This window comes from Colossoma macropomum, unplaced genomic scaffold, assembly GCF_904425465.1.
Source record: "Colossoma macropomum unplaced genomic scaffold, Colossoma_macropomum, whole genome shotgun sequence".
Lineage (NCBI taxonomy): Eukaryota > Metazoa > Chordata > Actinopteri > Characiformes > Serrasalmidae > Colossoma > Colossoma macropomum.
Genome location: NW_023494791.1, coordinates 14986520 through 15057564, shown reverse-complemented (window position 1 = coordinate 15057564; position 71045 = coordinate 14986520). Strand labels below are relative to the sequence as shown.

At 40.0% G+C, this 71045-nt stretch overlaps 4 protein-coding genes across 13 annotated transcripts in view; 2 read left to right on the top strand and 2 right to left on the bottom strand.

Moving 5' to 3' along the window:
- The window catches only part of klc1a (kinesin light chain 1a), a 34102-nt gene extending 8766 nt beyond the window's left edge, over positions 1-25336 (top strand). Inside the window, exons 4-18 of one of the 7 annotated variants that reach the window (XM_036574052.1) lie at positions 1-86; positions 181-259; positions 1272-1497; positions 2168-2255; positions 2898-2999; positions 7806-7979; positions 8481-8580; positions 10160-10212; positions 10739-10806; positions 11130-11238; positions 12269-12430; positions 19652-19783; positions 21850-21851; positions 22451-22517; positions 23769-25336. The exon at positions 1-86 is cut by the window's left edge and continues 79 nt beyond it. In XM_036574052.1, coding sequence (XP_036429945.1) covers positions 1-86; positions 181-259; positions 1272-1497; positions 2168-2255; positions 2898-2999; positions 7806-7979; positions 8481-8580; positions 10160-10212; positions 10739-10806; positions 11130-11238; positions 12269-12430; positions 19652-19783; positions 21850-21851; positions 22451-22517; positions 23769-23834 — 1514 coding nt within the window. In that variant the 3' untranslated portion in view covers positions 23835-25336. Of the gene's footprint in view, positions 87-180; positions 260-1271; positions 1498-2167; positions 2256-2519; positions 2549-2897; positions 3000-7805; positions 7980-8480; positions 8581-10159; positions 10213-10738; positions 10807-11129; positions 11239-12268; positions 12431-16999; positions 18730-19651; positions 21306-21849; positions 21852-22450; positions 22518-23768 lie in introns of those variants that run through there. The other 6 variants (XM_036574048.1, XM_036574049.1, XM_036574050.1 and 3 more) reach the window with 6 other exon arrangements.
- Positions 25337-32377: 7041 nt separating this feature from the next.
- On the bottom strand, positions 32378-38615 carry ttl (tubulin tyrosine ligase). The gene is made up of 7 exons (XM_036574046.1): positions 37899-38615; positions 36336-36414; positions 35830-36062; positions 35052-35187; positions 34681-34950; positions 34356-34499; positions 32378-33770 (listed from the first exon to the last, which is right to left on the bottom strand). Exons 1-7 carry the CDS (start codon positions 38071-38073, stop codon positions 33587-33589), a joined length of 1221 nt encoding a protein of 406 aa, XP_036429939.1. The 5' UTR covers positions 38074-38615; the 3' UTR covers positions 32378-33586.
- Positions 38616-38737: 122 nt separating this feature from the next.
- On the top strand, positions 38738-41921 carry fignl1 (fidgetin-like 1). Its single transcript, XM_036574045.1, has 2 exons — positions 38738-38971; positions 39677-41921. The coding sequence occupies exon 2, from the start codon at positions 39694-39696 to the stop codon at positions 41686-41688; it is 1995 nt and encodes a 664-aa protein (XP_036429938.1). The 5' UTR covers positions 38738-38971; positions 39677-39693; the 3' UTR covers positions 41689-41921.
- A 5584-nt stretch (positions 41922-47505) lies between these two features.
- On the bottom strand, positions 47506-70787 carry ikzf1 (IKAROS family zinc finger 1 (Ikaros)). Of its 4 annotated transcripts, XM_036574040.1 has the most exons (8): positions 70659-70787; positions 64318-64371; positions 62137-62256; positions 54116-54394; positions 51246-51413; positions 50872-51000; positions 50218-50349; positions 47506-49042 (listed from the first exon to the last, which is right to left on the bottom strand). In XM_036574040.1, the coding sequence occupies exons 2-8, from the start codon at positions 64355-64357 to the stop codon at positions 48297-48299; spliced, it is 1614 nt and encodes a 537-aa protein (XP_036429933.1). In that variant the 5' UTR covers positions 64358-64371; positions 70659-70787; the 3' UTR covers positions 47506-48296. The 4 variants fall into 4 exon arrangements, with proteins under 4 accessions (XP_036429933.1, XP_036429934.1, XP_036429935.1 ...); XM_036574041.1 differs by lacking the exon at positions 50218-50349; XM_036574042.1 differs by lacking the exon at positions 54116-54394.
- Between the last annotated feature and the right edge of the window lie 258 nt (positions 70788-71045).

Here is a 71045-nt window from a genome sequence, read left to right as displayed (position 1 = left end):
AGAGCGTGGCCCAGCTGGAGGAGGAGAAGAAGCACCTGGAGTTCATGAACCAGCTCAAAAAATATGACCAGGACCTCAGCCCAACAGTGAGACTCCCTCTAAACTGGATCATTTTAGGTCTTTGCTTATGCATTTTTTCTTGCTCCTCTGTCTACATGTAATTCTTCCTCCTTCATTCAGGATGATAAAGACTCCGACTCCAGCAGGGAGACTCTAGATGATCTTTTCCCTGATGAACAGGATGAGCCCGGCCCTGGCAGTAAGTACCTAAGTGTTGTCTTGTGCTCAGTTTTTCACTTGCAGATCAGTGTCTATGCTTTGTCCAGGCCAGAGAGTGTAGTAATTAAAGTAAACGTTAACAAAGACTCAGTTTTACTTTATTAGAAACACCAAACTTGTTATTTTACTTACCTGCCACTTTATGAGGTCTGCCTGTGTTATAGGTCTGCTGGATAAGAGTACATTTACTTGTAGCACTGTTTTGTCAGCCACTCTCTGTGGCATTCATCACTGCTCAGTTTTTGACAACAGGACTAAAGAATGGCTAACACAAATTGTCTATGGCAACAGGATTGTGGTCTTTATACTTATAAGATGGACATAGAATACAGCTTTTTCTAATATGATATCTTCTATTAACTGAGTAAAGGCACATTTGACTAATTAGCATTAGTATCAGCTTCAGATTAACACTGGATGTGAATAGACACATTTGTTGTATTTGAAAGGAGAGAAGGGGATGAAGCAAAGATAAGAGAGCGGAATAACCTAAAACGTCTAGGTTCCTTGTCGGTCTTTTGGTTTGAGTAAAGGTTGCCCATCCCTTTCTCTCACACTCTTTTGTTTTTGTTGTCCCTTTTTTGTGTTGGCTAATTGGTTCAGACCGTGAAGTACAGGATCAAAGGATTGCGTGGGTATTATCATGGCAGGGGATGTTGCTGCATCCAGGGGCATTATGCTTCATCAAATGCACCCTGACATGCATGAATTCTGAGCACGTTTAAATCGGTTCCCTACTGCCACATGAAAGCCAAGGCACTCGCTCACGCACTTCTGGTGGAAAGGGATTTCTACCAGACTTTAGTCTAACTGGCAAAAAGGGTGTTTCACAGAACAGTTTACTATAGGTAGTTCTTTGGACAGCGCACATGTTTAAATTTCCAGGTTTGAAAGATGTATCCTAGTTAAATCCTTTGAGAATGTATTTGCCCAGCTTTGTTTTAAGGTCACAGGATCAACTACAGTATTTCTCTGTCTCTGTCTTTCTCCAGTCCAGCCTCCACACAGTAGCGCAGTAGCAGCAGCACAGCAGGGAGGCTACGAGATCCCAGCCCGGCTCCGAACTCTTCATAATCTAGTGATCCAGTATGCCTCTCAGGGCCGCTATGAGGTGGCAGTGCCACTCTGCAAACAGGCCCTGGAAGACCTGGAGAAGACCTCAGGGCACGACCACCCAGATGTCGCCACCATGCTCAACATCCTCGCCCTCGTCTATAGGTCTGACTTTTAAAGGAATAAGACAGTGAAAAATCAAATTTACAAAATGCTTCACTACCCTAGATCCGGTCAATTGGCCAAGACATATTTGGAGTCCAAATTTTGCGACTAGGCTAACATTGTAGCCCCAGTAGCCCAAGTAGCCCCAGTTTGTCTGCCCCGTGTCATGCTTCTGCCTCCAGTTTTTTTTAACTACCATAATATGGTCACCCGAACAAAACCTCACCATGTAGCTAGAGGCTGTGTGCAGCCGTTTGCAACCACCTCAGGCTCAGAAACAAGAGTACTAATCTAGAATAATTTTTTGTCAGAATGACTGTCATAAACACAAAGGAATCTGATCCAAGATGAGTCCTCTAATTATCTCCTGATTTTTATATTTCACAGTAAGTCATACTGTGTCCTTAGACACAACATCTAGTCTATGCAACTTAATTAAGATCTAGATGCGGTTTAAGCAGGCTGAGAAAAATTTTGGTGATATATGGAAACATTTTGAGCTATCTGGGTGGCTATTGAGTTCTGATGTTTGTTAATAAAGTTAGCCTTGCAGCTCCAGTTCTAAACTATAGAAACAAAATTTGGACTCAAAACATGTCTTGGTTGATTACCTGCATCTAGGGAAAAGTGTAAAACTGTATGCATTTGTTTTTTCTCCTTTCCTTCTTAGGGACCAGAATAAATACAAAGAGGCTGCAAACCTTCTAAATGATGCACTTGCTATCAGAGAGAAAACACTGGGAAAAGACCACCCTGCGGTATGTATGTGGGGGAGGGGTGTAGATGTCACACCTGTTATTACAGACAGAGACCACCTCACAGTCTGTCAGTGTTTGGCTGTAAATACAGCTTCGCCTGTTACAGAGAAAACATTAGGCAAAGTATGGACCACCCTGTGGGTTGTGCATGTGTTTGTGTTTGTGTTTGAGAGGACAAGCTATTAGCAGCTGAGTTTGTGTATGTGTTTGCTATCTGGGCTGGTAGTAATTACCATCCTAAGCTTATGTCTGCCCCTTCACCAGGACCTGCAGCCTCACTGTGTACTGAAGAGGTTAGAATCCCTCCCGCCACCCTTGCTGTCTCACTCTGTTCTTTTTAAACCCACTTACCTTGTTCCTCACACACATGGGGCTCAAGTGCACATTTCAATCAGAGTCTGATGATTAAAGTCACTGTGGGCGGTTGGTGTGTTTAGTTCACATCACAAGGAGCCAGTTTGATCTTACTGATTGATCCTGATCAGATTGCGTTGTCTGAATCACTTCCAGTGAGATCTGATGACTTCCAACATTTGGCCCAAATCATAGCAGTTGTTTGATTTGGTTTTGAGCTGTTGTTAATTGTATTTCACTATTTGTGTGTTTGTGCCATAATATATGCATGTGTGTTGTTCCCTCTAGGTGGCGGCGACACTGAATAACTTGGCCGTACTTTACGGTAAGCGAGGGAAGTACAAGGAGGCAGAGCCACTGTGCAAAAGAGCACTAGAGATCAGAGAGAAGGTAAGTCAGAGTTTAAGGGTTAACATGTAGACTTTCAGTTGTTAAGCTGCAGTGAAGCTTTCTCTGGCTATTTTGCATCACTTTGTGTTGAGGTCAGCTTCAGGTTTGCCTCACCAAACTTTCTCAAACTTTGTTACTTTGTGTTGTACCACATCCCTGAGGGTTAACCAGAGCTCTGTAGCTCCCATTGGGTTTCAGAGAGGGTGTGAGACTGCAGTGAGAATAAGGCACAAGCAAGGGTGACCTATACTTATTTTAATCTCTTCTGGTGACTCAAACATTCATGCAAACTGAAAAAGTTTTAACTCGTTTCTTCTCGACTGATCTTTTCCTGCATGCACCAACTTTTCTAGCTCTAAAATCCTTGTCTGTGAATCCTTAAAATGGTCTCTGCTCTCTGCTGCATTAAAACACCCTTTCTCCAGGCCCCCCTCTTTCGTCATTGTGGGCTCTGCTGAGAGTGCTTTAGTAAGGTGTTCTCTGTAAGTCTGCATAGATTCTTTTTTAATTTCAGTCTTACCTAAGCTCTGTGTATGATGGGAGCTCTCATTGAGAGGGCAAAGGCTTGCACAAAGAAGAAAATCCAATGAGTGACCAACTGTCAACATCTGCAGGCATGAGGCTTTTTACCAAGCTTCCCTTTATGTGTCTCTGCTTTTTAAAGTTAGGCTTTTGTGTAATGGCTTTCTTTAAAGTTGACATTTCCTAAAACTAATATCAGGGCTGTCACTGTAGATCAGGAGTTCCTGAAGTTTTGACCCACATACCCAAATGAGAAAACTGATACCAAACTGAGAGTCAAGCAGAAAATTACACTGAGTTTAGGAAATAGCTCAGCATGGCTGAAGTAGAGTGCTTTTCTACTGGTTACTCCCTCATTAGCAGTATGTAGTGCATATCTAAAAAAGAGAGGGATTTGGCCATGTAAATAGAGCAGATTCAGGTAATTTGGGACAATTTTATGTAGATTATATTATTTTCTTTTAATTAAATGGCATGATAATATTGTAAACTGTGAGGAACGGTTAGGTACTTATGGTGATCTTTTTGTACTACCAGCACATGCCTAGTTAGCTGATGCTTCCTAAATGAGCAAAAGAACATTTTGCTAATTAAAAAGAATAACATAATGGCTTTGTCATTCAGGACGTCTAATGTCTAATATTACCAGAAATACTATACCATTTTTCCCTGAACCCTCCCTGTATGTGTATCGCTGTTGTCAGAATAAAACCTTATGTATCCATTTTTGTTTTGATATTTTTACAGAATTTGAAAATGCCAAATCTCTTTATATTGTGTCAAAAATTCATGAGGAATGGAACCACCAGAAATGCTCCAGAACTGCTCGTCATTAAATCCTATTATGTTAATGTACATTAAAATTTAAAAAAGAACATTGTTTTCTTCATCTGTGAAGTTACTATTTTAAATATATGAGGTTTTACTCAGACAGCGATGATATATTTTGTGTGGATGTTTTGTTTTACAAATAAAAAACGTACAAGCGGTGTTGCATTTACCTTGTTGGTGGGATATCTGTGCCATCAGGTCTTCCTCCCTTCTCCCTTTACTTCGTATTTGCCGTCAACCATATGATCTTCATTGTTTCACATCTTTTGATCAGTTAGATGCGTAATGTGGGAATATATATTACATATACTGACAGAGACATGCCCTGCATAAGCATATTTGTACTTTCAGACAGCTTAAAAAAGGAATTTGATTCAACACACTGAAACCGTTACATGAGGAGCCATGCACTTTTTCATTAAATACTCTGTGAACATGTGAGAGGCGAAGGGAAGCGACAGGGAGGTTATAATTTTTCTTTTTGCCAGTACAACTTAAAAACACAGACAGTGTGTTCTACTTAATAGTCTTCAGCTCACAAAGCAATTGAAGCTCTACAGTAGTCCTGTGGTTCTGAAGGTACGGTCAAAAAGCAGTGTGGGAGTTTCAGGCACTGTTTCAGCTCAAAGCACCGCGCTTGAAAAAACCTGCTGATTAATGGCATCTGCAACACATAAAATTTTAAGCAACATAGTGGAGTTGTGAAAGACGGCATTCACTACGCGTTCATGCTCAAGCACATGTACTGATAAAGTACACACATGAAGTGACCCAGCACAAACATGTCTGTAACCCATATTTACATTGCTGTAGATTGTTAGTAATTGAGTGATCTACTGATAATAAATTGAGTAATCAATAAAGGCCAGAAAATTTAAAAAGATCCTTGCAAAGTTTTCCAGAAATGTGAAAGTACTTTATGGAAAAAAGATAAACTGGAAAACCTATGGAAACATAATTTAATTAATTTATTGTATTAATGAATTAACTAATACAAAAGAAATTTGCTTTTAACACATTTTTAATAGAGTAATCGACTTTAATCAAGTAATCTTGAAAGCCCTAACTGATATTGAGTGCAGTTAGGCCCTGGAGCCCTGATGTAGGTGCCCTGGTTACCCAGTCACTCACACAAACAAACTCGACCCCTTACTGTGACCGATCAATACTTTCAGTACAACTCCCTTTAGTGCTGGAGTGCTACAGAGGACAGCAGAGGGAGAGTGAAATAGAGACCCTCTGTGTTCAAGCTCAATGCGCTCCCTTTATCACAAGGAGAGTGGGAGTCAGCAGGGGTTTGAACTTCAGTAATTGCTTATCAGAGCAGGGGCACGGGAGAGAGAGTGAAACTCCCTAGCGTAATTAAGCGTATTGAGACGAGACGCTATGGCATATTTTAGCTTCTCAGTGCTTTGATCATTCTGTCCATGTTAATAATCTGTGCTATATAGAAAGAGATGGCGTGAGAGGGAGAGAGAGCAAAATATTTCAGTGGAAGGAGAGTGTGAGGAGGATAGCCCCAGGGTTCAGCTTTTTTCTGTTAGATATTCACTGTGTGGCCTGTACAGCACAGCACGGTGTGGTTAGACATTCAGTGTGCCCTCTCTCCACACACACAGTCAGACATGATCAATAACAGCGTCTGTCTGGGTTGAGAGAGGAAGGGAAGGAGTAAGAGAGGGCACTCTTTCATTAAAATTAGTGTGCCACCCACTAACCCTCTGGATGAGAAAGGAAAGAATTGGAATTGGACAACTGAGATATTTTTTAAAAATGCATATAAGCGATTTAGTCTAAAAAGCTTGAGATATATTGTCTAATATGCAGAGCAGCATAGATCGTTGATTTCTCTCCATCTTACTGGTGTGTTTGACTAAAGCAGGACTTGCTGATTAGCTCATTCTGTGCATATTACCTAGAAGCAGCTTCAGAGGGAGATGAGAGAGGAGCACATAGCAAGTGCAAAGCAGTGCAAGGAGGGTTGGTCCTGATAATGATGTGTCTTGAGACTGTTCGAGGGAGAAATAACTGTTTTAATGATGTCACTGTCTCTCTTTCTTGAAAAAGAAAAAATGTGGGGAAGAGAAGAACACTGGGAAATGAGAGCGTCTTTCAGAATGTGTTGCCTAACCTAGGTGACATGTCTGTTTTTGTGTTTTTAGAGACTAGGGAAACTTAACTGTAACCCGGTTTTCAGTGTTTTGATCCTCCTTTACTGACTCAAGCACAGTGGTTCTCTTTTTGACCATAATTTTTTTAATGCATGACTTCTGTATTCTGACAGCCATAGATCTGTACAATATATCTAAAATAGTTTATGTTCAATGGGAGGTGAAATAGTAAACTGATAGGGGAATTCTGCAATTTTTTCACAGTGCTGCATAATTCAATAATTAAGTGTTTTAATGTGAATTGCTCCGTTCTAGAGAAACTTACTGAATCACAGATTGCGTTTACATGCACTTAATAATCCGATAACTGCAGAAAATGTGATTTTGTCAGTAATCTCATCAATGAGTTTACATGCACTTGGGTAATTAGATAATGGGGAAACTCCGCAGAAATCCGATTATGATCGGATTATTGAGTGCTTGTAAACGCACTCACAGTAGTTCACAACAGTGGTCATGTGAACCAGATGTGTTAAGTGTTAAGTTGAAGTGGTTGTGAATGTGGTGCCTGGTGCCTGAGACAATATTTAACAGTAGTTTTGCGATAAGGTTTTGGTCTAAAACAGACATTGCGACCCCTCATTTTATCACCACCATTGTAAAGAAAATCAGTAAGTTTCTCTACAATCAATATGCTTCTCTACACCATTTTACATCACACCACTTTGTTATTTTGTGTACATCTCAACAACTGGATTGAATTAATTTGCATTTAAACATGGCAGAGCTCTTGTAATTATCTGCTAAGTCATACAAAAACTGTTCACTAGCAGTACAACTTCTAGCTTGCTACCTGGCTAACATGTACTCTGTTAAACCATTGCAAAAACATTGTACAATCCTACAAACATTACTATAACTTAGATAACAGTGCCTTTGTACACATAAAATAATAATAGGTATTTTGTAAGGATTTATAAATGACATGTAACATTAGATCATCATTTGAAAATCACTGCAGTCACTGTCTGACAGTTACTATCTTAGTTTGATAGAGCATCTGTCACACTGTGTGTCCTTGTTCTCTATAGGAATGGTAAATGATGCTGGAGCAAGGAGGAGTGTGGTACTTGCACACTGAAAAGACAGTCAAATTTGATTTTTAAAGATTATTTTATGTGATTAGATTGTCACATTAAAAGTCATCTAACCAGTTGCGTAACCTGTGGCTCCCACTCTGCTGATGCTGTTGTGCTTTTCTCCATGTATGTGTGTCCTACAATTTGCCTTAAGATGGATTATTTTTTAAGCAGCTGATTAACTGCTTGTGTGTGTGTTTCAGGTGCTGGGGAAGGACCACCCTGATGTGGCAAAACAGCTCAATAACCTGGCCTTGCTGTGTCAGAACCAGGGCAAGTATGAGGAGGTGGAGTATTACTACCAGAGAGCCCTTGAAATCTACCAGACCAAACTGGGTCCTGATGACCCTAATGTGGCCAAAACCAAAAACAATCTGGTACGTGCCTCCTGTTTTTTGCTCTTTGTATAAATTATTGTAGCTCATTGAGACAGCTGTCCATGATACATAGTCTGCCGATGTTCGACTGTTAGGCCGTAAGTGTACACACAGTCACATGCATCATTATACTTCATTAAGAAGGGAGAGTAAAACACTAGTGTAGCCAGCCCCAGCGTCATCTAACCCATCACTTCACAGCAAAGCACGCATAGAGCAGACCCATTTACACACAGTGTTATGTTTTCAGCACAGTTGTTGTATGCTTTTAGACTAACAGGACTCAGTTTGTCCCTGCAGCAGCTGGACTGTCTGTCAGAGTGTAATTGCTTTCAGAAGAAATGTTTAAGCTTGTCTCCTGGGAAATGTTAATTATCATCACATCTTGGACAACTGTCCATAACCATTATCCGTTTTGCTTTTTTAATCTTTTTATGTAATATCCCTCTCACCATTCACAGGAAATCATTCTCTTTTTCTCTTTTTCTCTCTCTTTATCAGGCCTCATGTTATTTGAAGCAGGGGAAGTTTAAGCTAGCAGAGACTCTGTATAAGGAGATCCTCACACGAGCTCATGAGAGAGAGTTTGGTTCTGTGGACGGTAGGTATATTGGATTCTGTCTAATCCTTTCCTTTAACAGTGCTGCTGTTAGTTTAAATCATCCTCCTGGTGATTGTACAATTGCCTGGATTCAGAGCATTACTAAACTGGATTAAGCGTTCTCCTATAAGGGAGGCTCCTGAGTGGTGCAACACTAGTAACGCTGCTTATAAAGTAGAGAGATGCCTTGCTGGTTGGAGAGAATCTGAGCTGTGGGCTGTTTTTAAAGGGGGCTGTACTGATTCAGGTTGATGTGTGCAGAAAATCGAGTGTTTAGGACTCTCCATTGAGACACTGTCCATTGAGATCTACATTGTGACACTTGACTTGAAACAATCAGAAAATCTGCAGCCATCACCCTTACATCATGGTACTGTCATCTGGTATGAGAATCGGAGGCTAGAAAATTAGAACTACAGTTATAGTTCTTCAGTCCTGTAGTTCTTTTCCACCTCTTTGAGAGACCGCTGTAACCAATAAAAAACACAATTAATGAATTAATTGTCATTGTGATCATTTTATACATCCAAGTCTAATTTGGCTACTTTGCTGTCCTACTTGCTAGATATTTTAGCTTAACACTGCTTGTGCTGATGTGAAGTAATAGTGTGCTTTTTTGTGCTCACACACCCACAAAAATGTGTACAATTACACAGAACCATGTGTTGAATCAAACAAAGCTTTTATTTATGTCGTGTGAAAATATGAGAAAAAAGTTGTGTTCTGTATCAAATGTCTGGAAGCTACCATAAATGCTAATACCTTTAGTGTTAGATTCCTCACTAGCTTACCTTCTGAACTTTGAGCAATCAAATCCAAAGTAATGATATTTAAAGTAGCAATAATATACATAATATCATAGCTTTAGTGTGGTTATTGGTCATGTAATAATGCTTGGTGACTTCATATTTACCTGAAAGACTAAAAACTAGCTAAATTGTTGTTGGCTTTAGTTGCTAGCGTTATCAAAGGCAGAGTACACCCTAAAGTACTATTAGGTCCAGCTGGTACAAATTTTTACAGGTACCAAAAACGTAACACTAAAATGTGATGCTGGACCACTGGCCAGTGGAAAAAGCACACTGCCAGTTTTCTGGTGCCAGAGGTTTCGGTACTTAAAAATTCTATATATTGACGCATACTGTTAGTGGGAGTGGATCTGCTTTGCCATGTCCTGTTACTCTGCAGTGCTTATCTGTAACCTTTATAATGTGCTGTACCCTTTCTTAAAATATGCTTATTGGTTGCAGCAGTTGTAAATTCGCAAGACTGGTCGTCCTGCAGTACACCATGATCCATGTGGAAAAAATCATAGTGCAAACCATAACACACAGAGAGACAGAGGCATGGGAATGATTAATGTTTAGAGTTTAAGCAAACCGCTCATGTCTAAACTAAAAGGTCAGGCTTTTTATTCTAGTGGAGTCACTGATTCTACCAACGTCATCACTCACTCAGCCCTGGCCTTTAGAGCAAGACCGTCTAGGTGTTTGAAAACGAGGGGGGGGTGTGGAGGAGAAGAGGAGGGAGTGTGGTCTGGAATGTGTGTTTTTCTCATTTCCTGTGTTTGACTGTGCAGATGAGAACAAGCCCATCTGGATGCATGCAGAGGAGAGAGAGGAACAGAGCAAGGTAAGAAAAAAGTAAAACTTCACAGGTCATGTGGACATAAATGAAAAATTGACAAATATTTGTGGTGAACATTCTGGAAAGGATGGATTCTTGTACTAGCTGTTGGCTATATAAAAGGCTGATTAACCAGAGCTACAGATACAACTCCATTTTTCATGAGTGATGAGGGGAGGTATTCACTGACAAAAGTACAAGCAGAAGAGAGAAGCCTTGTATTTTATTTCTGAGAGGTTTAATGGATAAGAGAGCTTAAGTCCTAAATCTCAGATGTCAGAAGTACATGATGTGTCTGTTTGTACCTTAGGGTAGTTTATAAAATCTAAGCATTTTATTGAAACTTCTGCAAATCCCTTGAAGGTAAAGTTGATAGTACTTGCTAAACATATCCTAAGTTGTATTTTGTATTTCTTTCTTAATTTGTAGGTCTTATAGAGATAAATCTGAAACTTTGTCCATATGCATTGGTTCCCCTGAATCTCTGTGGCTGGGTGAGCATGGCTGTAAATAATTGTTCATTGTGTTTCAGGGCAAGCAGAAGGACGGATCTCCATTTGGAGAGTATGGTGGCTGGTACAAGGCTTGCAAAGTGGACAGGTCAGAATTATTTTCTTTGTTATACTTAGAGTTAAGGTTTCTGTTCTTAATAATAAAGACACATGGTACATTGGCTTGAATACATGTCATTTATTAATGTAAATATGTTACATCAAAATCCATAGCCACGTTAGCCAGTCCTATGTGTGGCAAAAGATGCTGTGAGCATGGCAATCATTTAAAATGTTCCCAATAAAAGAAAGTCAGGCTTTTATGCCATCTGACAGATTTACCATATGTGAATAATAAATGAAAAAAAAATAAATAAATAAGTAAAAATCTTGAAATGTTTAGCAACAGGAGTTTTTTTCTCTCCCTCACAGCCCCACAGTGACAACCACGCTGAAGAACCTGGGTGCTCTCTACAGGCGGCAAGGCAAATTCGAGGCTGCTGAAACTCTGGAAGAGGCTGCTATGCGCTCCCGAAAACAGGTTTGCAAGGGCGGCACGTTGACTGTGAAATGAAAGCCGTTTCTTACTGATTTGACGTGACATTTGGCATTTTATAACGCAGAAATTTTAACTGAGCTGGATATTTTATTTAATTTTACCATTGGATAGTCTTGACATACGCTATATGGCAAAAAGTATGTGAACACCTGAACATCACATCCATATTCTCAAAAACCCATTGTCCACTAAAACTTTGAACATTAATATCGGAGCTGGTCTCATCTTTACTGCTATAACATCTGCCATTCTTCACTGGAACTAAGGGGCCCAAAACGTGAAAAAGTGTCTGGGATCATTATTCCTCTACCACCAAACTTTACAGTTGGCACCATGCATTCGAGTGGGTAGCGTTCTCCTGCCATCGACCAGACCCAGTTTGTCCTTTTGACTGCCAGATGGTGAAGTGTGATTCACCACTCCAGAGGTGTGCTTTACACCATTCCAGTCGACGCTTAGCATTGCACATGGTGTTCCTAGGCTCGTGTGAAGCTGGTCACCATGAGAACCCAATCCATGAAGTTCCTGATGATGACATTAGCTGTGTCCGAAATCAAAGGCAAATGTCTTGTTGCCTAAACTCTTGCTGCTCCTAGATGTTGTTTCCACTTCACAAGAGCAGCACTAACAGTTGACTGGGGCAACTTTAGCATGGAAGAATTTGATGATTTGAATTCGATTTGTTGTAAGGCATCCCGTGACAGTTTCAATTTGAAAAGTCACTGAGATGTTCAGTACGACCCATTCTGCCACCAGTGTTTGTCTGTGAAGAAGATGCATGACTGTGTCCTTGATTATATGCACCTGTTAGCAATGAGTGTGACTGAAATAGCCAAACACAGTAATTAGAAGGGTTGTCCATGTACTTTTGGCCCCTGGTTCCTATGTTTTAGAAAATTTCATTAAATATTTCACAACCACATTGGCTTAATTATTCCATATTCTTGTGTTTAATCACCTTCTCTTATTAGAGAATTCATTTCACTCAAATGCACATGCACACCTTTTGCAGGGTCTGGACACAGCCCATAAGCAGCGTGTGGCAGAGGTGCTGGGGGATCCAGAGGCTCGGGAGAAACAGCGCAGCAGAGAGAGCCTGACCTCTGACACGGTGAAGTACGAGAGCGGCCCTGATGGAGGAGAGGAAGTGAGTATGAGCGTTGAGTGGAATGGGGTAAGTACAGCACACACTGCCCACCCACACATACACTTGCACAAACATGTCATTCAAGGAAGAAGGTGCACAATAAGGAATCAGGTTTAAATTGAGAGTAAGATATGAGGGATCAAGAAGGTGAAACCCACAAATGTGTACTTGAAAGAAATCACAGAGAGTACTTTGCTTTGTTTAGGCTGGGAAACCTGTTCTTCATGGTTTGTCAGTAAGTTGTCACATAGATTAGTTGGCAGCGTTTTCTGTTTAATCACACATGCCAAATTAATTGTGGTTTACTTTCTAATAGGACTACAGTTCATTCTGTAGAAGCACTTAAATAAGCTTATATAAGTGTCTAAATCTCTTGCAAATTTACAAAATGGGATTCAGCTAATGAATTCACTCATCTACATAGAGAATATTGATTTTTCTCATGCTGTCTCATGCTGCTGCCTTGTCCAGTGAGAACAATTTCAGTGCTCACATTTTAGACATGCGACAGTACTGTTGCATTATTCATATCTAGAACATACATCATTAGATTTGACCTAGTGAATGAGTAAATACCCTTGTGTGACTCATCAGTTCATTTTAGTGGTATTAGTTGTAGTGACTGGAAGTTATACATAATGCAGAAGTCTACACCATAGGACAGATTTGCTGGAGTAGTTGGAACAGATTAAACTGGTCATATGTTAAATGTCTTCCACAGGGCTGCTGACAAATTCCTTACTCATTAACCTTTGACAGTATTGGACAAGCTAAAAATGAGGCATATGCTACTGGAGTTGGTCCTGGATATAATATGATGTTAATGCTGATTGAGTGTCTGATTTGTTATAGTGCTCTATTATGATCTGTCCAGTAACCCTGCTAGTCTTGACTTAACCTGAACTTAACCATAGTGATTTCTCCTCTTAATGATTCTTCTGTCATCACGTATTTGCATCTCATATTCAGTCTTGCTTAAGGAAATATTTGCTCATAATTTACAGTACTGTGCAAAAATCTTTGGCATGTGAAAAATTGATAAGTAAAGCTATTTATCTGGTTGGTAAGCATAAACATACAAATTATACATTATGATTTTACGTGGCAGCGTGTTAGCTTAACCGATCAGTGTTTATGGGGCTGATACTGATCGCCGTCAGCCGATAGCTGATACTGATACTAAAGGATGGGGCTGGATGCCACATTTAAAGGCACAGTAAGCAATTCTGGAGAACAAATAATAAATACACCCCTCCCTCCCTTCAGTGCTCCTTTAGAAGCTCTGCCCCCGAATTCGTGGACGCACATTGTCAAGGCGAACACTTTTTTAGCTGTTTTTGGCCATAAAACACTTCACAAATGTTGTACAGACAAATACTATGATAAAACATTAGAGCGAACAGCAACACAGCAAGTAATGTAACTTACATTAGCTAGTATGTAATAATATACTATATGATAAAATATGTAATAATATACTTCAGGAAAAATGTTTTTCATTAGTGAAACATATGCTGTAGTTGGCTTCCTATTTGCCAGTTCTAGTATGAAATTTCCCATTTCACCTTAAATGGTGCAGCAGTTACATTCTGGTACCTCAGGCAAAATATGGCTCATGTGTTTTTCATCACTGACCAGCTCTCAGGATCAGCTAAAACTTAGATAAATATCAGCTGTTCACTGATACACAGAGACTGAAGGATCGATTGGCTAAGCTTAACAGTTTCCAAATCTCTCCTCAAGGAAGTCCAGTATTTTTAGTTCTTACCCAATACCTATTTTATCTAAACAATCCTTCATTAAATTAAATTAGGTGCTGCTGATGGAATTTAACAAATCCATGGAACGACTGGAGTTCACCAAAAGGCTGGAACCAAAACTGAGTTCTTTTAACTGTATTCCTCTAACCAAGACATTAATAACTACATTAATGTTTAGTTGTGTTTATTCTAATGTTTGACTTTGCACCCTATATTCCTCTGTTTGCTGAGTTTAAGTTGAAGTGTTAAGTTCATTGAGAACTGACCCTTTTTTTCGCAATTAACAGTTGACAGTCAAGCACTGTTACTGCCAAGATAAATTGTTTTTATTCATTTTTCTGTCTTCCAAGGACTTGCACAGTACTATATGGAAAATATGTGCTTATTTAATAGAAATGTAGAGTAAATATGTTTGGGGGAAAAAAACAAATGCTTTGTTTATGTGTGTGATCAAAAGCTGTGATCTAACATCACTCAAGAAGAAAGCTGCTAAGCAAGACAAATTATGTGGGCCGTGTCAATGTGCAGCAGTCAACTGGTCACAACTGCACATGACATTGCACTTACCCTGAAACAGTAAAATGCCACACTGTCGACTAACCCTTTTCTTGAAAGAATCTGATCATGTTTTCCTGTAGAGCTGAGTTTTAGTTGCTGTTTTGACCCTCACACCTCTGCTGTAGTCTCTCTGCAATTCTGGATCAAACTCTCCTGCTCCCGTAGCAACAGTAGCCCTAGCAGCGAGACAACCAATCAGCATTGCCCTCCGCAAGAGCCTGCTCTCAGCGCAGACTGGGGGGAGACTTTAGTCACATCCATCAGGCTGGTTAGACTGTGTCCTCATACACCCTCATTCTCTTGCTTGCTCTCTGTCTCTCTCTCTCTCTCTCTCTCACTCCTGCTCTCTTATAAGCAACCCTATCTCTTTCCTTCCTTGTTTGTCACTCACATTAATAAGCACAGGCTTAGTGCTATATTATGTACTACAAGACCTAAGAGAGTAAATGAATACATTATATGTTTCAGACAATGTGACATGTACAAGCATGTATGTCACATACATGCACACTGGGCTTACACAAACTCTCAACAGCTTATACTCAACAGGGACTCACACACATTCATGTACATGTCACACATAACGTGTTGGCGTGGGCTGTGTGCTCTGTACTCCTCTGGTGTGTGGTTTGCATCTGTGCTGTTTGTGCATGCTCTGATCTTCTGTGTGTGTATGTGTGCATGTGTTTGGGTATTCTGCCTGAAACTAAAAATGTGTATGGAAATACTCTTTCTATTTTTACCCTTCATCTATTATCTTACCACTTCCCATAGTAGTCAGTCTCTGTTTTGTTTGTGCTGCTCTGCTTTTCTGTATCCCTCTGATTTGTTAACAGGTGTTTTTCTGACTGACCTTGGTGGCTCCATGTGTGCTGCTGTCTGGTCAGGCTAGAAACTGAGATGTAGCTGCAGAGTGACTTTTATCACCTAGTGAGGCCCTTTCAAAGAATTTGTTCAACCTTCTGTTGCGCAGTGTTGCCTCAGGGTAACAAATCCATTTTCCCCACTTTACAAGGACGTGATACATATTTAATCACAATGAAAGAGTTGATGAAGGGAAAAATTTGAATAAACCAAGAAAGATTTTGGTCACACTATCTCCTGGTGATGGTCATTTTAAATCTCATTTTGGCATGGTGCAGCTTGTGGATGACACACATTTCTTCTCCAGATAGTTCCCCTAGAAAAGCAATTTCTCATCCATCTCTTGGAGAAAAAGATTTTTTTTCATACTTTCAGAAGTTCCTTAAATATGTATGTTGCCTAGAGGCAACTTTGTGCAACAGATGGTTATAGTGTATTGCAAGGGAAGTGTTACTTATGTGGTTACCTATGTACTTGAGGGACCAGTACAGTTATCATTTAGTTTTTGTAGTTTTTTAGAATTTAGAATTTTTTATTTCTAATTATTTTTCTTACTAATCTCACTTGTTTAGTATTAATGTATATGTAGTATTTGTGGCTAGAAGTACATAACAGTCAATTCGTCATGGCATACTAGTATCCTTAGTTTTGTTTAGGAAATGAATTTCAAGACTTTTATGTTTTAGCATAGTTTGAAGTGTTATTTGTAGTTTTGAATGATGGTTTTGTGTGCAAGAAAGAATGTTGTATATTGGTACAACATTTTTTTTTTTTAAATAACATGATTTTATTTGCAAAAACTATAATTCCTACAGAAGATTATTATTGATCATTTAAAAAGTTCTTTTCAATTGAAAAGTCATTCATTCAATTACCAAAACATAAAAAAGAACACCTTCAGTTGTCATGTTTACTGTGTGATGCAATGAAGATTAGGCTTGATGCTGTGTATTGCTCTGTTAGCTGGCTGGTTCCTTCCTTGTTGTTTATTTTGCTGATAGCATTCTTTTAAGTTGGCTTGGTGGATCACATAATTCACATAAACAAGTTCTTTATGAGCATTTTCTTTGTTCTCAGTTTAGTTACAGTTTGATGTTCTTTTTAAGGCTGACCCTTGTGAGTAGATAGAGCTCTGTATGGCAGTGATGCTGCACATCTGTTGTCTACAGTTTACTTCCACAGCTGGGTAAACTGTTGGGCCTGGTGCTAATTTTGATCTGACTTTGGGTCACTCTTCCTCTTCCCTCGTGTTTTCTGTGTTTTTGTCCACTCGTTGTCCATCTCTCTCCCTACTAATGTGACATCTTTTTTGTTTCTTCTGCTCTGCAACCTCTTTCTCTCTCTCACACTCTCGTGTCTATCTCTACTCTTTTATTCTCTTTCTCTCCCACCCTCTATCTTGTGTGGCTGGCAGGTGTAACTCCAGATGCCTTGTTGTGGTTGTAGAACCTATCTTCTGCATGATGGATGCTCGCCTCGCCTCGCCTCCCTCTCCAGCTTTGCCGTTTTCCGTCTGCTCTCTCCGACTGGTTCCTTTCTTCCTCCTCCTGCTCCTCCTCCTTTGGGCACAAGCAGGCCAAAGCAGGCTCAAATGGGCTAACGCAAGGCTTATGCGGGCCAGTCCTGGCTTTTCCTGTTTGCCGGAGTTGACCCAAGTGTCCCACAGCACTGTATAACTGTATAATTATTGTATTTATATCTTTAATCCTGTCACTGGAGGAATCTTTTCTTATCTGTCTATCTGTGTGTCTGTCTGTTAATCTGATGTCCAACCTGTCACATTCACTTCTCTGTCACTAACTGAATTGTACAGCTGTGTCGAAGGCACCTTCAGTGTAGTGCTCTGGTTCCACAGGTCTCACTCATACATCCTTTTGTAACTTTCTGTATCATTTTTTCTCCCTCTCCCGCATTCTGACTGTGTTTGCCTGCCACCATAATAGGTTTTCAGCTCTAAGGGTTTGTGGCAGTGGCAGGAATTAGGCACTAGAGCCCGATCAGTATATTACTTGGCTGGTAATGTAGGCCGATATTGATGACCCATGGTTGTATTGGTATCTGGGGGGGGAAACTTACCAATAATGTGCCTGTGGTTTAGCTTTTTTTTTTTTGTTGTTTTTTGTTTTTTTTTGCATGCACCATCTCTGGAATTGTGATCTTTGGGCAATAAGGTGAAACCTTGGACAGCTGTGCTACTAGATAGTCCAATATAAGGAATTTGCTCTTGAGCTTTTTAACAGCATTACAGGCTGAACTGGTAGATATGGGCACAATACATCTTCATAGTTACAATAACAAAAGCATGTAAAATACATTCAGTAGCACATTATAACACCCACAAAAATTGGAAATGAAGAGAACTGATAAAAAATAAAAATGAAGTAGTTAACAGAAAGCAAAACTACAAAGATTTCCAGGTTGCCCTGCCCCCAGTGCTATTCATATCAATGTAACAGGGATAATTTCTGCTGTAAGAGTTAAAGAAACATGACCATGACATAATCACAATTCACAATTCACAGTTGACAAATGAGTAAAGCATAACTAAGTTTAACTAAAACTGTTGAATTACATGTAAATGTAAAATGTATCAGCCAATATAACTGGTTATCAGAATTTTAAATTGGTATCATATTGGTCAGAAATATGTAGTTTTTCTCCCACTGGAGTATTTGAGTGAGATCTGTGACACCATGTACAGATGTTTGTGTTTACTCAGTGTGTCAGCCATGCAGTAAAGCTCAGTTTCTATCAGGAGCAATTTGAGTCATGTCTCTGCACGCTCCTATCTCTTAAGTGACTCGCTGTAACTGTGTTTTGCCACAACTTTCTGTACAGTAGCATGATTGTACTTTTGAGCTGCTGTCTAAACTTGGTGTGTAATAATGTTATTATGCTCCACTCCTCCTTTCTTCATTTTATGTCATACTGATCATTAATGTGAGGCCACTGTGTAGATCACATAGCAAAAGCAGGAAAAGAATTATAATGGGCAATGAGTAGAAAGAGAATGAGATGGAATGAATAAGGGCATGATTGTGGAGTCTAAGGCTCCTCTTTTCTTTCTTTTACTAATCTGCTATCTGGTGTTGCTGCATCTTGTGTCTTTCTTAACATCTAATAAAACTTACTCTGTGCTTACCATAGCCTCTGCCTATTTCCTCATTCCCTCTCTTATTTCCTTGTCTGTGAGTGCATGTGTGTGTGCTTGAGCTCCATTTCACCACTTTTTGCTATATGAGAGGCTTTACATGTAGATTGTGCATATATGTTTGTAATTTCTGGTTACTTTGGAGGTGGTGGTCGAGATTATCATTTCATATCGGTCTTCCATCTCCCTCGACCTTGTCTTTCCTTCCCTGCACGTCTTTGGTCTTTTCCTCTGCACCTCCACGCCTCGCTGAGCTATCAGGATGAGGAGCTGGGCTCAGGGCTCACAGCAGAGGAGACTGCAGCAGAGCCAAGAGGGGTAATCCAAACAGGAACAGTGGTACTGAATGCCAAAAAACAGAATATTCTCAAAAAAATTGCCAGATCTCTTAAGTATGGCAACAAAAAGCAAGACGAAATATGAAACTGATGAAACTGACGTATAACACTCAAGTATATATAATTTTTTTGGTTCGCAGTGATCACATTATTGCTCCAGCGCAGTATAAAATAAAGCCCTGTTATTGTGAAATGGAACATCTGCTGTCTAGTTCAAGTTCTAATTGCAACCTGAGAACTGAAATGCAAATAAGGCTGCATATCTGCACTATGCATGTAAACAGATCTAATTCATGCTTCCTGACTGGTGTGATCTGAGTGAAACATGCAACCACTATTCTGAATATAACCAAATGATCTCATTTTATTCAAATTAATAACAGTAGCATTGTATCATTAGCACTGCATCATTAAGCTATTGATTGAAGAAGGATTAACGATTTAAGCAGCACAGTGTAACTGCTTGAGAGGATGTGGCTGAACGTGGTTGTGTGCTTGAGAGTGCACTTACACACACCCATTTGTGAAAAAGGTGAACATGTATTTGTGTGTAACACTGAAGTGTCTGTGTCTGCAGGATGGCTCAGGCTCATTGAAGCGCAGCGGTTCCTTCAGTAAACTCCGGGCCTCAATCCGCCGCAGTAGCGAGAAACTCGTCCGTAAACTCAAAGGAGGCAGCTCACGAGAAAATGAACCCAAGAACCCCTGGGTAACTATCACCACTTCCCACTTCCCTCACAGACTATTCCCCTCCCAACATCCCAACCTATCCAGCTGTGGACCAGGCCTTCGGTAGGACACCTAAGCGCTCACACACTGAAACACAAACACTGACAGGGCTGGGGCGTTGGGGTGAAAAGACCCTCTCAAGCTTAAACCTCAAAGAGGAGATTGTATGTGGTGAATGTGCTGCAATTTCATACTTGACTTTAAGGCAGAAGGGAATGTAAATATGTGCTGGGGAATATCAAAGGGACATGGATAGGGAAGTAAACCGCAGCAGGGCAGTGCTGCAAGATTGTAATAGAGCAAAATACAGTGGAAGTGAATGTAAATTCTCAGAGTAGAGAATTGGGTACATGGAGGAGATCAAATAAAGTTTTGAGAATACAGAGTGGTGGGAGTTTTGTGGGGTCAGGGAGAAAATGCTGAAGAAAGTAATCTCAGAAAGACTTTGGAATGAACATGAATATGAATAAAGTGGGGGAGGAATGCAGAATAAGTGCCTCTCAGGGGCCTTAATTATCCATGTGACTCCATTGGAACGTTTTTTTTTTTCAACAACATACTGCACCTATCCCTTCCGAAGTGGAGATGTACGCTCAGTGGCACAGACTTTGTATTGTAGATTAGGTGAGAGCTGTATGTTTATCTGGAGCAACGAACAAACGGCAACCCTTTACGGAACTGGAACATTACAAAACTGTCCGAAAGGGAAGCAAACAAAACTTTTCGAAACGCTTATATATGCAATCTCTCTTTCTGTTTGTATCTTTGTTTTTCTTTCTCTCTCTGTCCCCCTCCTTCTCTCTTCTTAACCCTCATAAGGGATGAAGGGGTTGACTTGCTTGATTAACTTGACTCTACTTTGCACAAATACGGGCCTGCATAACCCTGATGTATACAGAAAACAATGTGTTTCTAATGCATTGCTGATGCATTCCATTGTAGACCAGGCACCTGGCAGCCTGTCTCATGTGTCTGTTATTTCAGTCACCCATTGAGGTTGTAACATGATTTGCCAAATGTCACTAACTTGATTCTGCTGTCAGCCTTTCATCCTGTAACATACTGATGTTTTTTTTTTTATTTATTAAACTCAAAAAGGAAACAGCAGTTGCATTTTTTGCTAGGTCACCATGCAGCCTTCACTTACATAATGACATGTAGGTATCAATGTGTGCAAATTGTCTATACTGTCCTGTATGGTTACTTAGGAAAAAACTGTTTCCTTTTTAAGTTTTTTCTGCACGGCCTGTTTCAGCACGTGTTGTTAAATTCCCTTTTTATGTTCTGTTCTAATTTATTGTCTGCCTCTTTATTTTTAAATAAATGTGTTTTAAAGTTTTATTTTTTATTTTAACTTTAAATCTTTTATGATTTGCCTCAGTGCTGTGTGACTTTTATTATGTGTCTTGAATTTGTCTGCATGGGCTTCTTTTGTGTGAATATTTTATTTTCATTTCTCTCTGCTGTTATAAAGTTTAATTGAATAAACTTTTCAGTGTAAAGTTGCTGTCTACAGCATGCCTGCTTACTCCATTTTCTCACTCAGACTTTCTTACTCTCAGTTCCATGTTTTATGCTTGAATTGTCTCTTTATCTTCCCCTCCATTCTTTTTCTCCTCTGTCAAATCTTGTTACATCTCTTCATTCCTCTTGTATATTTCCTCTCTCTGTCGTGCTGTCGTTTTGTTTCACCTTTTGTCTCTTTTGAATTCTGTCCCCCCGCCCCACCCACCCCGCTCTGTCTGTCATTTCAGCTTCTATTCAGACACTGTTGTGTGTTTCTGATCTTGTCTGTATCTCATTATGAAAGACAGTGCAACAGTGGATACTCTATTACACTAGTTAGGCCAGAGGGTCTACAACATCAGTGTACTGAAGGACTCTGTGTAGCATAGCATAGCATAACAGTTTTTTTTAAGAGGGGGCTGTCAAGCAGTGTATTCAGTGAAGTTTGAGATCCCAGAGAAGTTGGGCGGAGTGTCCATTGTCAAACATCCTCTAACAAAAAATAAAAGTAACACTCATTAGCATCACTTCTACGTACAGTCGTATGTAAAATTTTGAGCGCTTGTGGTGAAATAACATGTTTTTTAATTTTCTAAGTGAAAATAAGTAACACAGAAAATAAGTAATCATCCACAGAGAATACACTTCTGCACATTTTAATGCACATTTACTGTTTATTTCCTAAATTTAACATGTTAGAAAAACAAATAAAATATAAATGTGGTTTGTGCTAAAGTTTTGGTACATTTTACATTTGTTGTATTTTTTCCAGTATGTTAAACTAGAGTAAATTGTGCACTAAACTAAATAAATAGAAATTAAAAAATTAAAATGTCATATTCAAGTGTGTTCCCTGTAGAGGATGTGTGCTTAGATTTACTCAGCAAGTCAACAAAACCTAATTTGACTAGGGCGGTCAAACTGTTGCATACGACTGTGTATCACTGCATGTTTTTCATTGTGTCTAGCGTGGGTGGAGGGTTGGCTTCATGTTGTTTGGCACTAACCTGTGTGTGACTTTCATTAACTTGGTTAACAAACACAAAACCCCACACCACAGCCATCACCCTCCACACACCTTCCTCACCCTTACCCTTTGACCTGACTGACATGTGCTTGCATGTGGCTCTCTCGGACGCAGCATGAAGAGGGCCAGTTCACTGGGGGTTCTCAACGATCCGGACAAACCTGTGGGAGAACTCTTTAAAGTAAGGAAGTGTATATCTCTCTGTCTCCATCTCTCTCTCTCTTTTGTCCTCTCTTTCTCCTCTCTGAGATGTCCAAACCTTCACTCTCTCACTCTACCTCATGGAACAGGTTTTCCTCAGCTGCTGAGGAAGTTCCTTTTCTTGGCCATCTGTCTGCCACTCCTGTATTTATCTTCGTTCTGCTCTCCTCACGCTTTCAGGCCAGAACCCCCACACCCGGACAAAGTGCTCAGTGTCTTTGACCACTTATCGATTAATCATGTTTATGCGAATGGCACCACAGTCACAGACTAACAGGTCATGCTCAATTGTGTCCACTAATGTTCACTTTAACCCCGAACAACCTAAAGTTATGTGATGCTGATGACTGAATTCCTCATCACTTATTGATTTTGAGTGCTCTATTAATCACACTGGATGAATAACACTTTAAGGAAATGAAGGTCAAGAAGATTGGCTGCTAATCCATTGACGTTACCCAAAGCATTTTGGTCATCTTAAAATAAGGTCTATTTACTCTCCCTTCTCCAGCTTGAAATTTGCAAATGTTTTTTTAAAAATGTGTTTTTCCAAATGATTATTAAATTGACCAGAAATAACATCTCATCCTAACAAATACAGGCTATTATAGGCTTTTCTCATTCATACAGGACTTTGTATAGTGTTAAAATAACCACTAATGCACTTTAAATTTGTCATAATTCAGACAATTTGCAAATTATATGTAATAAATGCCTGGAGAGAATGCTGTGTTTTTGAAGACACATGAACTAACACTGGAATACTACGTGATCAACTGCATTTGTGGTACACGAGTCCATGCGTAGAACTGAATTTGTCTCTTTAGAAAGAGGTTTTGATCTATGGCTGTGGCTAGTCTAGTTGGACTAGTGTGTGCTTGTGTTGTCTCTGCAGGTACACCTCAGTCTCTCATTAATGAAATCAGTGAACTGTTCACACACAAAAAATTTGTGATCACCCTGGGTTATAAACGCCTTCTCTCCATTCTAGCCTAACTAAAAATATGGCTCCTTTAAAATAAATTGATGACTGTTTTAGAGTAGTTTTCATGCCTTGAATGATTAACTGTTGCCCTAAAAGCAAAGCATGCTAAAAAAAAAGAAGAAGACAAAATAGGTAAGGGAGTCTGCCTTTAGGAATCTTTTACTCACAGTTACTTTGCAGTAGATCAGGTTTCACCTGTTTGAACCTGTTGTCTCCATTCTCTCTCCACCTCTTCATCCTGAACAGGAGCGAAATAATCGTCTGAGGATGAGTCGGGACCTGAGTGCCAGTCACACTAATCTGGCGCATTGAAGGTCTACATGGGACGTCCTGAAGGAGAGGGTTACAGACAGGTGATGGAATTTGGGCAGCCTCTACAACCTTCTCTCCCAGCCTCAAAACCTTTCTTTAGACAGGACAGCTGACCCTTACCTTTACTTTCCAAATTCAGTGCACAAATGTAACACATACGAATATGTGCAACTAACAATCATGCATTCTCCACTCACTCCCAGCCTAATCAGAGCGAGCCAGAATTCAGCTGCAGGCAAAATGCCATCTTCCAAATTGAGTACCTGAAGTAAAATTGAACCCTGTCAGCACACTCTTCACGCTCAGGTTGGGGATTGACACATTCACTGCACTTTTGACCCAGTGATGTTGCTGGTTCTGCTTTTTTTTGTTCATTTTTCCTGTATGTGTTTTTAAATGTCACACATGTGAGCTATATATGTGTCTCTGAAGGATTTGGTAACTTGAGACTGTGTGATTTGGATATGTGCTTATAGGTATGGAAATAGTCTGTATGGCTTTTCCTTTTTTGGTTTGTTTTGTTTTCTACCCGATTTGGTTATGTAAAATAATGCCACTGACAACCCGAACATTTACATTTGGTAGTCTTTTCTGTAACATTAGAAGTCCAGCTTCATGAGAATTTTGTCCCGAAACAACTTTATCTCTAATTTATTTCCTTGATATATTGTGATATTATGAAGGTCTCTGTTTACATTTAGTAATGCACATTACTGCGTTAGGTTTTGCTTTTGATTTTGACGAGTGGTGGTTTTAGAAGTCATTGACTTAAGAAGCCTTAAATGGTTTTAGTACCAGTAAGAAGAATGTGGATCAAGGGTTTCTCAGGAGTGAAAGAGCAGAGTTTGGAGTACCAAGGAAAACTGCACTTGATTGATCTCATAGAATTATGTTATGGTCAGAAGCCTTTATCTGTTACAGCAGTAAGTTAATTTTTTACCTCAGTTTTATCTGTTACATTTTTTTAATATAAAATTATATTAAATTGACTTGGGTGAGTTGATGGACTGGCTCTGTTTAACTCATCTGACCGTGTGACTAGCTTCTCAGAATATCTGTCAGATAGATTTGTTTATGTTTGCAGATTGACAGTCGAGACGATCGTTAATTGTCTCTATTCATCAACTCAGCTTCATTGATCCACATGGGGTTAGAAATACTGTTACACTATATAAAAATGCACTGTAATGAAAATTATATCCTAAAAGTTTAAACGAACAGCAGGTTGCAAACAGCGTGCCTTGAGAGTGCCTTGATCAGGTTGCTGCTGAGGGATGTAGGGGTATGTACTGATCGGTATGTAAAATATTATGATTAAAAAATCTCTGTGATGCTTTTTTCTTTTTCCTGGTTTTCTAAGAATAAATAAGTGGGCAAAGTCAGAAAACCAAGTTTGACTCCAAATTTCTTTTATTCAATAATGTCTGTGAGAAATGTTTAAGTTCATTTAATGCAGGTTTCTTTTTTTTAATTGCATGTACCTTCTCTGCATTGGGCTGCATTATGACAAAGTGCAATATTGTAGCTGCTCTGTGTGTTGGTTCTGTTTCACCTTATATACACCACATCCTACTGACAAAAGCTGGTTTGCTTGGTGTCATTGTGATTAAATTTGTGATTAATCTGTCTGCATTTGTGTACACATGTGATGTATCCTGCCACTATTTTCCGCCGTTGCTGTATATGTGCATGTTAAACAAATGACTGAGTATCAACTGCTCGTGATTTAATTGCATTCACAGCATTTGAGGGTTAAGCAAAGATGCAATGAGAACATTTATATGTACCTGTTTTTCATTTTGGAGATAGCTTTCAACTGTTACTCTTAATTTACTTGCATTTTTCCAGGCATGAAATTGTTACTTTAGGTTTAAATTGAGAATATAAGACCTTTAATCCACAATGAAAAATTAAATCTCATACTTGGGGGCAGCTGGATGACCTGTGATATAAACCAACAGTTTATTTTTAGTGTATTGATGGAACATTTTTGTCTATCAGTTCTGTGTTTTACTGAGAGCACATGATACAGGATATCCTATCCTTTATGTGTGAATATGAATGCATATGTCCCTACATACATTTCCTGCAAACCCCCCTCCCACCTCTCAGGCCGCCTGCTATGTTCACTCGGCTCTTGCCGCCTTGTCTGTCCTGTTGTACAGATGTTTGGGTGTTGGGCAGTAGTAAAAATGTACATACTTAAATAAAGACAACAAAATGGGTTTTTAGTTGCATCAATCATTTTTGGACTGAACTGAACTCCAGGGACATACAAGGTGCTGGAATCCTCTTGTTTTTGTTAGGATTCTTCTTCCTTTATTTCTCCTTAGTGCATGTAGACTGTTATGATTTTTCATCTTCAATTGTGCAGAACAAACTGTAAGTCAGACACAGAACTTGTGGATAAGTAGTCCTCCCTCCTGCTACTCAGACAAGATAGAGGAGCCTGACTAGTTTAGAGTGGGTGCTGCGTCCTGCGTTCTATGCCGTAGAGTATATACCATCATATCATAGGAGGAAAAACGTAATCAAGTCAGTCAGATGTTGTGCCTCACCCCCCTCAATAATACCAAGATAATTAACTAGTCCACAATTACCTTTATTGTTATTATCCCATCTTGAGTGTGGTTATTTGAACTTCTTTGAAGGAACTATTTGTATTCAACAGACTGTCTAAAAATGTTGTGTTGTGTATATGGTGCGCTGATATGAGTGGATCAGACACAGCAGTGTTGTTGGATTTATTAAACACCTCAGTGTCACTGCTGGACTAAGAATACTCCACCAACCAAACATATGCAGCCAGCAGCATCCTGTGGGCAGCATCCTGTGACCACTGATGAAGGACCAGAAGATGACCAATACAAACTGTGCAGCAATAGATGAGCTACTGTCTCTGACTTTATATGTACAAGGTGGACGAACAAAGTAGGAATGTATGTCTGATCCACTCATACCAACGCAACACGCTAACACGGCACCACCCCGTCAATGTCACTGCAGGCTGAGACTGATCCACCATCCAATTAATACCTGCTCAGTGGGGGTCCTGACCATTGATGAACAGGGTTAAGGTGGGATTACTAATTTTACAAAGAATCAGATGGACTACAGTCTGTAATTGTACAACTACAGATTGCACAGGTATGGAAAGTGGAGTGCAGATGAAAGGTAGGTGAACCTAATAAAGTACTCACTGAGTGTATTAAGGTACTTTATACACACTGCACATCACAACTGTTGTTTCTCTCATTTTCAGGCTGAATGCTGAGGTAAATATTTACCCACAATCTCACTGGGATGTGTACAGGTTGCTCAAACTGCTTAAATTTGCCAGTTCTGTTATAACATTTTGTATAAATGCTGATGATTTATTCATAAATATTGTAATTAAAGCAACAGAAGGAGAAAGACAAACATCACAGGACAAGTAATCATGAAGGAAAAGAGTGAGAACATTCGCACTATGTACATCACTACTGTAGCATAGGAATGTGTTATACAGGGTGTCCCAAAAAATGGACATCATTTGAGATGTGAATATCTGAGTAACTACATGTCCGAGGCAAACGAAATTAAATAGGCTTCATGTTGAACGATACAAGATTTATTTATCAAAACTCGAACAAGAAATTCAGAGGGATGTAGATTTTATAACCGATTTCACAGAGCTTCACAAATGTAATATCTTCCGATACTGGTCCAGATCCCTTTGCCCTGCACAGACAGCCTTCCTCTTTGAATTTTTTGTGCCATGTCCAAATCTGCTTTCCAGTTGGTGCATTTTTATTGAATTTTCACGAAAATGCACGCTGCACACTCTTGTTTGACTGTGTTTGAGCATATTCTAACACACAAAATGCCTTTTCATTTCTAGTGAACGCCATTCTTCAACCTGAAAAAAACATTAAAAATTAAACTTGGTTAGTTTTTACACATTTTGTTAAAATTTGAGATCATTTGAGAGAGAATTGGCTACGTTATTAGACAACGAAATGATGTCAATTTCTTGGGACACCCTGTGTATGTGTAAGCAGCTACTTTGATTTATTTTATCAATTCTGTTTTCTATAGCCTAGAATTTGTGCATCATTTGTGCATCAAATAGCTATTCAGTTTACTAAACTGTTCAATAAATAGCCCACTGAAAAAGTCCTTTTCTCTACTCTTTTGTTCCTTATACTGATATGATTATTTATTTATTTACGATGAGTATACTACATCTGGTTTGACTGTTCTACAGAGGCCCATCAGTGTCCTTTAAGCAGAGCTGCAGGAGTTGTACAGTAATTCCACAGGAATTGTACAGTAATTTTGTGGGAATATTTCTGCAGAATTCCTACAGGTGTTTTTGTAAGGGTACATTTGAACACAATGAATATTCAGGGAGCATTATTGTTCAGTTTACACGGTTTGCTAATAGCATTTAGTTTCTGAAGAACATTTAATGTGATTTTCACGGACTCTGCTTCCCTCTGGTGGCTCGCTTGTTTTGGTTCATAGTCAACACTCGGCTTAGCAGAATGAGATGACAGGCGGTTGTAAACCAATATGCGAGTTCTCAGAAAGCTGATATATAGTTTTCAGAAATATTGTCCAGTTATTCAGTCACTTAAGCTTTTCTCACAATTGATATCAATTATCATTATACATCAGCGTACAGGTACGTCAGGATATCAGAATAAAAAATAAATAAATAAATGTGATGAAAATACAAGACAATACTATGTATTTTTAGTCATCCTCGTCATTTTGTGGATGCTCAACACTTTTCCCTGCTGTAAAAAAAAACAGCACAGACCAGCAAGAATTCCACGCTGGTCTAGTTTTGGTTTAGCTAGCCACCCTAGCATGGTCATGCTGGTTGACCAGCATAGCAGCATCCAAAACACAAAATATGCTGGTTTATGCTGGTTTTTCTAGCAGGGTTGTGTCTGTTCTGTTCTTTCTTTAATATCAATCAGTAGATCAAACTGGATCACACTGTTTAACACTATATGGGAAACTAAAGGTTACGCAGTTTTTCTGGGTTTTCATCCCTGCTAAGATAAAAGCTTCAAATAAAAAAAAAGATTATGGAACCATTCTACACATTCAACCACTGTGAGAAAACTGTCTCATTTTACGTCCTAATAATAATGATGTAATGACTGTAATGCCTTGAATTCATATTTCTAGGTTTTCACATGTCTAAGAACGCAGGGTACAGTTTTAAACAACTGAACAGGCCACTGATCATTCAGCTTAATCCATATATCTAATAGTCCCAGGTCCTATTAGACCAGTGACATTCTGTTTGTACCTAACTGTCAGCTAATTGGACAAGGATGGTAGCACCTCTGATTTTATTTATTTATCATAATTTGATAATTAAGTTGTAGACAAAGTCAATCGAAGTAGTTTGATGTGAAATGTGCCATGTCTATGTCGGAAGGCTATGGCAAAATATTCACTTTTTTCCATTTGAAACCATTTCTCTGTTGACTGGGCTTTATATTTTGGACAACAGACTCACTCACTGCCTCCACTCTACCGTCCTCTTTTTGCAGCGCTCCAGTTCCGTAAACACTAACAAAAAAACAAGAGACTCCATCGCGGTCGACTCTAGGAATGGTATTCTTCTCCAAAAGTTTGTTTGTTCTTGTGCCAACTGAGCTGCACTAGAAATGGCTTCCTGTGAGCTTTTCTCCCAAACATTCCAGATCTGTACAGTGGTCATTTGTTTGTGGGGAGACTTTCATTCCACTTTTCAGGTCTCCTGCCATTTACTTTGGATTCTTGTGAACATCTCTGACAAATTTTCTGGTAGTTCTATCTATTATTTTTCTTGTTTTTTGGCTCCTCATATTTCTTGCATGTCTAACTGGCTCCACTGTCAGTAATGTTATCCCATTTTGATACCTTTCATCTGCTGAAGGTCACTATTTTCTGTTTTAGGGCTTCTAAAAGCCGCTGTACCAAATCCATTGTAACTACAAATATCTCTTTAAATTTCCTCCCAGAGCAAAATGCTTGAAAGTCAGCTTGTTTCCTAATATTTTAGCTTGTTTGCCTTAAATAAGACGTTACAAGCAACATGTGTTGCTTATTGGCCACATTAATTAGAGATATCTGAAGAAATGAAACAGCTGGTCCTGGAGATCTAACTTTCTGCAGTTTTGTTCCAGTCAGATCTTTCCACACCTGCTCCACTAATTAGCTTCTGAAGTCTTTGATTGACTGGATCAGATGCATTAGTTTTAGGTAAAGGGAAAGGACCATGTAAGATGCAGGTTTGAACTAAACCCTGCAGGACAGTAGTTCAGAAGGAAGGCTGGTGACCACCGAACTTGAGAATTTCTAAGCATATGCAAACTTTTGAGTGTGCCATAAAGGATAATTGCTTACTCAGTCTTTACTACCTTGATCCAATTTTTACTACTTTAATCCAATACAGTAAGATGTTTTCAGCAAAGAAACACCTTTAAATAAACATGGAACACTAATTTGTAGATGGATTATGAAGGTATTTTTCAAAGGAATGCAAACTTCTGCATTCAGCTGTCTGTATATCATGACTCATGGTTCCTACATCACCACTGTAAAGAATTCTGATTAGGTAAGTTTCTCTACAGTGCAACTTTTCACAATTACCCACTCTGAATGACTTTGAAAAATCAGTGGACTATCCTTTTCTTTCTCTATTAAAACGTTTCCATCTAAATGGCTTCACTTTAAGTAAGAAGTAGGCCTTTGTGTTAAATGCACTGTTAGATATATTTTCTTTAAATATGCCCTTTTTAGTGGTGCCAAATGAAGCAACAGAGCTTGAAAACTAATTTTATTGATAATGATATGATAATCAACAGACACTACACTTACCATGCACAATGCCTTACAAAAAATAGGAAATGCTTTTTGTGTCAGACATGAAAATTGTAGATATGGTGCTGATGCAATATACAAATACATTTTACAGGTTTTCATTTATGCCAACTGTATAAAAGAAAAAGGAGAATGTAGTAGGTTGGATGACCTTTTCTGGGGACGGGTGGACCAACATGCTGAGCACAAGGCAGGAGGCTATAACTTTGACTGGGTCTTTCAGAGCTATGTATCCACTCCAGAGGTCAGAGCATAACCTTATCATTGCTAATAAGCACAGAATCTAAAACGTGTTTAACAGCACGCACAAACAGAAATAAACTTACATGACTTCTCAATATACATGTAATAAAAAATGTAAAACGTTTCAATAGAGTTCTCCATTTCAGGCAACCAAGAACAGTAAACATACATCATGCCACAGAGCTGAACATTACAGAGTCTAAAACATACTAGAAACATTCAAACACAAATGAAAGTTTCATTTGTCTTTGGTTAGATTTGAAATGTCGCTGTAACACTTTAGCTCGGGTTGGGGGGCTGCATACGCAACTTTATTTTTCAATTTATAGAACTGCAATTTTAACAATCAAGTTGAAGGACTATGCCTAAGAAAGGAAAAGTACATCACAATCAAAAAGACAATAAATAACCAGGTATAAAAGAAAACTGAGCATTAAACAACAAAGAACATCCTTCACTATTTCAGTGTATAGTCTTCTCAAGACATTTCCATGTTACAGTTATTATAAGGCACCTTTTCCCTTTCATGGAAAGAATTATGAATTAAATTATAAATTGTTAGGTGAAAAGGTGGTAATACTGATATAGCCTAAAGCATCTGAGCAGTTCCCAAATAATTTGTAGTGATCCAACACTGATATGACTGCAGAAACTAAATGTTTAAATATGTGTGGCTCCCTTTGTAAATGGTCATTATACATTCTCTACACATTTCTTTCAACTTTTCAGTCCATTCTTCATTCTTTCCTTCTAAAAACCTTAGCAGGATCTACCAAATTAGCATACCCACTGCAACGTGCCAGGACTACAACACCACATCAAAGGTATTCCTTCGAGCTCTTCTCATTTACTCTACATGTTGAGCAGTGGCTTATGATCTAATCCCACAATGATCAGAACAGAGAGAGAGAGGGGGAGCGTAATGAAACAATGCTACAGTTAAGCCTGTTTTAAGGTTCAAAGTGGGGAACCTTGTTGTCATGTACACTAAACAAAACTGAATCCTTACCATAAATCCCCCATGCTAAATAAAGATGCAACATGCTGACCCAGTGGCTCTCAATGTCCAATACACTCTCATGAAGGCCACTACCTCTGAGTCATAACAAAACAAAATAATCGGCGGCAAAAGTGACATCTTCCTGGGAGGCAAATAAACACAGAAAATAAACACTCAAAAGCATGAGGACTGATCTAGAGAAAAGAAACCAAAACTGATCAAGGTTTTCCAGCTACAACAGATCTTACATCACATGCAAGTTTATAAAAATAGGCATTTAACAAAAGATATGAAAATGCTGTTACTAGTTATGTACTATACATATATATATAATGCTTTTACTTCATCATGCGCTGCTTCCACAAATGAAAAAAAAAAAAATCAGTTTTACTCATTTACAGGGAGATATGAATGTTTGAAAAGCATGACAGGGAAGTTTTTAAAAGTGATCAGATCATGAGGAGAATTAACTGTCCTGTCTCATGTTTATTACCATGGAGGTAGAATTAAAATGTGATGGATCATGAACATTATAAAATACAAATACAGTTAATCAGCTACCTACTCTAATAGACTTCAGCTATTTTAATAAGAGACTGTCAGTTTTGGGTGATAAAACACATAAAACAATATGAATGGGTGTGGATGGCTATAAATAATGAGCTAAATCTAAAGCACACTGCAATATACACACTACATACTTTTCTAAACTTGCAATACACGTTAGTGCTTTGTCACTGTAAATGTCTTTCTGAACCTAAAGAGATAGTAATATAAAATGACAAAATTTGTTACACACTATAGTAGCAATAAGATAAACATACATAAGCTCTGGCTTACCAACAGTAAGACTAGTTACAGAGGCCAAATCTGCCTTCTTCAAAAGCCAAATCAGGAATCCCTGAAACAATAAGACTGAATCATCAGCATGTACGTTTACAGTGCTCTGTCTTAGCAGTCTCAGAGTTATGTTTCAGAAATTCCTGCTTTGTGCTGAATGGGAAGCAGTTGTGTGGATATGTAAGGCACTAAAAATCACAGGAACTAAATTCAAACCCATCCTACATCATATCAAGGTGCCATGGACAGCCCTGAGGAATCTTGCTGAAATTGCTGAGCATAAATAAGTTAAACCTTGGCTATGTGGAAAAAAACCCACACTCAAATCCCTACAACTATCCATGTGTTATCACCTCAGTCTTCATCTTCTACTACAACTCCCTTGTGAGCAAACCTAAGTATATCGCTGGGGCCCTGACAATAGTAGCCTGTCAGGCTAGGGAACATAAGCTGCTAGACCTATCATTATACTGTGGGCCGACAAACAGATATTGTGTGCGCTGCTATGTTGCAAATGTGCAGACTTATCTTTTACTTCAAATACTCACGCTGACCGCACTGGTCGTGTTTTCACAAATGACAAAACTGACAGACAGAGGAGCATTTCGCTTGATTTGTTACATGAAAGAGTGCAAATTTATATCACCCACCACTCCATCTACACATTATGTCCCTCCTCAGCTGTAGACAGCTCAAGATTCAAGGTAGCCCATCAGGACAGGTCAAAGATCGTCCTTGAGGAAACCACTGGCAGCACGTGCTTTGGAGGGAAGGAGCTCCACAGGGATACAGAACCCTGTGCTTACAGTTTAATGAAAGGGCCAAACTGCTGTGGTGCTCTGAGTTTTGGTGAGGAGCATGAGCTGGAGGAGAGAGACGGAGAGGTGGAGAATGGTGGCGAGGAGGAGAGGGCATCTGCGTTTAGAGAGAATACGGTGGAAATGGCCACATCCACAATACCTTGACAAAGCTCTGGGTAGAGTTTCCTAAAGAAAAGAGGAAAACAACTGTTAATAATGCTCAGAGATTTGAGGAACATTACTCATCATGATTCACACATTCCTGTTCAAGAGGAAGAGCAGGATGAACAATTCTATAAAACAGTTCAACTGTGGAAATCACCCATGTAGGAATAACCCTCTCCATGAGAACAGCATAGTTAATTTGAAACTCACATAGAGAAACAGATTTATGATTTGTCTATAAACTTCAAAAGGAACAATTACTGAGAATGTCTATTCTCAGTAAACAGCCCACTGGAACAGAAGTCTGAATAAACCAGCAGTTCTCATTAAGAAGAAGAACTTTCAAGTTTCAAGAATCCATATAATTCAGTCAAAATCTGGAAAAAAGCTGTTTGGAAAGTCTAGAAACAAGCATGTTCTCAGATGAGTAACTTATAAGTAGGTCACACAACACTGGCAAACCTGGGGGCATGAAAAATATTTCAGTAAGTCACAGCAAGGGAAACTTAGATTTTCAACAGTAAACAAACCTAGGAGCATAAAGCAAGACATAATTCAGGGTTCAAGGAAAAAGAGTTGAGACATTTTAGTGTCCAAAGTACTGACTGTGCACAGGCGGGTGCTCCGTTGATCTCGATCAGCCACACTTTAAAGTTCTCGTCTAGCATGAAGTCAAAGCCAAAGAGCTGAAAGCTCTGGTAGGACAGGTGCTTGGTGCTGATGGCTGGCTCAATGCACATGAGGCAACTCCTATTAAAACAGGAGAACATCCAGAAATTCACTGAAGTAAAATACTGTACAATAATTGTCTAAAATTTGGCTTAGCTCTAACAACTGTACCATTTCTGTGATATAATGTTCTCTTTCTCTGATAGATGTCTGAAGCTGGCCTAATCAAGCAGGCGACTGCTGTGTTTGGTACCTGTCATACCTTATTATCTGCTTGATTTGAGGTAAGATGGATGTCTCCATGGTAACATTGTGAACACTCAGCAGGTACTGTCTGAACTCATCAAAGAACATCTCGTTGCCCTCCTCGTAGCGTCCATAGTTCTGAGAGTGCTCCTTCTGGATGCAGTGATTGGTGAGGTGGCTGGTCATGTCCTGAAGGTCAGTGCTATTGTATGGCTCTGAGGATGTCCTCAGCACACCCTCGCGGTACAGGTAGATGTTGTACTGATGGTCAACAAGCACCCAGCTCCTTAAAACAAAGGATTAGTAGACCAAGGGTCTAGTTTACTGTATTAGGTTTCAAACCACACCACAATAGGTATACAGAGTTATAGTTATAGTTTATCTTACCTTATATCAAATTTGCGATGACCTGGTTCCAAAAGCAGTGGCCTCTCAAGGTACTTCTGAATGACATGAACCTGTCCCTGATTATCAATGAACTCAAGCAACTGAGTTGCATCATGAGATATTAATATTCCAGCCCCTAAGCAAACAAAAAAAAATGTACAATTATGATGGTCATCCTCACTGCCACACCAAAAAGCTGTTAAATTAGGCAAGGGTTCTGTATAATTTGCAGACAATTTCATATAAAATGAACTACTTGAGCAAAAATTGTAGATGCATGCTCAACCAACTTTTCTTCTGTAATCAATGGTATTAATAGGGAGTCTTTAATGCAGTAACAGTCTCTACTCTTCTGGGAAGGCTTTACACAAGATATTGTAACATTGCTCTTCCATTATAAAAGCTGTGTGCACAAATGAATGTCTGTCTCAGTAATGGGTGCACCTTAAATTAGCTGAACTCACTAATTAGAACTCTTTGAAAGGGTGTCTGTCCAATGACATACACATACGTGCAAATACAATGTACGTACATCACCAGACATCAAACTGCACAAGGCCACAGCACTGCAGAGTTACACAGAGCTAAACACACATGAACCAACACATAAGGGACTTTACATTTTTATATATTTGAAACTGTTAACACACAGAAACACTCAACTATAGTGCTGTGGCCTTGCAGAGCTGTGACACCATGACAAGCTGACAGGCACTCCAACCTTTTCTCTTGAAAAAGAGCTTTTCTATCAACTGGCCTATTGACATAATCCAGTCACCTTTTGCTCCAGCAGATGATTTAGCAATCCACACTGTTCCCTCCCCGTTTTCCTTTTTGGTGTTATAGGAGACGAGGAAGACCTCACGCTCATCTGTCTTGGGGTTGTTCTTCAGGTGGCTGATTCCATTGGTGGCAGGAGCCACAGGAGTGTTGAGATTGGTCGGATATATAATATATGACTCGGGGAACCAGTTACAGGAGTCTTTCAGCTCTGGACTAGTCTTTATTAACCTATTGGGCAAAAATAATCAATCAGTCTCAGTGAAAGGTCTAAAATCTAGCTAAAATGTAGCTGTTATACACACACATATACACAAAAAGAAACAGAAATCACCCAACAGCACAACATAATGATAACTTGAGCCCAGCTATGACATTACATCAACTATTAACTGCAATGAAAAAATAGTAAGCAATACACAATTAAATGAATTACATGAAAATATCTATATACGTGGTGAGGAAAAAATCAAAAGAACCTTAATTTAAAAGCAGAATACATACTTTACTAGAGATGCTTTGCGACACAGCTTGTCAGCCCCTCTGTAATAGTTCACTAGTTGCATAAGTCCTGGCTCATGACCTGTGGAAGACATAGTGGTAATTACTTTGAAAAAGCTAACATTACATATATTTTTTAAACTGCAGAAGGCTGACTGGGTCTGCTGATGAATTATTCACTTGTTTCATCAACAGACAGTCATACATCAACATGTGTCACAAAGTTTAAGTATAACATAAGACAAGCCAAGAATAGCTCAGGATGCTGAATATTCAGAGCAGCATCATAACATACATTCAGCTATATAAGCTGGACAAAATAAAAGAAACACTTGGCAAATAGTGGACATGGGTTGATGTGGGTTCACTGGCTTTGGTTTTGGAATTATGTTTTATCTTGGAACTTTATTGCATACATTTTCTTGGGAACAAAATCATTTTCTTTTAAAAATAAAACTTTACCCATGATCACGCATTCTGACATAATGGGTTAATTTGGTGCTCTCTATTTTTCTCACTCAAGAAAAGAATTAGAAAACAGCAAATAAGAACAACTCAGTCCTTGCATTCTTCAGTTTGAGTATATGTTTTCACTAGCTTTCGAAATTGTGGTTGAGACTGGACTTTTAAAGTTTTTTTTAGTTCTGTTACCACATTTTAAGGACGCTGTTCAATATATGCACCTCCTTGTTTTTACGCTCATTGTCCATTTCATCAGCTCCACTTACTATATAGGTGCACTTTGTAGTTCTAAAATTACAGACTGTAGTCCATCTGTTTCTCTACATACTTTGTTAGCCCCCTTTTACCCTGTCCTTCAGTGGTCAGGACCCCCTTGGACCCTCACACAGCAGGTACTATTTGGGTGGTGGATCATTCTCGGCACTGCAGTAACACTGATGTAGTGTTGGTGTGTTAGTGTGTGTTGTGCTGGTATGAGTGGATCAGACACAGCAGTGCTGCTGGAGTTTTAAACACCTCAGTGTCACTGCTGGACTAAGAATACTCCACCAACCAAAAACATCCAGCCAACAGTGTCCTGTGGGCAGCATCCTGTGACCACTGACGAAGGACTAGAGGATGACCAACCCAAACTGTGCAGCAGCAGATGAGCTAACGTCTCTGACTTTACATCTACAAGGTGGACTGACAAGGTAGGCGTGTCTAATAGAGTGGGCAGTGAGTGGACACAGTGTTTAAAAACTCCAGCAGCACTGCTGTGTCTGATCCACTCGTACCAGTGCAACACACACTAATACACCAACACTACATCAGTGTTACTGCAGTGCTGAGAATGATCCACCACCCAAACAGTATCTACTCTGTGAGGGTCCAAGGGGGGTTCTGACCACTGCAGAACATGGTAAAAGGGGGTTAACAAAGTATGCAGAGAAACAGATGGACTACAGTCTGTAATTGTAGAACTACAAAGTGCACCTATATAGTAAGTGGAGCTGATAAAATGGACAATGAGCGTAGAAACAAGGAGGTGGTCATAATGTTATGCCTGATCGGTGTATATACACTATCAAAAATATGCTGGGAAGCCACTGGTTTTCTGTTTACCTAGTCGACCAAAGGGCAGCCGGTTCCGCTCTCCCAGCATCAAGTTGAATCGAGGATTATCCCTTTTCAGTCGTTTCCATTTCCCAGTAGCGATGAGGATTTTGGAGACTTCAGCATAGACGCTGCTGTTGTCATCTCTCAGAACAAATGTGTACATTGGCGTGACGTTGTTCATAATGGGCAGCTGCTGTAGTGAACTAGCTAGCTAACACACGGAGGCTGAAAAGTAACGGTCCCCTGCCCCGCCTGCCCCGGCCTTACCCACTTACCCCACTAGCCTGACTAGCCTGATAGCTAACCGGCTAACGTTATCTGTCCCCCAACAAAGTAGTCGGAGACTGGAAGTACATGATTTCTGGGAAGAAGAGGATTGCTTTTTTCCCTCAAGTAAGTTATGGCAAGCTAACTCCAAAGTCGTCTTAAATAACCGACTGAATGTTAGCTAGTTAACAAACAACTGAACATAAAACTCCTCCGACAGCCCCGAGTGACTGCAGAGACCCTGCGGATCCTGAATATAAGGGTGTGACTCCGTGGCTCCGCTTCCAAATTCTCCAGAGGAGGATGGCTTTGCTCTGAATGTGTATGAAAAGCTAACGTGGAGGGCAGCTAGCAAGCTAGCAATCCTACTCGCTTCCCGTGACTGTCTTCGTGTTTGAGGTCTGTCAGCGAAACACAGAGGCGGTTTCCGCGCCTGGACGAGAGCCTTGAATTTAGATTCCCTTAGACGCTGGCTAAGCAAAGCGGTTGTTCCCAGTTACCAGTCTAGACATCCCCGGGACCTCTTTATCCTATCCATACTGTCATGATCTGACGTATGAGTCGCAGGCATGGATTATCCTAGACGCAAACATGCGCCGCATGGGCTTCTGGTTGTTGTAGTTTTTGTAGTTTTCTGCCGAGTGACCTTTTACACCACACGGTGGCAGCAAGACTCCGAGAGCAGCGGGAGGAAGAGGCGGCGCTGAGGCGGCGGGAAGTTCGGTGGAAGTTGTTTGTATCTTCATGTGTGAGGCTGGAATATGATACACATCACTAAATTATAAACCCCAAGACGTACATAAGTTTCTGAGGTAAGCTGTTATTTGTCCCGTGCATGGGGAAATGTAAACAGGAGACAAGTACTGCTGAGGAGAAACTTGAGAAACTATTCGTCCTACAACTCAACCAACTAGCAATACAGCTAGCAGGCTAGATATTCACCACAAGCTTCATGATTAGCATGTCCACTCCGTAGTTCATGAGGGACTTTTATCATTTATTTACAGCTAATTCCATATTTACACGGTGTAATTACATCTTTACACAATGTTTCAATCGCCGTTTCAATTCCATTTTTAATTTGTGGTTGTGTTATGATCATGAATGACCAGGTTGTAGAGAACTAAAATGCTTATTTTAATGCTTTGTAGCTAGCGTTACATGCGGTACATTACATATAAAGCACAATTTAAGCAGGCGTAACATTACCCAAAGCAAAATTATAGCTTAAAGCGGCAATGCTGTTAAAAAATGCTTCCCTCTTGAAAAATTAATCTTACAAAAAATAAATAAATAAATAAATAAATAAAAAAAGAATACAGTAATGTCTGATTGCAAAGCTGCAACTGCAATGACTTGTGTTATTTAAGAGATAACACAAGTAATTATTCTATGTTTTTGTAAGTTGTCATAGTTTGGTGCCTCTATTTGTCTAGAAAGCTCTAAGTAGTGTGGCCACTCTTCTAACCCAATTCTTACCCAATTTTTAATTGATCCTGTGACCACTCCTTAAACAGACTGGAGCACGCCAGGCATGAGCAGCGCACACATTGGCGAGTGGCAGAGGAGGTCCTTTGACATTTCATCTGGCACATATACACCTGAACAGACGGCCGATGCTTATCGGGCACACATCCTGTCCATTCAGTATGCATGGGCGAGTGCTGAGCTCTCTCCAGCCGGAGCTGCCAGCCTGCTCAGGACCTACTCTGAGCGATACGCTTCCGTCCTGGACTCAGACGACCAGCGCACAGGGCTCAACAACTACGCTGACAGCGCCCTTCACCTGGCCCGCAATCAGAGGAACCACAGTGACAAATGGGAGTCGTCCCTAACGACTGAAAATGTGTTCAGCCTGCCGTGCGTACAGAGGATGATGCAAGCCAGGTCAGAGTTCCCTGTGGATCCAGCCGATGTTGACATCATTGTTGGAGGAGAGGTCAGCAAGAGTGAGGGCAGAAGTAACACTGACTGTGTTTCTGCCAGTGGATTAAAATCAGAGCATCACTTGACTGTGTGTCTTCCCAGTGCTGAGTTGGCAAGTGCAGTGAGTAACTCTGTGAGTAGTGCTGCAGAGAAGGCTAGAAGCTGGGAGGGAGCACAAACTGGCCTTCCTTCTGCCCATAATATCCCAAGAGGTCAAGCAGGGGTCACACCTCTCTTTGGTCATAATACTCGTAATTCCCCTATCAACTCAAGTTCTTTTCCACAGTCCAGCTTTGGTAACACAAGCACGTCCAGTGCTAACAATCACCAGTCTGTGTTCTTCTCATCTACAAATTCCTCCAAAAGGAAGAACTTTTACAGTTCAGGAACTGAAAGCAACAGAGGCCCATTTCCAAACCAAGGAGGGCAAGAACTTGGAGGTGGTGGACGGAGAAGGGAGGAGGGTCCGGGCACTAATTTTAAAACAGCACGAGAGCAGCTTATTGTTGACCAGCAGAAAAAGCATTCTCAACAGGGCCAGCGGGGCCCATCAGCTAATGTGGGCACCATAACAAAAAAATGCCTCGGGGCAAACCGGTCACGGGGAGCCTACTCCAAATTTGTCTCACCCATGCCAAGGCAGGAGGAGGAAGGCAGTGCAAGGGATGACCCACCACAAGACGCCCAGCCCATTGACGAGCGACTAAAGAACTTTGAGCCCAAGATAATTGAACTGATCATGAGTGAAATTATGGACCATGGCCCACCTGTGGCATGGGATGATATTGCTGGGCTTGAGTTTGCCAAAGCCACCATTAAAGAGATTGTAGTGTGGCCCATGCTGAGGCCAGATATTTTCACTGGTCTCAGAGGTCCACCTAAGGGGATCCTCCTTTTTGGGCCTCCAGGCACAGGCAAAACACTCATAGGCAAGTGCATAGCCTGCCAGTCTGGAGCCACATTCTTCAGCATCAGTGCTTCCTCACTCACATCAAAGTGGGTGGGGGAGGGGGAGAAGATGGTGAGAGCACTCTTTGCTATTGCCCGATGCCATCAACCAGCAGTCATTTTCATAGACGAGATTGATTCCCTACTTTCTCAGCGCACGGACGGAGAGCATGACTCATCTCGCCGTATTAAGACAGAGTTCCTTGTTCAGCTAGATGGAGCTGCCACCTCCTCTGAGGATCGTATCTTGGTGGTGGGAGCCACAAATCGGCCACAGGAAATTGATGAAGCTGCCCGCCGTCGCCTTGCCAAACGACTCTACATCCCACTTCCAGAGGCTGCCGCTCGTCTGCAGATAGTGACCAACCTGATGTCACGGGAGAAGAGCCAGTTGGGAGCTGAGGAGCTTGAGAACATAGTGTTAGGCACGGAGGGGTTTTCAGGGGCCGACATGACACAGCTCTGCCGTGAGGCAGCACTTGGCCCAATCCGCAGCATCCAGCTCAGTGACATCGCCACTATCACACCTGAGCAGGTGCGTCCTATACGTTACTGTGACTTCCAAGAAGCTCTTAAGACTGTACGCCCCAGCGTGTCTACAAAAGACCTTGAACTTTATGAGGAGTGGAACAAGACTTTCGGCTGTGGTCGATAATCAATAAGCCTTGCACTGGGTGGTTTTGTCGGTTTAATGTTGTTGAAGGTAATGTGGAGCGGTGTCTGCAGGCTGTATCTGCTTTAATGTTGTAAAGTTAATAGGTGACTGTTTCAAAAATCTCCTGAACCATTTTATTGTTGTGTTCCATTGTTCTTTGTGACACAACACGGTTATCGTTTGTCTCTGCTGTAACATGATGAAAAATAAATAAATGTATTTGTTAAATTTGACTTTATTCTATGTTATTTAGTATATTTAATATTTTATATATATATTACTTTTAGCATTTGCCTGATATCACAATTCTGTTAGTGAGTTATATTTTAAAACAGTTGAACTCTAATTAAAGCGTAAAGATTAGAAATTTTTTTTTTTGTTTGTTTTGTGTAGATGTTTATGCTGTCACACACCACTCATACTGGTAAGGAACAGGTGGTGGAGCAGTTGGACCTGAATTTGAGAGAGTTATATACACTTGTTAACATTTAATTGGGATCAGGGCACTGTATTAGACTTTTTTCCCTGTTCTAAGAACATAGGGTCTTGTTCACCAGTATCGTTCTGAATTTTTTGAGTTTCTTCTTAAAAAGATAAGAAAAAATCTACATCAGATTCATGACGTGTTCTTAAACTGCAGAATTGTTCACACCTTTGTGCTTTTGAGTGTGTGTAGATTCTATTCTTACCTAAGAACAAAACCCAAATAAGAAAACATTGGTGAATGTCAGAATTGCCATAAAACCTGCATAAGTGGGTTTTAAGAAGAGATTTCTTCTTAAGAGCGGTTGGTGAATGAGACCTATAGTTCCTAGGACCATGCCATTTAGAGTATCTAGTACTATGCAACTTACTGCTATGCTATTTAATTCTAAATGGCAGTTCGAAGTTCTAAATGCGCTCTGTAGTTAATCTCAGAATCGGTAACGAGAAGACACAGACGTTTTTTTTTATTATTGCTTTTTTCATTTCTGTTCCTAGAAAATTAAGTGGAGCAACAGCATCTTCCTAGTAATACAGAGGAAAGTTCATGATAAAAGGGAAGAAGGATATCTGTGCATGTTGTTTCCTTTTGACTGTATTATCAAATGATAGAGGTGAGTTCAGTGTGTTGACCTCTGATGGTATTCCCTTTGTATGCACTGATATTTTACCAGTTATCATTCGACACTAGTCTCGTTCAGTTCAGGGCTAACTCTCCTGTTCTGCTCTGTCTTTGTATGTGGATCTGACAGGGGAAGTTGGGCAATGTTGCAGGCATTCTGTTTTCATGATAAGAGTTGCCCACAGGCTAACTCTTGCACTGCTCTTCCTGTTCTGGCTATGACCATGTGGTCTGGGACTGCACTGGGCAAATCGGAGAAAAAAAGATTTTGTATTTAGGATGGGATTTTCACGCCTCATATTCCTTACCCCCCCACCTGTGCTCTGGACTACAAACAGCAAAGTACACAGCCTCACTTGGTTCCTAGTATCAGTCTCATGTCCCATGATCTGGATAGTTTTGTGTTTTCCTTAGTCTAGCACACCTGATTATAATCATCATCTGATGAAGCATTTGCTGGTCTGGTATGTTAAGAGTACACAAAAAAACAAAAATGCAGAGCATTACAAAGAGAAGACATTAAACTGATGAACTCATAAAGGGAAGCAGAGCAGTTGAGGGAAAAAGAGAATCCTTCCCAAACGTATGACTTAAATTTTTATATATAAAAAAGTTAAGTCAGGGGTTTGTGATGGATTCTCTTTGAGAGGCACTGTTATATACAAGTGTGCATGCATTATTGTTTTGTATTTTTCCCCTCTACTGTTCTGCTTCCCTTCATGAGTGGTGGTTGTAAATGGATGGTTGTGGGAATTTGAGCTTCTTCATATGTTCTAGGATGTTAACACTCTTGTTAGCTCATCGACGTTTGCACAAGCAGTTTTGAAGACATCCCAGAAATTGTGTAGATGGTAATCAAGTTCTTCAGTTGCTACAGTGAACTGTGTGCAAATTAGTTTCCTAATTGGTCACAGGCTCAAACGTTTTCATTTCTTATAAGTGAGTAATAACTATGATCAGAATTCCCTGTGGGTGAACAAAGTGGGGCTTGTTATTCATCCTTTACTGTGATCTAGAACTGCTTCAGAATTTTCCCCTTTTAGTCAGAGTTAACATTATATATAGCACTATGTAAAAGTCTTAAGCATCTGAGAAAATTATATGTAAAACGGTTTATCTTGGCAGTAAGGTTTTACTTGTAAAAACAAAGCCCTAACATAAGAATAAAAACAAATGAACAGTACTTCGTGATTTGATGTATCAATGTGTTAGATTAAACATTTCCAATCAGATGTGCTGCTGGTAGAATGTAGCTAATCCATGCAGTGGAGGGAGTGTGCCAAGAAATCAGGAACCAAGCCTGTGTTCTTCTAACTGTATGCTTCTAACAAATATCATTTAAAAAAATCTTTTTTTCTCACTGGCAAAACACACTTACTGCTGATTGTTTTACCCAATATTCTTGGGTGCCTAAAACTTTTGCACAGTACTGTATATTTAAAATGTTATGGCCAATAGCTTGTCAGAGGACCATTTTTGGACCAATTGTTTCTGATTCCCAATATTTGCCCCCTTTGCTTTGACCTGGTTACAAATTATGTCTAACTGTTAAGTGAAATGGGAAGTGTTGAGTTTATTGCACTGTAAGACACAGCCTGCTTTTTTTCCCCCCGAAGCCCAGATTTGAGTTTCACCCACTATTCAATGCGTCAGGCAGTTCCTTATCCCATGTTGCTGACCGTCAGAAGGAGAACTACATAGCCTGGTACTTTCTATGTAATGTCCTAAATCATTGTATTTAGTGATCCTTGTTTTTTACCACACGTGGAAAGATCACTGAATTTCCTGTAGAAATCGCCTTAAATGACTTAATAAACCAAGCCACTACTTTTGAAATAAGCTGTGTTCTGTATGGATTCTGTAAGAGAAAATCTGGGGATTATTTTTGGAATATCCTGGTATATATATATATATATATATATATATATATATATATATATATATATATATATATATATATATATATATATATATATATATCCAGGTGTATATATTTGCTCTTGGAGCAAATTTATGTAAAAAGCGTTTACAAAAGAAAGTGCCATCAGGGAAGATACTGTGTGTAGTTTACTAGAATCTCTGGATATACTCTTTAAGTCATGACTCATTAAGTGATGATATACGGGGGTGTAGGTGTGAGGTTGAAAAGTGTTTTTGTGCTCTGTTGTGGCCACAGATGGTTTGAGTAATAGAGTTTGCTGGTCCAGTGATGGGGAGAACATTACCCCTGCCAAACCACAAAGCAGCTCTAATCACATGAATTTAACACTAATATCTTATTTTCATTGTATATATATTTCTAGTTGTTTACTCTGAAACATTTTTTTCTGTAATTGTTAAAGGAGATTTTTTTCAGAAAGTGTTGGGTAGTGCTCACGGCAATATTAAGCCCATCATGTTTCTTTTCTCTTCTGTTGTACCACTCATGACTGCCAAACATAATGGCAATTGTTGGGAGGTAAAAACAAGTGTCTTCATTTATAATGCAACAGAGAAAGTTGGATAACATTGGCATATTTATTTGCCCAAGAGGTAGGCCTTCCTGGCCTAAGCAAAGCTGTAAGTAAGGCCAGGTATTTATATCATCCAACTAAGATTTGTCTAAATGCTGGCATGAAACTGCAAAAACTGCTACTTTGTAGTATGTTACAAATCTGCTGTCTGTAAATATCTAATTAGATCAGCTTACAAAATATATATATATATATATATATATATATATATATCATATACATATATATATATATATATTTATCCATTCTTCAATTGTGACCATTTGAAATTTGTTCTGAAGAATAAAATCAAACATTGTCATAAACATGGCATGTCAAGATGGTGTAGTACCTGCTAGTCTGTGGAGAAAGTTTTGTAAGGATTCACACACCAAGATCAACAATGACTATTGAGCATTTGAGCATAACTGGGTAGCTTTTTTTTTCTTGTCTTTGTTCACAAAAAAGTCTCACAACACAGCAGTGAACTCAAATCTCTAAAATATCTTAGGGCTGAGATGAAAAAGTATGGCTGATCTGTAAACTCCTGGAGTGCTGTTGCCAGACATAGCAACACTGATTATAGATTGTACTCACATGAAATGAACCAGTCATGTAATTTTTATGAAACAATCTTAGAAAAACTGGAAGCCCATGAAAAAAGGCTTTCATTTATTTTTGATCTTTTTTGTCAAGTCGGTTAATGAATATTTCAGGGTCATGTGGTTGGCTACAGTGTTGGAACTTTGTAAAACTAGCCAGCAGTGCAAGTAGTGAGCGCATCCCTGAGGACTGATGGAAATCTGTCAGAACAGCAGGGGCAGCCCTCAGCCGGACTGAGAAGACAGGACGCCCAGAATTCCTCTGGAGCTGTGCAAACACCTCCTACTGCTAGCTCTCGTCTTTATCTATACCTTAACTGCACCTCATAAGATAGAACCTGATATGTATATATAATATTAAAAATAAAGGTTTCAAGAGGGGTTCTTTGGAATAATGTCACAGCAGAACCACTTCTGGTTCCCTAAACAACCTTTAAGCGATGGTTATTACAGGATCTTTATTTGTAAATGATATGTCCAAGTGATTTAAAGTCTAAAGAACCTCCACATGACAGTTAATTGGTAGTTTCTATACCAATTCAAGAGTGTACTTACATTTTATTAGTTTCTCATGTATTGCATCAGATTATTCATTTGGGAAAACCTTTCCTTAGCCACCCACCCAGCAGTTTTTTTTATTAACAGCACATATGAATGGGTGGAGTCAATAAGAAATGTAGTACGGCTTTTATTAGTTTGTGTAGAAAGGAGAAGTGAGATTTTGGATAGATGCTGGTGGGGAGGGCTGGTGGGTGGGTGCTGGCCAGATTATCCCTCTCATGCAAATGCACTGTCTCCACCGTTAGGTCCCACTGAAGCGTGGGGACTCCGCACTGGCTACAGCTGCTTCCCGTTTCCGCCCAATCACACAGGAGCCATCTGGATGTGTGTGTGTGCGTGTGTGTGTTTCTGTGCACTGCAGATGCCCCAGTCGCTCGCCCGGCAGTCTATCTGATGTTCGATACGTACCTATCAGGTGTATCTCAAACATACGCCTAATTTGTGGGCCACATAAGATGGTAAATTCCAGCATGGTTTGTTGTGCACTGCATTGCTGAAACAATGTCAAGTAGATTTTATTACAACAGTTAAGTTTACTGGCATGTCCTCTGTGCCCTTAGTGCCCTTTTCCCACCTCATATGCTTCAGTAATGAACAAAAGTATTGAGACCTAAGAATTCCTGAATGAAGCATTAAACTTTTTTTTATTTTTTTTTATTATATTTTATTTGAAACCCAAACCTGAAGTTATGTCTGCTCTTCCTGGTCTTCTATTATTGATTGATTTGTATTTTTTAAACTTTCTTTCTTAAATTTATTCATTTTTGTTCATATAATATGAGTGTCAATCATTTCTCTTCCTACAAGTGTTTTCCTCCGACAGTTGGCAGCTACAGCCAGGGTTGATAGACATTTTAGGTCAATTATATACATGAGAAAAAGTGTCTTGTGCAATTTTGAATTCCTTAAACTTAATAATTTGGAGCTTGGAACTTGGTTAGTTATTGCATATTGAAGTTTGTTTTAACTGTAAATCGTAGTCTGATATGGACCTCGATTAAAAACCATTAAAATGGAAAATGGAAAAACATTAAAATGGAAAGCTCCCACACTGGTAGATGTTGCACAAATGTAAAATATCTTTATTGATATTTTGCAAGCATGTATTTTCTTAGGTGCTGATGCTAAATGTGTAAAATACTGTCAAAATCTACAGTTAAATAATAATAATAAAAAAAACATCAGGATAAAGAAAGAAATACAGTGGGGCAAAAAGCTACTGGTCATAATTACACAGGTAGGAGGATTACAGTCCTTTGTCCGCAAGATGTCAATACTTCTGATGATAAGTCATACAATCATTATTCCAGTATATCTTTGCTGTGACAAGAAAAACTGACCGTGAACATTTTATGTGTCATGAAATTTTGGTATGATTTGGTCAAACTACTAAGAAAGTTGCTAATTTTCTTATGCAGTATTCTTTTATGACAGTGATGCATTTTTAGGTAAACTGTAGGCTGCTCTTAAAAACAGACTTTTTTTTGTCACATCAGTCCAAGAAGAATTTATTTGGATATTTGTCTTCAAAATAATTAACAATAATATTTCTACTTCATTTCCATTCCCAGTGTTTGGAAAGCAACTTCTCTTTCCACATATATACGCTGACACTTGTTGGTAACTCAAACAATTATAGAAAAATAGACAAGACAGTGAATTGTATTTACATCTGTCTGGGTTAATCAGTGTGTAACAAAATGAAATGTCCAATTAAACCTTCCAACATGCATACAGCGTTCAGACAACATGTAAAAAGAAATTCCGATTAAGAGTTTGTGTGGTGTACGCTGAACGACTGTGTGTCTCTTTATATCAATGTGTGTGAGATTGTGTGTGTGTGCATGTTCAATAGCGGTGTTCTCCGCGTGTGATGTGTGAGGAGAACTCGTAGCGGTCCTGACTGCGGTAGCCACACAGGTTGCACTCAAAGGGGTCTCGGAAGCCATGGCAGCCCATGTGAATGGTGTACATGACATGGTCCAGGAAGAGCACCCTGCAGTGGACACAGCGATACGCCCTGACCTCCTCTCCCTCTGCGGTCAGCACCTTAAAGCCCTCAGTGGTCACTCCCATGCCCAGCTCCATGCCCGCCGCACGCAGCGCCTCAAAGTGCCTCTGCTGCTCCTCCTTCACCAGCGGCAAGCCTCCGTTCCGCACTCCCGGGGCCATGTGATTGGTCAGATAGATGAGGCCTCCCGCAGCAGCAGCGGCAGCTGCCGTTGGTCCCCCTCCCCCGACTCCTGCCCGCTCCTCATTGTTGCTTTCCGTGTCAGTGGAGTCCTGGCCGCTGGGGCTGGGAGAGCCGTCCTTTTCACTGGATGCCGATTTGGACTTGGACAGCAGCAGGAGGTTCTCAGCAGCGCTGTCTTTAGCCGACAGGCCGTTGCCCTCGGCTGACTGCGATTTGTGCAGGTTGTAGATGGGGCTGACCACCATGTCTGTGCCAGAGCCGGGTGGGGTCTGGACCAGCGGCCGCAGGGACTCAGCCCCCAGGTAGCTTATGGCGCTGTTGATTGCCTGGTCTATCACATGAGGCTGCATCATCTCCCCCGAGCCACCCTCAAACGGAAGGTCAGCGTAGCGCTTCTCACCTAAAAGAAAAAGAGAGAGAAAAAAACAGAGTTGAGATGATGCCCACAGAACTGACACTATTTATGTTACTTTTAAAAGCATTTAAGATGATGATTTATCCTGTAATGTCTCATATACAGTTGTCTGCACAGGTCAAATGACATGTTTTGTTGATTTTCTAAGTGAAAAGAAGTTAATAATCCTCCACTTTTGCACATTTTAAAACACACTGTTTGTTTGCTGAATTTAAAATATTGGGGGAAAACATACAATGTGGCCTTTGCAAAAGTTATGATTTATTTTTTCCAATATGTTGAACTCAGCAAATAAATAGCAATTGGGCATTAAAATGATTAGAAAATACCATATTTACGTTTGTTCCCTGTGGAGGTGTTCAACGTATTTTTACTTAGAATATCAACAACAATTTTACCAGGGATGTTAAAACCTTTGCAAATGACTGTATGTCATATATGTGTGTGTTAAATGAGACATGAATTTAACTATTCACAATACAACACAAAATACTGTTCTATTGTCTGTCTATTTAAAATAACTTAATAGTAGTAATACAATGTCTGTATCAACAATGAAGCACAAAGATACAATAAGAATAACATAAGAATACTTGCAAATACATGAAAACCTAACAATAACAAATTCAAAAAGAGATACCTGATTGCCTTGTTCACATATTTAAAATATATAAACAAAAATAATAGGAATCTTTTTAAAAATAAAAACATAAAAACCCATCGGTGCTATTGGAACAAAATCTCATATTCCCAAAAAAGTAGGAGAAGGAAAAAAAACTTTCTTAACTTCTGAACTTTAAAATTTTAAAGATAACAGAAAGACATTTTATTTTAGGTGATTCTCAACCATTTCTAATGGTCTCATCATCATAAAAGTCTGACACAAAATAAAGGGCAGCTGGCATTTTCAATTTATTAAAAAATAATAATAATAAAAAAAAGAAAAACAACAAAAATTAAGATACAAGGTTTTGTTCCCACAGTGGTGATATTTTAGACTTGCTTATTGTATATTGCAGCCTTCTACTCTCTCAAACGTATGCCTCATATGCACTCACGATACTTCTGTACACACACAGATTTCATGCAGTAAGGCTATCCTTTTTTGGGAGATATGGCAACTTCCTTTAAACATAAAGAAAGCAGACTGCAACTCTTACCCACAAACTTCTGTGGCATAGAGCTCTTACGCTTAGCTACATTGTTAGCTATTCTGTCTAGCACCAAGGCTCTCTCAGATGCAGCCAGGTTTATGTCTTCCCTCTGCTCACTCTGGCTGTTCTCTTCCTTCACTATAAAAAGCAAGACAGAGAAACCACGTATAAGATGCAAATACACAAATACACCTGGCTTGCAGATATAAAACGCATTATCTGCATTAATCTGCATTTTGTGAACTAAACTTTCAATTGAAAGTTTCTGCCTCGCACTTTTCATACTTTATTTAAAAGGTCTAAATTTTGATGCATACAATCTTCTAATAGGAATAATGCAGTAAATCACATAATAACCTCTCAAGGAAGTTACGTCCTTTAGAAAGTTTGAGATTCCTGTTGCGAGTTTTGGGTAACTACACATTCAGGCAATTCAAGGAAAAACCTGCCACCAGCCGTGACGTATAGGTCCACCTAATATATGTATGACTTCTCAAAGTAATCTATAAACACTCTGTTTAGGTTTTGACAATCTTGTACTAATTGTACTAATAAGACCCACATTTATGTGATCTTAGTGTAGGTTTTCTTTGATTAGATGAATGTTTTTCTGTGTCCATAAGAGGGGGTAAGAGTGTCTGTGTGCTGGCATGTGCTGACCTGTGCTATAGATGCTGTTCTGGAGGCCCATGCACTGCAGGTAGTTGTGACATCGCTCCTTGTGCTCTTCCAGCGAGCTTCGCTGCTTGTAGCTGCGCCCACAGTAAGCACATTTGTGGGGCTTTCCAACTGTCAGTTCGAAAGAAAAAGGAGGTGTTGAAGAAGACATGATAATGTTGACAGCGTTGACTTCAACAAAATGCAATGACTTTATAAAGTATAATTCACTTTTCCACAAAGTGAACTTTTGATCAATTTATAAAATGGCCCAAAACAGATCTGGGTTCTTACAAGTGTCCAGGACAGGATAGAGGCTCCTAGATTTTAATGCTGTGTTTAACAGGAAGAATTTGATCAGGAGTGCTGTGAATTACCTGAGTGAGTGCGAAGGTGTCCGGTGAGGGCGTCCCTGCGGCGACATGCATAGTTGCACAGGTGACATTTGAAGGGTTTCTCTCCGGAGTGGAGTTTGATGTGCCGTAGGAGGTTTCCCTTCTGAGTGAAGGAGGCGCCACACTGACTGCACTGGAAGGGCCTTTCACCTGAGAGAAAAACAAAACAAGATGGAACACAGTCAGAAAAGGGGAAATCAGAAGGCACAGTGTTACATTACATCACACTAAACAACCTGTTTCTTTCATCTCTAAAACAAAATTTTTTCACATTTTACAAAATTTAAAAAATGTTTAATTACAGATTTTTCTGTTTTCTATGTACATGGTATTTGTGTCCACTGACATTTTATGCTGTATAATAAACTTCCATTTCATTTTCACTTTTTATTTTTATTAATCGATATTCATACTGGTATTCAGTTGTTTCTGATGAGTTCGCCGTTGCCTAGTCTGTAATTAACCTTCACACTAAATATCTATTAAATGTGAATTAACTGTAAGTTGAATGTCATTGAGCCTCTAAACATAAATATAAACCTTTAACCTAACCTTAACTTCCACTCAGAACCTAAACCTACCCCTAAACCTAATGTTGCTGATATAAACTTGTTGGGTTTCACCAGATTAAAGCAATTAAAGCATCTGTAGATAATCTTCAGTCATATGCAAAATGTTTGAACACCCCAGTCAAATTATTTTGATTTTTCTAAGTGAAAATAAATGAACATCCTCTGCAGAGAACAGACTTAAATATGGCATTTTGTTGCATGATTTCTCTATATTTGTTAAGTTTAGGGTGTTGGGGAAAAATACAACATATAAAATGTGTCTTTTGCACAGGCCACATTTTTCCAATATGTTAAATTCAGCAAATAAACAGTAACTGTGCATTAAAATGTGTTCTCTGTAGATGACGTACTTATTTTCACATCAACGAAACACGTAATGGGACGAGGAGCCGCCCAAACTTTTGTATAAGACAGTATCAAAAGGAAGTGAGACCAACTGTTTTATTTTTGATTTAGACTACTACAGTTTTTGATGAAAAAAATAAATGCTATTTAAACTGCAATTTTCAGCATAGTACTACTAATAATATTAATAATACTAAGAAGAAGAAGAGTTATAGTGACTGTGCTTATTATTCCAGTTATTTGTATTTCATCATTACTATTATTGGATTAAACAGCCATCTGAGGGTGTAAGTGGAGAGGAGCAGTGTGTGTGTCCTGAGCTCGCTGACAGCAGTGCTACCACCTGTAATCCTGCCGCACTGAGATGTCTGCAGTGCCACATGTAACTCATTTGCACTACATGGATCAGCGCTGAGTGCTACTGACACTGTTCTACAGCAGCACTATTACACAGTGAGCGGGGGTCACTGCCCTACAGCGCTGTTACAGCGGGAGCGCTGCACGAGCCGAGCGCCGCGAGCCGGGCGCGCGTTCCCCTCACTCTCTCCCTCCCTCTACCACGCTCTCCTTCGCATACCTCTCTCACTCTCACTCTCTCGCTCCCTCCCTCTCCCTACCTCCCTCTCCTCTCGTTCTCTCTCTCTCTCTCTCTCTTTCTCTCTCGCTCTCTCTCTCTCTCTCTCTCTCAGTCTCTCTCTCTCCTCCACGTGCCCCCCGCGCTCCGCTCGCGCTCTCATCCAACAACAGGCTTTTCAGCCTCGGCCTGCCAGTTTCGTAATGCACCACTGCCTGGGTCAATTTGATCTGAAAATCTCATTTTTTCCTCTTCTTCGGCTCTAAAATAAGAGCGGCCCATCACAATGCAAATGCGGCGCTCATTTAAATAAAGCGAAGGAAACACTTTGTGTTTGAGAGCCAGTCTTCCTGATCAGCGCCTCTGGAATAAACCAATATCCCGGCAGCCCGCGTGTTCTGGCATTTCTCGGAGAGCCGCTTTAATACGAGCCTCTCTACAAAAGCCCTATAAAATAAGAGTCACCAGTGAAGCAGCAAAACTACGGCGGAAAAAAGAGAAACTCATTAAAAAGGCATTTTAGGAGAACAGTCTCACCAGCCAATATTTATATTTAAATAGGAAGCACTTCATTATATCTTTTATTGTAGGCTCTTTTTGCATTTGCATTAGGCCTCTGTTCCTTTCTTCCGTTTTGAGTTTCATTAGCTCCTCGGGCGCAGAAGTTAAGTGCCTTTTTGAAAAATGTTCTCCACCACTGGTTTGGGCTCATTACAATGGAATATCAATCTTGGGTGAGAGAGAAAAAAAAATTAAATACTCTGATCGTTTTAATTTAGTAGAGGTTTCTTTCAGCCTAATTGTTGCTGTTGCCGCTCAGCTGCAATTTAGATACACAGATTATTTTTACTTTATTTCCTTTGCAGACTTCACTTAGACTAACACAGGAAGACACAGCACTGAAAACTAGCTTTCTATACACTTTAAGGGGTTACAACGGTAATATTTGAGGCCTCTACAATGTCAAGCTAATGCTATTGACACTGCTAACACTGTAGAATGGTCCAGAGATATTTAGGCCGATTAGACTTGTTGTCTGTTCAACACAGTAATAGTTCAGTACGTTCAGTCAGTTTGGTGTAACCACTTCCTTTCGTCTGTTGTCTGAATGCCAAAGCCGTGTGTAGGACTTGGGGGTTGCACTTTCCAAATGCACTGTGGCTCCTGCTAAGAAACGAGAGTATGTATATCGACGTCTGCGCTCTGCCTCATCAGCCTGGCCTTAGCTGCTCTGCATCTGCCCCTGCTCTGTTCTTGCATGTTCTGTGCATCCTATCCAGCCCTGCACACTGTCAGCTCTTCTGTGCTATGGGTGTGGGTGACAGTAAAGGGAGGGAAGAGTAGATGGCGGTTGTGCTTACCAGTGTGGCTTCGCTTGTGCACCATCAGCACATTGGGCCCAATGCACACTATTCCACAGATATCGCACTTGAGCTTCCCGTTGGGGAGGCGGATGCCCCCGGCCGTGGGGTAGGCGCCCGCTGGCTTGCCGTCGGGGCCCGCGTGGGAGCCGTTCACTTTGGCCCCCGAGCCATCGAGCATGCGCAAGTCCTCGGCAACACACTCCTCCTCCTCTCCATTCATCTCAGCGGCCAGCCCGTTCTCCTCGTCACTCCGAGCCTCAACTTTTATAGTGCAGGCTGGAAAAAGAGGGCAGTGGGCCCGTTTAGTGAAGTGGCAGGCTGGATGGTCACCCTGACTATCGCTTTAGCTGTGTAGCTGACACTTTCATCTACCAAAGTCCTACCATAGCTGAGCATTCTTTGTGCCCTAGGGCAGGAGCCTCAGATCTATGTTCAGTGTACAGGCTTTGGTGGCAAGTTACCTTATATGACCTTTTTGAATTGGCTAGGGGAAGATGTAATACTTCAGAGTAAACTGGACATCTGTACTTGGTACTGCCCTTTAACTTATTAAAACTAAGAATGAACTGTGCTGTGAATTGGATTTTCCCTTAAGAGTTACAGTATGGATTTTATTTCCTTTTCAAATGTTACTCAGATAGACTTACACAGGAAACACCAAACTAGCTTTTTATATATTTAAAGGAATTAAACAGGTAATATCTAAGCTTTCTACATAATATAAAGTTAATGTTATTGACATTGCTAATACAATGTGGTCTATAGCTATTGAGTTAGTTTTTATGCTTTGCACCTGTTCAACATAATGTCACATTTCAAGCAGAAGGATAAAAAAGAGAACCTCCAAAGTTGCAGCTGAAAGCCGAATAGTGTAAAAGCTTAGATATGAGTGTCTGTATACCATTTGGAATAAGAAACTGGACAAAAAAATAAGTATGATGTGTTCTCTTAACACTACACAAACCTCAGTAGTCAAACAGTAAGCTCCTGTATGAGTTTGCTCACTCAGGAATTGGGAAATTCAAACTCCATACACCATCTCTCTCACCATCACACTTCTCTGAAACAAGTGACTGATAAACAGGAAACAGAGACACAGGAAGCTCTGTGAAACTGAGGAGTGCAGCGGTGTAAACCAGACCAACAAACCGTGGTAAATACGTACACACAGACACAGGCAAGAACTAACACAAGCGAGGCTATAGAGATGCGAGGCTGTGAGGTGAGCTGGCCAATTAAGAAGGCGGTCTATATTACTGAAAACATTTTGTAACATGAAAAAGATTAAGAAGATCAAAAAAGATAATGTGGCTGTAAGCTAAAAACAAAAGACCCCAGATGAGTTTTCCAGAAACACATCAGAACAAAAGCGATCCTAAAACAGCACCATGAGGAACACCTTCTAAGATTTAAGATAGATTTAAAACTACGCACTTGTAGACAATTTGTATAAGGGTCATTTTAAATTACACACTACTGTGCCCTATAAACAAGCCGGCCGGCCTTGCCTGTTTAAAACGTTTCTCACAGAGTTTACGTTCTGTGGTTAACATGTAATGGTGCCATGTCTGATTTCCCCATGCCTTCACCTCAGTTTGTACAGAGTGAAGAGGAAGAAGTGGAAATAATGAAATATAGGAATCTAGGGGGAAAGGGGAAGCTTCAGTAACAGAGCCAGCCCAACCGAAAAAAGACCAAGAGTTATGGAGAAGTGACAGAAAGGGAAGCACAGACAGGGAATTGTGAAGCTATGCAACTGAAACAGTGTTTTTGTGGGACACAAAGGTTTTTTTCATGTAAACTACAGGGATCAGCAACTGTGTCACATGATTCATATGGAGAACATGTAGCACTGTTTGCTTTTTCTTTCTCTTCTAATATGCACTAATAGCTGTTTTTGTTTTTATTTTTTACTTCACATTAGATGAACCTCATAATATCCCAGGCTTATTACATACTAAGGCTTATTATTCAGGAACTACAAGGACTTCAATGCAAACTAGATGAGCTTCTTAGGTTATAGAAGTGTGTAATAAAACTTTGGGCCTGCCGGTGGGCCCTGGCCATTTAAGGCATTAAGTTATCTGTAAAGATTCTAGTGTGAGCCCAAACATTGCCACAAAAAGCGGCAAACCACTTTGTTGGTGGGAGAGGCACCAAAACAGAATCGCTAATTTGAAGACCAAAAGGAAGTTGAGTCAGTGTCAGCCCGAAGTTGAAAAAGTGTGAGCTCACCAAACGGATAGCAAAAAGCACCTCAATCCACAAGAGATATTCAGAGAGTCATGGCGGCTGATCAGCACTCAGAATCTGTCCCTTTCCCTCCCTCCCTCCCTCTCTCTATCTCTCTCTCTCTCTCTCTCTCTCTCTCTCTCTCTCTCTCTCTCTTTATCTCTCTCTCTCCTGAGAGAAAGTTCCTCTGTAGCATTATAAAAATATCTTTATTTACATGGCACTTTCATTTTAGTTACCAGATCATAAAGTGCTTTACACAGACTTGGAAAACTAAAACAGCCAAACACAATTTCAAATGATAGAATGTGAATTATAAAATAGATAGTTCTGGTTCTAAAGTCTTCAAAGCTAATTGCAAGTTATAAAACCCTGTAAATGTTGAGGGCCCAGCAGTGGGTCCAGGCTTTAATTCCTTACTCCTGTAACTAAAGAATAGCTTTATTTGCGTTGTTTTCCAGGTTTTAACTGAATAATGTGAATGTGTAATACTGTGATTATGTAAAGTTCTTATTGTAAAGCAGCCTTTTGTATGTGAAAAGCACTATAGACATTGAACTTATTATTATTATTAGTATTAATGATGATTAATGATTATGTAGTAAGGCTGAGGTTGTGCTGTTGTGCTCTGCTTTATGTTGTGCCTAGCCCTTAAAGGTGATAAAATTACTATATTGCATAGCATCTCCTGGCTTATTGCTTTAGTAAAAAAGACCTAATTAACTATGCTAGCCTGAATAAATATGGTTTTAATCTGGGTTTAAGCTTGCATTGCTCCTATTCTCTAGCACACTGTTCCAGAGTTCACTAATCAAGCCAATTATTTTCATCTAAAGCCTGCAACTATTTTTTTTTCTCCAGATTTTATGTACAATGATTATCTTAAAGTTTACCAGACGCTTTAGTTCTTAGTCAAAGTAGGAATAGATACGCAAGCCTCTCCTTTGCAACTCATTACGGTCCCTCTGCCCGTGGTGTAGTGTGATCTGTCCAGAGATATGTGACCCAAGCCTGGCAAAGGGAACTAGCCTTGCTGGTGTGCTGAAGTCTCTCATGGATTTGGGGAAGTTGTGACTAAACTGGGGATGGGAAGAGGAGCTTTTACTTTATATAATGTTGGTCACACATCCTAATTTACCCTTTTTGGGAAGCAAGTTTCAAAAGCCACATGCAAGGACAAACAAAGAGCGCTACACTACTGTAAAGTAGAACAATTCTGATGACATTAGATCTCACTTCATCCTGCTTACACTATGACTACTGTTCCTGTCAGACACGGCCTTAACCTTGCACTCTACAAAGCGGCACAGAGTGGGTTTACACTCACCCCGAAACTTGATGCATTCACTAATGGCGGGATAGACTGACGCCTGACTGCAGTCGATGTGTGTGTGTAAAACTGGGTGTCAGCTACGTTCCTCTCAGAGCGCTGCTCATGTTGTCTCAAACTGAAAATAGCTTCGTACTCATTGCTGTGGAGCCACACAGTTAACCACGGCTCTACTCAGTGTGAATGTGTGTGTGTGCATGAGCGTGCGTATACGTGTGAGCTCTGATAAGGAGAAAAAAGGCCTGCTTCTTTTGCATTTTTAGGAACTTCAAAGTGTTTGCCAGTAAACTGGCAATGGCACAAAAGCTGACTGACTTTGCACGTGTGAAAAAAATAACAATAAAAATAACACTTAAAATCAGGCTTGGATCCAGAGGAGCATTTTTTAAAAACAAGAACAAAATCGAAAGTTACTTTGCTTTAGTTACAGTATTAGTATATAGCCACATGCTTATAAATTCAGGTGCCTAAAAGGGTTCTTTCCACAATGCCAGAGAAGAACCCGCTTTAGTGAAAACCTTTCTTTAAAGAACCATTTTTGTAAATGAGAGGTGTGAGTGTAGAACCTTTTTAAAGTTTAGAGATCCTCCACATTGTGTAAAAATATTAAAGAATCTTTTGACATTTACATTTTCTGAAGATTTAATTTAGTCAAAAACAGCCACTCATGTTTCAGCATCAAAAAAAAGCAGGAAACATATGTTTAACAATTTCTTAGTATCAGTGTGTCCACCCTTTGCCTTTCTTACAGCTTCCAGTCTATTTTTTACTTTCAGTTTTTCAAAGAGACCTACAGGGGTGTTTTCCACCCTTCTAAAGTTCAGTCTTAGAAGCTGGTTGCATTTTTTACTTCTCACAATCCAAGTAATCACAAATTTAGACTCGTCAGTTCATAAAACCTTACTCCACATCTCAGAGGTCTAGTTTTGGTGTTCTAGTGCTATTTTATTATTTTTTTTTATTATTATTTTTTTTTGGTCTATTCTGTTTTCTCATTGAGGGCTTCTTGACAGCTACACCTCCTTTCAGCATTGAGTTTTCTTCTCACAGTGGAAGGATGGACAGAAACACCTGTGGACTTATTTAGATCTGAAGCAAGAGTGGAGCTTGATTTTCTCCCCTCTCTCAATAATGAAAGCTTTAAGTGCTGTTTATCTGATGGGGACAGATTTGGTGGTCTACCAGGCCTTGCAAGGTTCTTAGAATTCCCATTTTCTCTCTATTTTTTAATGATTTTTTAACTCCAGTTTCGGAAACTCCTGTTTTTCACTTTGTTCCTTTCACTTTCCACTTCCTTATGCCAATGGATTATTTTCTATCTAATATCCTCCAAAATATCTCCTTTAGCCATTTTAGATGCACATGAAAAAGAAATATGCAGGGAAGTTAAGGAGTGGTTGGGTAGTTACTTATGTAAGTGTTAGGGTCTGTTTGAAGGGGGAACATAATGCCAGTGACACATTTTGTTGGGAGGACACAGGTGTAACTTATTGGTTTTAAGACTGGGAGGATGCAGGAGTTAAAGTGACAGTAGGGTGCAAAAAACACAAAGACGGGACAAATTAAATGCTGATAATTTTGATATTATACTTAATGTTGGAGACACTGTTAAATATATTTTTTCTATGTTTACTGCTTTTTTCTGACAGAGAAAAATTACACTAAAAATGTGAACTTAATGGCAGTTTTCACTGAAAATTACATAAATGAAAGGATAAAATCTGACTTTTGCACAGTACTGTATATACAAATACAGATTAAAATATACAGAGTATGCTTAAGCTTACAGAGTATAGTTTGGTTTATTGGCTGCACTCTGGCGCTAGGTGTTCTGTATTCCGAATGAAGAGACAGTGTGAGCCGTCGCAGTTTTTGGGTGTGATTCTGATGCTCTTCTCCTTCCTGTCTCACTCACACACTCAGTCCTGATCGAATGTGCAAAGCTGCACCCCAGTAGTACACCATCAGCACAGATAGCTGCTGCTCCATTACCAAGTTTCTGCCTTAATCTGCGAGGCAGTGATGCACTGCAAAGATATAATAGTCACATCCTCTCACACACTGACTGATTACATCTTCAAGGACAGCGCAATATATGCAGACACACACACACACACACACACGCACACAGGCACGCACACCCTTGCAAGGCAGATTAAAGATTATCCGTAATCTGTATCAAATATCCTGTTTTCCTGCAAGATATACACCTTACAATGAACTGGCTCAAATCTGACCAAAGTTCTTACTGCAAAAAAGTCTAGCATTCCAAAGAATTCTAAAATGTTTAGAATTTATTTAGCATTCTAAAATGTTACAGCTGATATACATGCCATGTGAGTAGTTCTGAACAAATGTCAGAACTCTCTAATTGGCTTTGCAAGAAACATTCCTGGCTTTCATCTTAACATTGGACTAATAGTGGAAAAATGAAGTGTTAACAAACAAGTCGACAGCCTCACACTGATCACTAAAACAGATGACTAATCAATAGTTATCTGTGTAGTATAGTCACATAGAGAATGACATATGTAACCACTGGAGCCCACAGTGTACATTTCTTCCAACGTACCACTGCTACGTGCTCCATGACCTCACTGCCACCAAACAATATGTCTGGTCAGAGTCACCTACATATGCTAGCTGGTGCATCTGCGCTGTGTTGTTACCTGGCATTTTGCAGTATGACCGGTATCACATGCTGTAGTGGCATTTATAGTTTGAAAGTTTTCTATGTTGACCAACTTTTCTTAGATTCTCTGTTGTCTTAGCTTAGCATGGTGTGAAAGAAACTGTGCTGGGCTGTTTGATTTAAAATAAGCTAACACGTAGCCTAGCAGTGTTGGTGTGTGTGTGTGTGTGTGTGTGTGTGTGTATGCATATGCGTGTGTGCATGTGTGAATATCTCGACAGTTGAAGTGAAAGCATGGCAAAAAGTGCAGGTGCAGAATCGTGTGTGCATGTGTGCCGATGCCTTGCTAGCCTGGTGTTGCTCCTAAACATTTTATCTCCTTGCATGAGTGTTGAAACTGAGTTCTGGCAAGTTCTTCTTAGGAAACTCTTGCACATCCTATTTCAGTTTCCTCTGACATCTCATTTTTTTTTCTTTTTTTTTTCTTGCTCTCTTTAAATTACTGCAGCTTCAAAGTGTTTGGGGCGCGCATTTAAGTCCAAGCTAATCTGGAACTACTGGAGGGGAAAATTCCAAACTAAAATACATCAAGATTTTAAACAGGCCATCTGCTAACTTCATCTTAGCCAGCTCCACTCCTGCGCACATCACAGCCTTTGCGTCTAGTTAACCTACTTCACACTCGTACGCCACCCGCGCTGTAGCCATTGTTCGGACAGCTTCGTGCCGAGCTAAAGTGACGTACGCTGCAAGATCTCTATCTCTGTTTGTTTCCATTTTCACCTAAAAAACTGCCAGTCTTGACCCAGTGCACAAAAACAGATCCAAACAGATAGAATCATACATCAGCCTGTGATCTGCAGCTAATGAATATCCACTCAAGTGTGGAGAAACCTTAAGATCAGATGTTTTAATTACACCTTTTCATCATTAGACTATAATGAAAAGAACTACATTTTTCATTGATCGTTTTATGTGTAGTATACATGTTCTTAATTCATGTGTAATTTGAATAAATTGTTGTGCCTTAATTGTACATATTACACTGAATTCTTCTATTTCTAAGAATGAATGCAAATAGTATTTGATACAAAGAAGAGTAGAATGAGGGGAGTTGTTTTAAAGTGGTTTGCTAGGTGTTCCTGCCTTCTCTTTTTCATGCCTTATTATGGAGAAGCAGGAAAACAAGCACTCGAGTCATAATCATTAGTGTGCTGGGTTAAGTAGACTCAAATGGGGGAGCTACAAAACCACTCAAACAGGCTATGGCATAATAATAGCCAATCCTATTTTACACGTTATACTTCTTTTTAAAAGTATGCAACATGACGACCCCAGTATTCTCTAAAAAGTAAAAGATTTTCTCAAGATAAGCACACAAGCACACTTCTCTAATAGATAAGAGGGCTCTTGTTTGCGTGCCTTGCCACTGCGAAATTACTTCAAATCAAACTGTAACGAAGAACTGGGTTAAAGGTGATGCTTTAGTTACGTTTTTGTTTTGATCTGATGAAAATTTATGATAAAATCATGTCAGCATGTTTTTTATGCCACTAAAAAGTGAAAAGAAAGCTTTTGCTTTGCACTTTGTGAGAATGTGTAGCGTTAACATTTTTCTTTTTAACTTAATGGAACAGGAGTGCCACCTTTAGCTTTTTCTTTTAAATTTTTTTTATTTTGTAATCTGTGCAGGGTTTTGACCATTGCATGCTATCTGGTCTTGGGGTCTGAAAACCTCTTGGTAAACTTTTACTAAGTGGCCATTCCTCAGTACTGTAGCTACTCTGCGGTAGTGGCTGTGCTGGCCACACTTGTGAGACTCACCCGCTGGTTTGTCAGTGCGGTTGTTGTGCTGCAGGCCAGTGCTGGCCGACAGGTCCTCCGGGACAGGCATGGCCTCCTCTTGCTCTTCACCTCCCTCGTTTGTAGGAGGACTGTCTCTTCCTGATGAGAAAAAAAGAGCCTCTGTATGAAGCAGTTCTCCATCTCGTCACAGAACTCAAACTCACTGTTTCAGTGTATTACTAATTAACCCCGTCAGCTCACTCTTATACCTACATAACTCAAATATTAGTTTCACAGTAGATGCTGAATTGTTTATAGCAGTTCTTGGATAATAAGCCTTAAGATTAACAACTAAATAATAAGCCTGTGACTGCTTGCCTAAGTGGATCTGAAAGGGGAATTCCATTTCTGAATAATTACACCATTAAAGTGTAAACAAAGTCATTCAGAATGGTCTGATCTGAAATGTTCCATTCTAGAGAAATTTACAGAGTCAGAACTGTTCACAGTGGTCATGATAGAAACCAGACGTCTGAAGAATTTAATGCCTTTAAAAGCTCCATGAAAGAATGTGCATATTCATGAAATTATTAGAAATATGCTGCCTGATGTCTGAGACATTGTTTTACAGTAGTTTTATGAGGCCTATAACATATTTTTAAAAAGCCATTTATAGCAGAGAGGTACATGTGGGGAGTATACCCAAAGGAACTTATTTTTTCAGAGATTTACCATTATTTTATCATTACAGTCATATGCAAAAGTCTGGGCAACACTTTGTTGATTTTTATTTGCTGAATCTAAAATAAAATAAAATAAATAAAAAAACATCAAATGTGGCCCATGTTCAAAAGTTATGGCACATTTTATAGAATATGCTTTAGTTTTTGTCCAATATGTTAGATATTGTGCACTAAAATTTACAGAAAATTGCCATATTTAAGTGTTTTCTCTGTAGGAGATGTGACTCATTTTCACTAATAAAAACAACAAAACATGTAATTTAACCAGGGGTGTTCAAACTGTGTGCAAACTTGCATATGACTGTATGACCATCACATATAAAAGCTCAGAAGAGGTATAGTTTCAGTGATGATTTCAAATAGTGAAAATGGCTATATTTGTCTTGCAGACATTGTGAGCCCTGGTTTCTGTCACCACCACTGTAAAGAAACCAGTCTGCAAGTTTCTCTGCAATGAACTACGTCACATCAAACCACTCTGAATAACTTTTTTTGTTTTGTTTTTGAGATTTGAGTTTTCAATCTTAACCAGTGAATTATGCAGAAATCTTGGATGCAGGTGTTCCTCATTAAATGAATTTTGTCCATACACACCCCTTCACCGTAAGAAAAAAAACAACAGTGGAAAGTAAAAAATATCCTTAAGGGCAGAGAGAGTTCTTCGTGCTTACACAAAGCTATATGGACTATTGATTTTATCTTTGTTGCCATGGTAACCATGAGGATCACATTCTTGTGAACTACTTTTTTTGCTGTAATAAAATCTAACCCTTAATTAAGAGGAATGTTAAGAAGTTTGCAATACATGTATGTGCATCCCTCAGTTTAGGTAAATTTATCTTTTAACTTACAAGAAGGGTTTCAGGTGTTTTATCCAAGTGGCCACTGAGGTTTAAGAGTTTAAACAGAACAGCTTCTGTGAACTAGCTGAGTGAAATATCCTCATGTCATCAAAGTGACGGATGGACCTTTGCATTGTAATTTGAAATACAGCAGAGAGTTCAGCATCAGCTTAAATGATGTAGTTGCGACCATATTTGTTAATACCAAAACATTTGTTGCCATTTTACGGCTCTTACATAATTTCTAACGTTTTGGGCAAGAACTGATGTGATGTTGATGTTTCTCTTCTCTGAATACTTTATGTGTTATATGCAGGTTACCTCCTCAGTTTTAAACATTTTAGCACCGTGTTCAATATGCCATAACAGTGCTAGCGTGAAAGAATCTCAGTATTGTGCATCAGTTTCCCGAAGGTCACAGATCTGCTCCATTTAAAGAGCATGTTCCCTTTTCCGTTTCTCTGTTTTTCCTGGGAAAGTGCTCGCCGTAACTTTTGTCTTTAGCACATGATCAAGTCAAATGAAGTCAGCTTTCTGGATGCCTCTAAACTGATACAAGAACTACTTTGAGAACTCAGCAGGGTTTGGGTTAGCTGAGGCCTACCACACTCTGAGGTTGTGAGAGAGTGCTATACCTGCTATTTGGGACATTTCCTGTGCCTCTTCGGTCTCCATCCTGTGCAGGTACTCTAACAGCAGTGAGTGAAAGAAAGAAAGAATTGGGGATGGGGTGAGGGGTGTGGGGGGGTAAAAGACAGAACCAGACAGACACAGACACAGAGAAAAAGTGTTTCAGTTTCATCAACACCTACTGTTGCAAATACAACCCTCTAAGAGAGGGCGGCGAGTGATTAAAGGGGAATGCCCTTTCTTTGTGTGTCTCCATCACCCCCTGCGAGAGCGCTCCCATTCCAGCAGCAGACACTACTGTCCTCTACATTACATTACAAAGAAGTACAGACATTTTCATTACCCTGGCTGACAGCCCAGCTAAGGCTGAGCTGGCTACGTCTTGCAGCTGGATGGTGGGCTTTCAGGGGCGGGGTGCCGGGAAACTCGAGAGGAGCCTTTCAGACCACATTTGTTATTTATTGTTAATTTCCCACCGCATAATCATCCAAAAATGCAAACTGACTGCCGCAAAATTAAGCAGAAAATTAGATGGCCCTGGGTCACGGGGGATGCGGGTGCTTGGCATAGGCAGCTGATTGGCGCTCGTGTTCACTCTAATTTACTGAGCATGCATGGGTGAGCCCGGCAGTCTCTCTCTCTCCCTCTCTCTCTCTCTCTCTCTCTCTCTCTCTCTGTCATTCTCTCTCTCTCTCTCTCTCTGTCATTCTCTCTCTCTCTCTTTTTCTCTCTCTCACTCGCTCGCTCTCATGGGCACATAGTGGAGAAGTGGACTTCTCAAAAGTGGACACAGAGAAAAAGATGGAGAGTGAGAGAGAAGGAGAAAGACAAGGGTGACAGGGGAATAAGAGGAAGAAGCGCAGGGAGCAAGTGAAAAAGACAGAGAGGAAGTAAGAGAGAGAATGGGAGGAGAGAAGGAGAAAGAATGGAAAAACAAAGTCAAAGTAAGAATGACTAAGACGAGGCTGGAGAAAGTAAGCACAAGAGGACAAAAGGCAAAGAGAGATAGTGAGCGTTAAGACGATGCAGTAGGCCACGAAGGACAGCAGAGTGATTTTTTTGTTTGTTTTTTTTCTTGCAGGAGGAGGCAGTTTAGCGCGGAGCGCTTCCTCAGGCCAGGCCTGCATATCTGAGGAGTCACCAGTGCGCGTGGCCCCATTAATAATGCAGCGGCCCCTCAGGCCCGCGGCAGATGGGCACAACAGCCTCGGCCTCCTCGCTGCCACTTCAAGACGCTCCCGCTGGAGGCCTGTGCCCGGCCCCAGCCAGCCGCCACACAGGGAGAAGTGAAGCTCCCGAAAATAGCCAAGCAAGCTGAAGCACGCCTGCTGGGAGGAGGGGAACCTAGGCCTTCCTGTTTTCACTGACAGATGGCTCCACACATTTGGAACAAATAGCGGGAAGCGAGCGGCCGTCCGTCTGTCGCAACGCCTCTGCCTTTCTGACGACGACTCTGCACACTCAGGGCCCTAGTAACGGCCAGGTGTGTGGTTGCACGGTGTGAGGGGGCCGCGGCGGGAGTGAAGGTTAAAGGTCACTGGTGCAGATGATTTGCTGGGAGGTTTGCGTGCCTATGTGCTGGCAGGTTATGAGAGAGTATGTGTGAGTGTTGCTGAGGGTATGGTATTCCCCCTGTGCCCCCTTTTCTGGGTAGCTGGTGTGAAGGGAAATTGTGATGGTTTGGATAAAGCAGGGGGTGGAGGTTGACCGATCTTTCACATACTTCACTTCTGGAGTAGGCTTGGAAATTCTGTGTCAGTTCATCTACATATATGAGTGTTCAAAATATACAAAAGAATCACATTTTCATTTTTCACAGTGAAATTCTGACGGTCCTGTTTTTCTGTTTCAACTCAGTATGTGTAGTGAAACGTGATTTGATTGTCACATTCCATTTGATGACTTTTCTCTTCATTTAAATACCATTTTTTTTCAAAAATAGTGATACACAATTACCAGAAGGGGAACCAAAATATGTGGTGTAGTCTAGATGGGGGCATGAACTCTGGCATGTGGCATGCTTCCTCATAGATGTTCAGAGTTTCCCAAAAGTATTGAGGCTCTTCAGGTTACACAGCATTCACATAACTTGAATGAACTGGAAAAAAATGCTCTGTAATTTGTAAAGTTTCAGAACTTTTGGGAAACATATGAGGGTGAGTTTCCCAAAAGCACTAGCACTGATATTAGTGTCAGCATACTTCTGGGAAGGCCACCTATACTGGGATTAAGATCTGACTACACCCACATTTATGCTGTTGCGCTCATAAAATAGTCTCAAAAATAAAGGTACCAAAAATACTTCTTTACAATGCCATAATGCCATAGAAGAACAATGTTTGGTTCCCAAAAGAAACCTTCAATATAATTCATTTTTGCAGTGTAGATGTGTGAGTGTAAGGAACCTTTTAATGTTTAAAGAACCTCCATATAATATAAAGGTTGTATACGAATAAAAGATCCTAGAATCATATGTCCAAGCCAAGAGCCAGTTAGAAACCTTTATTTTCAAAAGTATATGACGAACGCTGCCTCTCCCACACATCACTGAAGTTCACTTCATTTTTAAATAACAGAAAGGAGAGCAATTGTGTGTGATCAAGAAGATTTTTTAAAACGTGTACAGAAGAAGGACAGAGAGCTCTGAATTTTAATTTGGTCATGCCTCAGTGGGGACTTTTATAGAGAGCAGGAAGAAAGAGTGAAAGAAACAGTGTGGTAGACTGATGTCTAGCATCTGCAAAGAAATTATATCCCACTCCCATCACTGAACGCAACAGACAGTGAAGGTACTGAGCTTCACTCAGAGTCAGAGACCACCCTTCCTTTATTTCATTTCTACTCGAAACTACCATTAAATACAAGTTATTCATTTTCAGGAAATATTTCAGAGTAGATTCGATATAAGATAATTCACAAAAAAGGAGAAAGTCAAAGTGAAAAAAAGGAGTTTCCAAAATTGGAGTTCAAAAAATGATTAAAAGATACAGAGAAGATGGGATGTCTAACTACGGTGTGAGATCTGGTAGACCACCAAAACTGTCCCCATCAGATAAACAGCACTTAAAGCTTTCATTTCTGAGAGAGAGGAGAAAATCAAGCTCCACTCTTACTTCAGATCTGAGTAAATCTGCAGGTGTTTCTGTCCATCCTTCCACTGTGAGAAGATCACTGAACTCTATGGGTCTGAAAGGATGTGTCACTGACAAAAAGCCATTACTGAGAAAAGGAATTAAACAAAAAAAAAGAAGAAAATTTGCAAATCAGCAGAGGTGCTGGTGGAACGGTGGACTGACCACCCCAGAGCCCAGATGTCAACATAACTGGATGTGTTTAAGGTCACTTGAATGGTGGAAACCAGAAAATGCAACCAACTTCTAAGACTGAGGTGTGGAAAAATAACCCAAGTGATTTCTTTGAGAAACTGAAAGCAAGCCGAAAAGAATGGAAGCAGTAAGAAAGGTAAAGAGTGAACACTGAATACTCAGTTGTTGAGGCTTCTATGTAATATTCTGTTTTGTTTCCTTTTTTTCCTGACACTGAAAAATCAATAACTTGTCTGTTTTGACTGGAAATAAAATAAATCAAGGGCGGTCTCTGACTTTTGCACAGTGCTGTATGAGCTTCTCATGTGACTTTCTGTAACTTAAATTGATGTTGTGCTGTTTTCTGCTGCTGTTCAGTTCTCCTGGCAGTTTCTCTGCATGTGTATGCGAGTATAGATATGGAGAGAACACTGCAGTGTAGACAGACTGCTTTGCTGACATTAAAAAGTGTAGTACCATTAACCTGGTGACAGTAAAAAGATACCTTTAAACACCATTCGCAGATGTGACTGTGTATGTGTGTCTGTATGTGTCTGTGTGTCAGACAGAGTATGAGAGAGAGTGTATAGAGGGAAGAGAGAAGCAGTGCTAAACATGAAAACAAAAAAGCTCAAGAGGAGAAGGGTGGAGACTACGCACTGCGAAACCGTTAAACAGACAAAATGACATGGCTCAGGTCAGAGGCGTTCAGAGGTGAGAAGAACTGCTCTAGAGTGCTGCGTGGAGTTAACAGGGTTTCATTTGACTCAGGGTTCTAACGGGAAGTAAAGAAGCTGAGATGAAGTCTTTATTAACCATAAAAGCTTCTGTGAAGTTGTGGAATTTCTGCTTTGGGGAGAAGCTCTGGGAACATTTGAGGGAACTGAGGGAATCTAAACCCTAAAAAATGACCTGTAAATTCCCTGATTTCTAAATATGTCTTGTGAATGTCAGGGATATTCCTTTCTCCAAGGCCTAACGCAATTTGTTTTCTGAAAGATGTCAGTAAATGAGCTGCTGTCTCATTTCACTGTAAACCACACTCACACAGGGGATTCATATAATAAAACTAATTTTCTCTTTTGTATTTTTTTGTCTTTCCTTTTTATTTTTTTGTAAAGCTAAATTGCTCTAATCTTTTAACATACATTTTTTTATCATATTATACATTTTATACATTTTTATTTTCTTTAATTATTACAATTCCTAATGGAAACTGCCAGCACTAGTTTAGCTGTGTTCAACTTCTTAGAAAAAAAGAAAAAAAAGTTTAAAGGTCACAAAATAGGTCACCGAAGTTAAGAAATTAGGCTCCAGCCACAAACATGGTGATATTAAAATCTGTTGAAGTCTTTAATGTTACATTTGTTATGAATGTGTCAGAGTTCTGATGCATTTTGAACACATACACACCCACACACACACCATGTGTGTGTATTTAGAGAGAGCTTTAGATATTATTAGACAACACATGATGATGATGATGAGGATGATGATGATGATCATTTGTGATCAGTGCAGTAAAGCTCCTAAAGCCAGTGGAGGTGGGTGAAGTTCTCCAAACCTGCTCCTCACATTCACTCCTTTCTGTTGCATCAGTGGGGATTTCAACAGAGCAGCGGGTGCAAGTGCTGATCTCTATCAGTCTGACTGCCTGTCTATCTATCCATCTATCTATCTATCTGTCAGATGTGGGGAGCCTTTAGTGAAGCATTATATGAGCCTCATTTACATCCGCACCTCTTCACTCCAGGACCTTCACCACTTCATCTCCGTCTGCTTCATTTAATCTAATCTACTTTTTTAAAGTATATTTTCTAGTTTGGTGTCGGTTCAGGGAATATAATCGTAGAAAGGCTACATGTGATTTCGATGTGCTGATTCACCCGTTAATAGAAATTTAAACGGCTTTAAAGAAATTCAATTCTATATGATGTTTAGCTGAAATTTCGTTTTGCTATATATGGAATATGAGCATCGTCATCATCAAAAAAGTGATGTATCACATTTTTCCCCACAAAAATAGTTTTGAAAATGTCATATTTCTTTTTCATGCTTTTTACCGGAAATCAAACGGGAAAATGTAGGCGTTTTTTAAAAAAACATTTATTTTCATGGTCTATAGATGTGAAGCCTTTTTTAAATTTCTTCACACATTTATTTTCGGTTTCTGCTGCGACACAGAGCGTAAAGTTTGGTGAATAAACGTGTGAAGTTTTTAATGCCCACAAGAGCAGAACAGCTTCACTTCTGTCTTACAGAGAAACAGCTCAGACAGAAAGCACGGAGAGCAGCAGCTCACACTTTAAAAAAACAAATTACTCTGTTTTTAACTTTATTTATTTCGTTTTTTCCTCGCCTTTATTTCCACCACCCTCTCTATCTGTCTGTTATTGAAAATTCACACTTTAAAAAAAAATTTACCTCGAAATTTTGGCCAATGGAGAGTACAAATAAACTTTATATACAGTGAGATCCACAGATCTGCTTTTTAACGAAAGAAAACTGGAGATTAATCGCCTCCGTGTCGTTCACACAGCAAGTAGAGAGCGGAATGAGCAACAGGTGCGTAAAGACGAGGAGCTTCCGTAAAGGAGCGAAAGCAGCTCTCCGAACAGAGAATATTCCCGAAATACCTTCAGCCACGTTCAGCACACATTCGCCTTAAGATCATCACCCTCAGAAACTCGGTGAAGAACGAAGGATGATTATGTTTTTTTGGACTTTCGGGAGAGGAGACTATTCCTGTGTGGAAAACTCGAGGAAAAAAAAAACTTTCCAAAAACTTTCCTCTACTAAACCTGTCCACTCTGGGGGTCCGCACGGATCAACAGAACATGAGGTGGGTGAGTGGAGAGCTGGGAACGTCTTTCACTTTAAACACCTGCTGAACATGTTATTCTAGTTCAGGATCTTTTCCCACTCTGCCAGTTCGGTCTTCTTCCTTCCACCAAAACTTCAGCTCTAACACTTTTTAACCCGCCCTGTGTGTGTGAGTGTGTGTGAGAGAGAGTGTGTGTCCCGCTGTGAATGGCCCCTACCTGCTAGTCCCGGGCTCTGCAGTATGAAGCTGTTCCAGCTGTGGCCCGCTCCTCCATGTGCGCAGCTCCTCAGCGCTCCGTGGATGATGGCGGCCCCCGCTCCCTCCTCCCCTCTCCACGGCACTTCCTGCCTCCAGCCCAACATCACAGCCCGGCTCTCTGCGCGCGGCGCCCTGCCTCTCGCGCGCGCAGCCCTTTATTTTCCCGAGGCCCGAGGCGCGCAGAACCCCCTCTCTTAACCCCCCCTCACCCCCCCACTTTACACACATACACCAGCACCAACCCTAACACCCCAACAGCGCGTGCCGTGCCAACACAGGCTGACTGGCAGCTCAGCATCACTGGCAGCCATGCATGAGATGGGATGAGGCGGGCAGGACGAGCTGG

Coding starts and splice junctions, on each gene's coding strand:
- ttl (XM_036574046.1), bottom strand. CDS start 38,073: ATGAACAACGTCACGCCAATGTACACATTTGTTCTGAGAGATGACAAC. Junction 36,415..37,898: donor GCTGCCCTTTGGTCGACTAG/GTAAACAGAAAA, acceptor TGTCTTCCACAG/GTCATGAGCCAGGACTTATG. Junction 34,500..34,680: donor CAAATCAAGCAGATAATAAG/GTATGACAGGTA, acceptor CTGTTTTAATAG/GAGTTGCCTCATGTGCATTG.
- fignl1 (XM_036574045.1), top strand. CDS start 39,694: ATGAGCAGCGCACACATTGGCGAGTGGCAGAGGAGGTCCTTTGACATT.
- ikzf1 (XM_036574040.1), bottom strand. CDS start 64,357: ATGGAGACCGAAGAGGCACAGGAAATGTCCCAAATAGCAG. Junction 62,257..64,317: donor GGAAATGTCCCAAATAGCAG/GTATAGCACTCT, acceptor TTTTCTCATCAG/GAAGAGACAGTCCTCCTACA. Junction 54,395..62,136: donor CCGCACTGACAAACCAGCGG/GTGAGTCTCACA, acceptor CTCTTTTTCCAG/CCTGCACTATAAAAGTTGAG.